The sequence below is a fragment of the Pelophylax lessonae genome, assembly GCF_965119305.1.
Source record: "Pelophylax lessonae genome assembly, chromosome: 11".
Lineage (NCBI taxonomy): Eukaryota > Metazoa > Chordata > Amphibia > Anura > Ranidae > Pelophylax > Pelophylax lessonae.
This window is the reverse complement of record NC_138778.1, coordinates 165518362-165590450: the sequence shown is the minus strand read 5'-3', so window position 1 is coordinate 165590450 and position 72089 is coordinate 165518362. Positions and strand designations below refer to the sequence as shown.

At 42.0% G+C, this 72089-nt stretch overlaps 2 protein-coding genes across 2 annotated transcripts; both read left to right on the top strand.

Moving 5' to 3' along the window:
- Window positions 1-16649: 16649 nt before the first annotated feature.
- On the top strand, window positions 16650-64678 carry LOC309567473 (keratin, type I cytoskeletal 14-like; the record flags this gene model as incomplete). Its single annotated transcript, XM_082272862.1, has 16 exons — window positions 16650-17276; window positions 19129-19211; window positions 19340-19496; window positions 20545-20706; window positions 21606-21731; window positions 21850-22070; window positions 22259-22275; window positions 23420-23512; window positions 46668-46758; window positions 54725-55196; window positions 60991-61073; window positions 61240-61396; window positions 63741-63902; window positions 64000-64125; window positions 64255-64475; window positions 64657-64678. The coding sequence occupies exons 1-16, from the start codon at window positions 16716-16718 to the stop codon at window positions 64676-64678; spliced, it is 2754 nt and encodes a 917-aa protein (XP_082128988.1). The 5' UTR covers window positions 16650-16715.
- On the top strand, window positions 40065-47059 carry LOC309566819 (keratin, type I cytoskeletal 19-like). Its single transcript, XM_082272135.1, has 7 exons — window positions 40065-40664; window positions 42170-42252; window positions 42392-42548; window positions 44666-44827; window positions 45505-45630; window positions 45749-45969; window positions 46180-47059. Exons 1-7 carry the CDS (start codon window positions 40116-40118, stop codon window positions 46214-46216), a joined length of 1335 nt encoding a protein of 444 aa, XP_082128261.1. The 5' UTR covers window positions 40065-40115; the 3' UTR covers window positions 46217-47059.
- Window positions 64679-72089: the final 7411 nt, after the last annotated feature.

The following is a 72089-nucleotide window of genomic DNA, read 5'->3' as shown; positions in this document are numbered from 1 at the left end:
ATAAAAGGTAAAATAAATAATAAAAAAAAAAAAAAATGTAAAGTGCCCTGTCCCCCCATGCTTGCACACAGAAGCGTACACATACGCAAGTCGCGTTCACATATGTAAAAGGGGTTCAAACCACACATGTGAGGTATTGCCACGATTGTTAGAGCGAGAGCAATAATTCTAGCCTTAGACCTTCTCTGTAACTTTAAACTGGTAACCTGTAGAAATTTTTAATTATGGAGATATTTAAGTACCAATGTTTGTCATCAATTCACGAGCATGCGCAATTTCGAAACATGACATGTTGGGTATCTTCTTACTTGGCTTAACATTATCTTTCACATTATAAAAAAAATTGGGATAACTTTACTGTTTTCTTATTTTTTAATTAAAAAAAGTGTACTGTGTTTGTAAGACCGCCGCACAAATACGGTGTGACATAAAGCATTGCAACGATCTCCATTTTATTCTCTAGGGTCTCTGCTACAAAATATATATATATATAAAGTTTTGGAGTTCTAAGTAATTTTCTAGCAAAAAATACTGATTTTACAACAACAAGTGTCAGAAATAGGCCTGGTCCCTAAAGCGGAGTTCACTCAAAAGTGGAACTCCGCTGATCTGCTTCCTCCCCCCTTCCGGTGCCCCATTTAGCACCTTTCAGGGGTGAGGGGGGAACGGGTACCTGTTTTTGACAGGAGGCGCTGTCCCTCGGAAGTTCGGCCCCCTCCTTTTTCCTCCGCCCTTGGGCCAATTACATAGCGCAATGCGCTTTGCGCATGCGCAGTAGGGAACCAGCAGTGAAGCCGAAAGGCTTCACTGCTGGGTTCCCTTACCCTGGATGGCGGCACCCGAGAGCCGATACGTAAATCGGCTTCGGGTGCCGACGTCGCGGGCTCCCTGGACAGGTAAGTTATACTATTTAAGAGTCAGCAGCTACAGTATTTGTAGCTGCTGACTTTAAATTTTTTTTAAGGGGGGCGGAACTCCGCTTTAAGTGGTTAACATCATGTCATCACTACGAACTGCCGTTATTTCGCCCAGCCACCAGTGACATTTAAATCTTTTCCAATGCAGTTGGAATATGAAAGCTAGAATCTGGCTACTTTAGGAAAATGGCAGTTTGCACTACATTGTTGTTGTACAAAGAGTGTACAATCAAGGATGAAGATAGATATGGGGGTCCTTGTATACCACAGATTCAGCAAGAACATGCAATGCCAGGCTGCAGCTAACAAGGCTAGAAAACTGCTTTCGTGAATTTCCTTTCACAATATTTTTTTAGTATAAAAGGCAAGATATCCAGTTATTGCAAATCATGAAATATACAAAAAAGTCACAAAAATAATCAAAAGCACAGTGATATCACAATCAAAATTCCGCATACAGGGAAAAGCCCAGTGTAAAAAATAAACAATTTTTAAGAGTCACCTAAAAGGAATTGGCACACCGTTCCAATCCCTGAATAAGGGGCACTTTGTAAAGCATAAAGGAAATGACATGCACCCCAAACCTATTCAGGTAAGCTAAAATGGAAAACCGGATACGGGCAAAATATTAGAAAGAAAGGAAAATAAAGAAAAGAAGTGAAAAAAGCAAAAGAAGGAAAAGGAAAAATCAACTTGCTTTTGAAAAAAGTACTCATCATAAAGCAGTCAATGAAACACAGTATGTACTATGCATAAGGTTCCCAAGTGGCTTCAGATTTTGAGATCATGTCATTTAAAGTGCTAACCAACTAACCATGCACTCTTGGGTCATAATCCATAATATCATTTGCTTTGCCAGCGCAAGGGACACTGTAGGTTATTTCCAAGAATGGGCAATTAGCAATTTGGCCCCCAGTAAATTAAAATGAATCTGACATTGAGAGCCTTTAGAAATCCTGTCTATAGGTGAGTTATGTAATGCAATTTGGGGGGATTGTTGAACCGCTACACAGTGACCTTACACAGCAAAGCAAACATTTTGTTCCAATAGCTGCAAGTTTTGGGACATTTGCACCATATACGGTACATACCATCCAAGAGGTCACATTTATGCCAAACATCCAAATCCCATTTACGATTATTATTCTTTCCCAGACTAACACATAGGTCTGCTTGTCTGCGGACTGTAAGAGTGGCCTGTAAATGAGGGAGATCCCTTCTCTTCGACCCGTGTCCTGGGTACACCAATCATAAGCTATAATTTGGATGGGATCATGACTAACCTTCCAGATAGTATGAAGGAAGTGTAAAAATTGGGAAAAATGAAACACGGTTGCGCTGCTGTTAGAAATCACAGGGCCCCTTACAGCCTACCTGGCAGGGCCCCCCTGAAAATGTCAAGACAATATTTTTACTAAAAATAAACTAAAATCATTATTAGCGGACACAAACAAAGCAGAGAACCTGTGTGAATTACCCCTTTTAATTGTTTTTTACATTTTTTAAAAGTTAAAAATGTTTACAATTTTATTTTACAATTTTTTTTATTACTATGTTTAATTGTTATTATTTTTTTTTTCACAATTTGTTGTTTTTACAGGACAGAGAAACCTGCAGCGCTGCGGGAGGGAGGGGGGGGGGCAGTGAAAGGGGGGCACGTGGGGGGGGGGGATCAGGAGCAGGCAGCACAGGGAGGGGGATCAGTGTCGGAGAAACAATTACAGGGATGATGCCCTGTGTCTTTGCCTCTCCCTGCACCAGCTGAAATCTGGCGGGAAGGGGATAAACTGGCTTCCAGCTGCTGCAGAGAGCCACACAGGGCTTCCTTCTATAATTTCCCCTCCGCCTGACCGCACCGATTCCCCATGCTGTTGGAGCCCCCCTATATGACCGAGCCCCCTTCAGGAGGCATGGTGGTCCCCCCCTATCAGCAGTCCTGTTCTACCTACTACGTCCCTAAGGCCCAACGTATTGGATGGTGCAGGGGAGGATGTCTTTGGAAGCATTCACCTACCTTGGGACATAAACACCTTTGCCAGCTTGGATGATTGGATATACTCTTTGTTATACATGGAAGGTATAAGTGGAATCCATCCCACTTATCTGATTATGTTGTGATCTTACGTATCCAGGATGTACTTCTTCACCCTCCCATATATCTCTGCAATTGATGACTTCATGTTATATCTCTCCAGTCGATGACTGGTCAATGTCCATAGACATCTTCGAACTTATCCGTGATATACTGGCGTGATTGATCTTTATTGGGCCAAATCTGGTGGTCACCTTTAGATCTATTCTCACACGCCTGGCTGGTTGCTGTTTCTGGGCAACAGGGGGGACCCTCCTTATAGAAGGGATTCCTGAGGTTGCCTCCTCCCCCCCTCTCCTTCTTTTACGACGGCTCCTATGTCCGCTCCCAGGATCTATTTCCGCCCTTCTTTCTGCTTCTGAAGTTGATCAGCACCCACTGAATCAGTCTTGAAGAAGCAAGTTCTTCCTAAAAACGCGTTGACGTATGAATATGGAAAAACGCCGGGCCACGTTCTGGTGATCCCTACCAACATCACATCTACTATGTCTGCACTTTTATACAGTCTACAATAATAGCCTGGATTGCTATGTCCATAGTCAAGGATTGGGTACCTGTTGATCTATCAAGTGTAGAGGGTGCTATTTGGTTTTAATATCTATGTTTGTGTTTTTTAATTCATTTTGTAATAAAAATCTGATATCTTATACAAATTGCCTCATGCTGTGCCTGCAAAGTCCACCCATTTCTGGAGAACTAGTTTAGTTTTTCTTTCTCTTCTATGTAACGTTGTAATGTGTGTAGACAGATTTAAATTAAAAGGGTATGAAAAATGATTGAAAAATATTTGTATATGTGTTTAATTACATCTAATGATATTATTTAAGTAAAATCACTGTTTCATACACCATCTTATAACATTCATGAATACATGGATACATGCCATCATCAAATATTAATGAATACACTAGTCCACACATACAATTTCTGTACTGCTTTATGTAAACATAATAGATTGCACAATCATGGTATCAGCTTTAGTGCTAACAAGTTCACACCTGTAAAGAATTCCAGCCTTTAGGCTTTTTTCATTAAGGCCCCTTTCACACTATCCGTCCGTCGGACGGATTCCGTTTTTCTCAGCGGGGGATCGGCGGCTGTGTCTCTGCGCCTTGTGCGGAGACACAGCTGTCAGTTCCAAATGCATCTCTATGGGGGAAATCGGATGGTAACGGACCGTCGGTCCGTTCTCATCCGATCCCATCCGATCCGATCCGCTGGACGGATGGAAAATAGGATTTCCATCCGTCCAGATTTGACGGATCGGATCGGGTCGGATGTCAGCAGACATGTCTCCGCTGACATCCGATGCCCCATAGGAATGCATGGGGGGACCGTTCTGATTCGCCAAAGAAACGAACAGGCGGATCTGAACGGTCCGCCTGTGTGAAAGGGGCCTAAAACTAAACTGCGAGCAAAGAGGTGGGATGCATGCTGTATATTGGGCCTGTGTTACCTGCCAAGGATTAGAATGTTGGTCTACATACCACAAAGCATAGTCAGCCTGGTGGCCTGACCTTTGTCTTCTGCGGTTCCGTAACACAACTACTGTAAGTCACCTTCCAACCCCAAGCCTTTAATTGGATGGTGAAAAATTTGCAACAGATTGATTGAGGCATCCTTCTGTTCTCTCTTACTACTAACTTTTTTTTTTTTTAATAAATACACAAAAAAATATTTATGTAAAGTATTAATGTACCGTTAGGATAAGATCAAGATCGAGAACTAACTGAATGATGTTGCACTCCTGTTTGCAAGTGTTTTTTACTCATGCAGTAAAAGCAATTGTTATCCAGAGCATCCAACGTGGGGATTCATTGAAAGACTTTATACCTGCAGCAGTTATTTTTTTCTGCTAGATTTTCTTTAATTTATTATTCTCTAAAATTGAGAAAAATTTGAAGGACCTGTCCAAACATTTAATTCAGATTTTTTTTACTTGGTTATAGTAACTAAACCATTGGTGAATTTGTTCACAGCACAAATCAGATTTTGTGGTTACCTTAACGTGGTTCTAAAGGTAGAACATTTTTTTTACCTTAATGTATTTCTGTTGGAAACATGTACCTGATGCTTGGAATTCCTTGTCCAGAGTGAATCATGTGGAGGAACTGTCTGTCACTCTGATGGACTTCTCACATTGGGACAGGCCAAAGCACCCACTGGCTGATGAGGCAGTGTGACGCAGTGCAGCTGTGATGAGTCCCTGTTTCCTAAAAATAAGGGACAAATTGCATCCCCTATTTAATCAATAGAGCATATAGAATGTTATGGGATAGGATGGGGGGCAACCCTAATCAGTATCAACCTGTGCCACTCAGGAAGCTACACACATTTGTAGGCCATGTTTTAACCATAAATATTCTGGAGACAGTGAGACCCAGGAACCTTGGAATAATGGAAACCAAAAGTAAGAAGATGAGCCAGAAAAACAAGTAAAACAACATCCCTCTTCCTGCATCAACTCCACGGTCAGCCTAGGATACCCCTATTTTAAGATGTAGTCACTAGGGGGAATCTTACTTCACCAGTCAGCTGAGCCCAATGACACTTGAGGAATTCTGTGACCAATCCTAGCACAAGATATTACCCAAGGCTAGGTTCACACCTGTGCGGGTGGTGCTGCTGCGGGACCCGCACAACTTCCCGCAGCTGCAACCATCTGCACATTGAAATGTGGGACCCGTAGGCAGGTGGCATTAATTCTAATGACACCCTGATCGCACTGGAAATCGCACCCACACTGGGAACTGTGCTGTAATTAAGGTTTCTGTGCTGCAATTTCCAAAGTAGTGTAGTTCAAACTAATAGGCTGTCATGCCCGAGCAAATGCGGGCCACATGGCCTGCACAAGTGTAAACCTAGCCTTAACCTCCCTGGCGGTATGATTATGTCAGGAATTACATACCAAAAGCGGTACAATTCTTTTCATGGAAATTTGGCGTTATGTATTATAGGCCTACAATTCTTAGTAATTACTGACTTAAACCTGACCAAACAAGACTCTAGTAGACATCCCAGATGTGATAAATTTGAAACACAAACACGTGAATTATAATCAAATCAATAATATTATTTTATTATTTAATATATAATATATATAATAAAATTATATTATTGATTAGATTATAATTCATGCATTATATATTATATATAGATATATGTGTGTGTGCATATATATATATATATATATATATACATATATATATATATATATATATATATATATGCATACATATATATATATATATATATATATATATATATGCATATATATATATATGCATATATATATATATATATATATATATATGCATATATATATATATATATATATATATAATATAAAATGTGTTTTGTGTAACGTTTTTTTTTTTTTTTTTTTAATTTCCCTCCCTAGTTCCGCTCCCATGCAGCATTGCTGCTGCAGGGAACGGAACTAGGAAGTGATCAGAGCGACGGAGACTGACGGAGGAGCGGCGGGACTCTCGGCTGGCGGTCACAGCAATGAGAGATAATCGCTGGATCGCCAGGATAAGGTAAGAGAACACTGCTGCGCTCTCTGCAATCCACCCCGAGCGTGACTCGGGGTTACCGCTCCTGATATGAAAAACCAACCCCGAGTCACGCTCGGGATTACCGCTAAGGAGGTTAAGAATGATCTAGATAGAGACCATGATGCTGGCACAAGATATGCTGTCTGATGTGCTCCAGATCAAATATGAGGTCAGGAGCACAGCAGCCAACACTTTGAACACTGGTGTGGGGGGGATGCATTTTGGGAACCAGGGATGTAGTCTATCATACAGACATGGAGTCAGCGTGGATCAAGAACAGGAACACTCACTTCTAAGCTACCCATGTTTTTAGTTCTCACGATACGTCTTTAAAGCTGAACTCCAGGCAGATATAAGGGACAAAAATGATTGCAGCTCTGCAGGGGCAATTTGTGAAATCAGTGGGCATGTGTGCAAGATCGTAAGCTGGGCCCCATTGCTCATTAAAAAAGAATGAGGTATGCTTATTTCACTATAATGCAGATTGGGCATGGTTTTCATTTTGCCAGGGGTGTTGCCAGGATTGCAAAGGGACCTAGGGCACCACAAGAAGAATAGTAATGCAGTGGCAAAGAGTGGGCGTGACCTAATTGCATTAACAGTGGGAGGGGCTTAAAGGGGCTTGGTAAAGTGGAGTTCCGGCCTATTTTGCAACTTTTGTGATTCCTGGAGTGCTCCTTATGCTGATCAACAATTGCGCATTTTCAATTTTTTTCGGGGGTCCCTTACCTTATTTTTAGGGCATTTTTGATTGTACACCCTTCTTCTCCCCCCTCTGTGGCTGCGGCCACCGACATCACTTCCGCCCAGTGTTGCTCATCTTAGTTTAAAAAAGTAATTAGTTACAGTTACAAATTACTTCTCCCAAAAAGTAATTGAGTTACTGACTCAGTTACCACATAGAAAAAGTAATTAGTTACTCAGCAAAGTAACTGACTTTTTTTTTTAATATTCTATAATGCAATTATGTTCTATAACATCTTTAATAGCAAAGATGTTTATATTAACTGATTGAAGAATAAAAACACTATATACAGTATTTTAGAACATTTGTGGCGTGGCACACTGGTGGTGACGTGGGCGGCACACTGGTGGTGGGCGGCTGCCTGGCTGGTGGTGGAGTGGGCGCTTGGCACACTGGTGGTGACGTGGCACACTGGTGGTGGCGTGGCACACTGGTGGTGACGTGGGCGTGGCACACTGGCGGTGGTGGGGGTCTGAGTCCTCCTGACTTAAGTAACCTTTTTTTTTTTGGTACCTGCTGGCTGCTGCTGTCTCTGGACTGGCTGGCTGCTGGTGGTGGTGTGGCACACTGGTGGTGGTGTGGTGGGTGACTGGTGGGGGTCTGCATCCTGACTCCTGACTGTCTATGACTGACAGAGTTTTTTTTTTTTGGTACCTGCTGTGCTGGGCCTGCTGGTGGTGGTGTGGCCTCTGGCCTGGCAGGCACACTGTTGTCCGGGTCCCTCTGGCTCCGTCCTCCTCCAGACCTCAGGCCTGCCTGTCTCTGTGCCTCTCTCCTCTTCTGGGCTGGCTGTGTGCGTTGGACTGTCGTTGGTGGACTGGTGGTGGTGGACTTCCTGCTGGCTGCTGCCCACTGCCCAGTGCCCTACTGCCCTGTGGTGGTGGACTGGTGGTGGAGTCTCCTCCTGGCCTGGACTATATTGTTTTTGTAACTGACTGTAAGTAAAGTAACTGTCTGCCACTGGTTGACTTGCATTTATATATTATATTTTTTTGCCAGGCAGAAGTTAAGTAAGTCACTGTCTGCTGTCACACAAGTGAAGTTATATACTGTGTCTGGTGGCACTGACAGACTGGCACTGTGGGTGGGCGGCAATGGCTGGGTCGGATCGCCGCCTCGCCGGACTCTATGCCCTCTCCCCTGTTCTCCTGGCGTGCTGTTCTGCTGCTGCTGTGTGTGAGACAGTGTGTGTCCGACTCCTGTCCTGGCGCCGCGTGAGGTGACTCACTCGATGAGTCTCCTCCTCTTCTCTCTCCAGTACCGCGGACAGCGGTCATAGAGAAGAGGGGGAATACAATTACATCTACTGCCATCTACTGCCATCTAACGCAGCCGGAAGTAGCGGCAGCAGCGTTACAGGGACAGAATGAGTAATCTGATAGATTACTCGTTACCCTGAAAAGTAACTGCGTTAAGTAACGCGGTTTACTTAAACGCAGTTACTTCCAACACTGCTTCCACCTTTGCATTGCATCCTGTGAGCTGTTTGTCATCACTCCCGGGACGCTAGAATCAGGAAAAACTCCCAGAACACTCCCTGGAATCAGGAAGAAGGACACAGCAGATTACACTGCGGCTTCAGATGCCCACATCCAAGATGGCCGCACCCAGACAGCGTTTTTAAAAGTAAGATTTTGACTAAAATCCAATATCGTACACCTTCTAAGTATGAGAATAGCGGTTCTGTAAAGGGCAATGGATTAGTATTATAGGGGTATTTTTAGTTAAAAAAGGTATTGGAGGCCGGAACTCCGCTTTAAATAAAACAAAAGCCCTTTAGCTCACATAAAAATGCTTAGATTGCTGTGCCACAAGTAAGTCTCACAGACATGTATAAACCTCAGCACAATATATATATTTTTTTTTAAAAATAAATTTTCAATTACATATGTTTTGTGTACACTGAAAAAAAAAAAGATGCCTCACCTGCCCCAAACAGCAACAGGCAAGGTGACACAGACAGCGGGTCATAGTAGCCAGTCACAGGCGCGACTGCAGCCCTAGGCATGTAGGGGCACACCACAAGGCCATATATTTTGGAATTATAATTCCTTTCCATGGGTGCATTGTGTGTCAAAGCGCAGTGGATCCCCCTCGGGCCCATGTGCATCGCAAACATCTGTGATCATAAAAAAAGGTGCATCCCATAAAATTTGAATATCATCAAAAAAATAATTTATTTCAGTAATTCAATTCAAAAAGTGAAACTCGTATATTTTATATAGATGTGTTACACACAGAGTAATATATTTCAAGCATTTCTTTCTTTTATTTTGATGATTATGGCTTACAGCTAGTGAAATCCCAAAATTCAGTATCTCAGAAAATTAGGATATTACATAAGACCAATTTAAAAAAAAAAGGATTTTTAATACAGAAATGTTGGCTTACTGAAACGTATGTCCATGTACAATAAAGTATGCACTTGGTCAGGGCTCCTTTTGCATGAATTACTGCATCAATGCGGCGTGGTATGGAGGAGATCAGCCTGTGGCACTGCTGAGGTGTTATGGAAGCCCAGGTTGCTTTGATAGCGGCCTTCAACTCGTCTGCATTGTTGGGTCTTGCGTCTCTCATCTTCCTCTTGACAATACCCCACAGATTCTCTATGGGGTTTAGGTCAGACGAGTTTTCTGGCCAATCAAGCACAGTGATACCATGATCAATAAACCAGGTATTGGTACTTTTGGCAGTGTGGGAAGGTGCCAAGTCCTGCTGGAAAATGAAATCAGTATCTCCATAAAGCTGGTCAGCAGGGGGAAGCATGAAGTGCTCTAGAATTTCGTGGTAGAGGGCTGCGCTGACTTTGGACTTGATAAAACACAGTGGACCAACACCAGCAGATGACATGGCTCCCCAAATCATCACTGACTTCACACTGGGCCTCATGCAACTTAGATTCTGTGCATCTTCACTCTTCTTCCAGACTCTGGGACCTTGATTTTCTAATGAAATGCAACATTTTCCATTCAAGGTCCAAGAGTGGCTAGAGCTTTAACAGACAGGTGGAAGTTAAGGTGAGTAAACGTCCCTTCCTCACATTTTTAAAAAATTGGAATTGATTTTCATCAAAGTGTTTGTCAATTGACAATTTCGATTATTTTTGTTTAATTTTCTATATCTATACACACACACTAATACAGTACATACATACAGACACACACGTGTGTTTGAGCTTTGGGGTGCATACCCTAATGCTATAGGCTGCGAACACCTATGACTGAAATTATGAAAAAAAATGAAACATTTTGGAAAGAACTGAAACTGAGGGGAAGTCTTCCACTGGGGATTTTTCTTTACTTTACTGCTTTGTCTAGAGCAGGGGTCTCCAAACTATGGCCCTCCAGTTGTTCAGGAACTACAATTCCCATCATGCCTAGTCATGTCTGTGAATGTCAGAGTTTTACAATGCCTTATGGGATGTGTAGTTCCGCAACAGCTGGAGGGCTGTAGTTTGAGTATCCCTGGTCTAGGGGATAGCTATGAAGGGAAACCTCTTCAATAAGATATAGATGGCAAAAAAAATGGTCCAAGCAGAGTTTTAAACTTTACCCATTGTATCTAAAACTAATAAAAAAAAGTTTGGGGTTTAACAGCCAATTGCCAAGTGGGCCAATTCTGACACTTCTCACATATATGTAAAAATCTACATTGTTTTTGCTAGAACATTACTGAGAACATTGATAGCAGAGGTCCTATAGAATAAAATGATGGGTTTTTCAAATTTTTATGACACATGGTTTTTGCACAGCAGTTTTTCAAACACAATTTTTTTTCAGAAAATACAATTTAATGATTTTTATGGAACATAAACCCAATATAATACCACATTTTTTTGTAAAATGTAAAAGATGATGTTATGTAGAGTAAAGTGATACCTAACATGTCACGCTTTAAAATTGCATATGCCTGTGGAATGGCGCCAAACCACTGTACTTAAAATTCTCCATAGGCAATATATTTTTACAGGTTACCAGTTTAGAGTTACAGAGGAGGTCTGGCACTAGAATTATTGCTCTTGCTCTGAAGTTTGTGATGATGCCTAACATGTGTGGATGTGATCACTGTTTACAAATGCTTACGTATGCATTCGCATTTGCAGAAAAGCACAGGAGGACGGGGTGCTTTAAAAAAAGAAAATTATTCCTATTATTTATTTTATAAAAAAAAAAATTTTTTTATACTGTCTCTTCAATATTTTATTTATTATTATTTTTTTTTTATTAACTTTATTGCTATCACAAGGCATGAATAATATCCCTTTTGACAGCATGGGCTGTGACAGGTCCTCTTTATGGAGAGATCTGGGGTCTATTAGGTAAGGCTTATTATATGCTTACCTATAGGTAAAATTTAGTGATGGAAGTTTACTTCCACTTTAAAGGGATCTGGACAGGGCAGGACTGCATGGGCTGAAAAGTACCTGTTTCTTAAAAGTCACATGCTACAGTACTTGTAGCAGGTGACTTTTAATTTTCTCATGCCTGGGTGAAGTTCCTCTTTAACCACTTCCCTCCCGCCCTATAGGCAAATGACGGTGGGAAGGTGGTTGCATTATCCTGACGTCAGGATAATTATCCTGACCGGACGCAGAGTGGCGATCTGTGATGCGGCGTGTCACTCTGTCACACCGCATCTCCGATCTCGGTAAAGAGCCTACCAACGTAGGCTCTTTACCATGTGACCAGCTGTGTCCAATCACAGCTGGTCACATAGTAAATAGGAAGTACCGTTGATCGGCTTTCCTCAGTTGGTGCCTGGCACGAGTAGAGGAGAGCTGATCTGCGGCTCTCCTGACGGGGGGGGGGGGGGGTCTGCACTGGTAATCAGAGCATTGATTACCAGTACAGACCCTTAGGGGGGGTGCCATTAGAACCACCAGGGATGCCCACCCATGACCCCAGGGATGCCCACCATGGCCACCAGGGATGGCAATCAGGGCTCAGGGAGCCTGCCAGTGCCCTCCCCATCAGTGCAGCCCGCCAGTGCCCTCCCCATCAGTGATGCCCAACAGTGCCCATCATTGCCATCTATCAGTGCTGCCCACCAGTGCCCATTATTGCCCACCAGTGCGGCCTATCAGTGCCCATCAGTGCCGCCCATCAGTGCCGCCTATCAGTGCCCATCAGTGCCGCCTATCAGTGCCCATCAATGCCGCCTATCAGTGCCCAGCAGTGCCGCCTATCAGCCCACCAATGCTGCATATCAGTGCTATCTATAAGTGCCACATATCAATGCCCATCAGTGCTGCGTAGCAGTGCTGCCTATCAGTGCCGCATATCAGTGCCACCCCATCAGTGCCTGTCAGTGCGGCCTCATCGGTGCTCATCAGTGCTGGAAAAAACATATCTATTTACAAAATTGTATAACATAAACAAAAAAAGTTTATTTTTTTCAAACTTTACAGTTTTTTTTATTTGTTTAGCAAAAAAGAAAAAACCTTTCGGTGATCACATACCACCAAAAGAAAGCTTTATTTGTGGGAAAAAATGACATAAATTTGGTTTAGGTACAGTGTTGCATGACCGCGCAATTGCCATTCAAAATGCAACAGCGCTAAAAGCTATACATTGGCCTGGGCAGGAAGGGGGTGAAAGTGCCCGGTATTGAAGTGGTTAAGCTTGTAAAGGAGCATTGCTTCTGTGGATCTACAAGCCTGCCAAGTTTAAAAGGAAACTCTAGCTCCCTATGGTGTGTTATACAGAGTTGCCAGAGCTGTAAGTAAAATAGTTTCTCCAATATGTTTTAATCAGACATTCATACTAAATATTGGCACAACCACTTTCTACACACCAGGACTTCTCTAGTGCTGCCCAATGCTTTAAACCACAAACATTGAAACACTTTGCCAATAGGCATCTTTTTTGCAAAGCGTATATTCAGGACTCATAACCCCTCACCACTGCCACATAATTCACTCAAAATCTTTCATTGATTTTAATATGATTATCCATGTAATCAATAAGAGAGCCTCTCATGTCATTTCTCCCCTAGCTGTTGTAAGTTCATTTGGGAACGTTGTATTCCCATTGTATCTCATCTTTATATACACTCTCCAGCCACTTTATTAGGTACACTTGGCTAGTACCGTCTTGGACTCCGTTTTGCTTTCAGAACTGACTTAATTCTTCATGGCATAGAATCAACAAGGTGTTGGAAACATTCCTCAGAGATTTTGGTCCATATTGACATGATAGCATCACGCAGTTGCTGCAGATTTGTCTGCTGCACATCCATACTGAGAATCTCCCATTCCACCACATCCCAATGGTGCTCTATTGGATTGAGATCTAGTGAGTGTGGAGGCCATTGGAGTACAGTGAGCTCATTGTCATGTTCAAGAAACCAGTGGAGAGATGATTTGAGCTTTGTGACATGGTGCATTATCCTGCTGGAAGGAGCCATCAGAAGATGGGTACACTGTAGTCATAAAGGGATGGACATGGTCAGCAACAATACTCAGGTAGGCCTTGGAAATTAAACGGAGCTCAATTGGTTCTAAAGTGTGCCAAGAAAATATCCCCCATATTATTACACCATCAACTATACTGTTGATACAAGGCAGGATGGATCCACACTTATGTTGTTTATGACAAATTCTGACCCTCCATCTGAATGTGGCAGCTGAAATCGAGACTAATCAGACCGGACAACGTTTTTTCCAATTTTCTATTGTCCAATTTTGGTGAGCCTGTGCGAATTGTAGTCTCAGTTTCCTGTTCTTAGCTGACAGGAGTGACACCCAGTGTGGTCTTCTGCTGCTGTAACCCATCTGCTTTAAGGTTCTATTTGTTGTGCGTTCAGAGATGGTATTCTGGACACATTGGTTGTAATGAGTGGTTATATGAGTTATTGTTACCTTTCTATCATTTCAAATCAGTCTGCCCAATCTCCTCTGACCTCTTACAACAACAAGGCATTTTTGTCCACACAACTGCCGCTCACTGGATATTTTCTGTTTTTCGGACCATTCTCTGTAAACCCGAGAGATGGTTGTGCATGAATATCCCAGTAGATCAGCAGTTTTTGAAATACTCAGAGCAGCCTGTCTGGCACCAACAACCATGCCACGTTCAAAGTCACTTAAACCCCCTTTCTTCCCCACTCTGATGCTCAGTTTGAACTTCAGCAAGTCATCCTCACCACATCTAGATGCCTAAATGCATTGAGTTTCTGCCATGTGATTGGCTGATTAGCAAATTTGTAATACCAGGATTCGGAACAGGTGGACCTAATAAACAGGTGGACAGGTTGACCTAATAAAGTGGACAGTGAGTGTATATCACAAATGCCATTGCTGTAGTCCTTCTATGTGCTTGCTCTCTGATGAGATGTTCTCTTAAATTAGAGTATTATTATATTATGATTAGTAGCAGCAGTAATAGTGAAAATAATGTCACACTGTCAAACAGGTCATTTACGTACATTGGCTATGTGAACAGTATTCTGTTATTCAGTGGATTCATTCATGTAGATGTACAAGCAAAAACAATATTTTTTTATACTGTATATACAGCTTTCACTAGTAGTCCTGAATAAACAAAAAGAAAGAAGCGCCAGCTTAGTGATGCATAAGGTTTATTAATACAAAAAACACATAGTGACTTACTCTTAGGTAACTAAAGGCCGGTACGGTAGGTGAATGGGATCATCCATCTTCTTGTCCTGGATACCGTTGCAGAGGAGGGGTGCGGGGTGTCGGTGGTGCGTGGAGGCTGTTGTCTGGCAGCCTGTCTGATATTGCTGTGGTGGTGGAGGACTCTCAGTGGGGCTCCACTTCCTACTTCCTGTCAGCCCGACATCACTTCCTGTGAGGCGGAGGGAAAGATAGGCGTTGCTAGCTTTCGGAGCATCCGTGCTCCTTCATTAGGCGGTGAAGGAGCACCAATGCTCCGAAAGCTAACAACGCCCATCTTTCCCTCCGCCTCACAGGAAGTGATGTCGGGCTGACAGGAAGAAGAAAGTGGAGCCCCAATGAGAGTCCTCCAGCACCATCAGACAGGCTGCCAGACAACAGCCTCTACGCACCACCGACACCCCGCACCCCTCCTTTCTGCAACGGTATCCAGGACAAGAAGATGGATGATCCCATTCACCTACCGTACCGGCCTTTACTTACCCAAGAGTAAGTCACTATGTGTTTTTTGTATTAATAAACCTTATGCTTCACTAAGCTGGTGCTGCTTCCTTTTTGTTTATTCTCCTCAGAGCCTCTCCTTGCTCCAGCTGGCAGCCGCTTTTCGTGGGCCCCCCTCCCCCTTCCACCTCATCCTTTTTTATATTTTTCTACCCATTTTTTACTTTCTATATTTTTACCTCTTCACCTCATGGTATGCCAACCACCATCAGAGAGCGCCATTTAATCATTGACTTTATACTAGTAGTCCTGACATGAAGGTCCTTGTTTAGCTACTTTCTTCTATAGGACAGCTATCTCTGATTTGTTCTCATGTCTTGTCACCCTGTCACATGCATGTCTAGCGCAGACACCATAAGCTTCAGTACTAAGACACATCACTCAGGCATGGTCCAGTGTGGTCACTATAAGAAATCCATTCTAGAGCAATGATGTTCAACTGAGGCTATAGCGAGTGCATGTAGACTGGAAGTAGCTGAAAAAGGTTGCAGGAAATCAGTTATAATGAGATGCAAGTAAAGATGAAAAATTATAAAAAACAGTATGTTATGCCAACCCCCCCCCCCCCCAAAAAAAAACCACGGTATTTATGTGTGATATGCAGTGTTTAAATTTACAAAATCTAAAGTTCATCCAGTTAGGGTTCTTCTGTAGTTCTGTAATTCCGATACTCTCCTTGTCATGGCTGATACTCTCCTTGTCATGGCTGATACTCTTCTTGTCATGTTGGCCTTGAGGGTTAACAGAACCAAAGATGGAGAAGTGAATCGTCTTATAGAACAAAATCTCTCATTTCAGCTACATTCCCATCTTTTCTGAGTAGGGAGGGGTGACCATACAGTTTTACCTGGTTAAGTGTACAGGAATGTCAAATGGATAGCCTGAAGCCAGGAGCCTCCCTGACTCAGTGAATCAGACCTTTTGTTTTAGAAGCTAGCAAAGCACACACAGACAATGCCTTCTCTCGTATATGTAAAAGAGTTTTCTGTAAGAAAGTTTTAAAGTAAGAAGAGATAGGGAAAGGGGGGGGGGTGTATGAGACACTTCTGGGTTATTTTCTCACACCAGTGAGGTAATTATGAATCCCGCTTCTCTCACGAAGTTGGCACGCAAATTAAAGCTGATGACTCTTACAAGGGACCCATCCTTCAGAGGAAATCACGCCCACGTCTCTTGGTATAAAGTCAAGGATAGAAAGTCTGGGTTTCTTACACTCAACCATAACATCAGGTAGCACATAGAAAAAGACAGACATTAGAAGTTCATCATGAGCTCATACAACGTGAAGCAAACCTATTCATCATCAGGATCCTCAAGTGGCTTGGGGTTAGGTGGTGGTTCAAGCAGAGTGTCCATGGGTAGCTACAGGGCACCTAGCATCCACGGAGGCAGCGGGGGTAGAAACGTCTCCATCTCAAGGGTGGTGTCTTCTGGGGTTAGTGGTCTTGGTAGCTGCTATGGTGGTGGATATGGTGGTGGACAAGGTGGTGGACAAGGTGGTGGACAAGGTGGTGGACTAGGTGGTGGACTAGGTGGTGGTTTCGGTAGCGGTTACGGTGGCGGTTACGGTGGCAGCTACTCATCTAACTTCGGTTATGGCTATGGAGGTGGATTAGGAGGTGGGGATGGTCTCCTGGCTGGAGGGGAGAAGCAAACCATGCAGAACCTGAATGACCGTCTGGCCTCCTACCTGGACAAGGTGCGCTCTCTGGAAGAGGCTAATTCTGAGCTGGAGATCAAAATCAGGCAGTGGTATGAGAAGCAAGTCCCCAGCGTATCTCATGACTACAGCCAATACTACAAAATTATTGAGGATCTTCGTAACAAGGTAAGAGCAGGTTCACCACATTACTATTTACACCTACTGTTCAGATTTGAACCGTTATTTGGCATTCCTGTGCAAGAATTTATCATGTAAAAAAAAAAAAAAAATGAATTTATTATTTAAAACATCCAACCCAAAGCAACCAATTAATTCTCTGTTCACGTAGAGAAATCAATTGAGATTTTTTTCTACTTGGCTGTTGCTATGATTTTCTTTTGTACTTTTCACACCATTATCTCTCTTTGCAAAGCTTTAGGTTGTCATTTTCACTATAATTGCTAGTGGCATAATTAATGGCAGGTACTTTATTATTTTACATTGTTTGGAGGATTATTGTGTTACCCTTTTCTTATTTAGCCTCAAAAGCAAATGGCTATTACAGTCATACAAAAGACAGAAAACTTAAAATAAGACAATACATTAATCTAGCACAAGAAAATAATCTTAAAGTAAACATCATTGTAACACATATTGTATATGCCATTACAATAAAACAGTCTACATAGTTTAGAAGTTATAGTGCCAAATTATTTGGCATTATATATCTCATTTGCAAAAGTGAAATCTTTGTGATTGTACAACTTTCCACCATGTATATGCTCAAAACGATGACATCATTCCACTAATGACTCACAATGATGACGCAATCAATGTGAGACATGCAAGCTGGATTGCACCCATTTTGTACAGGGCCTATAATAAATTATAATTACATTAAAGTTCTGATACACTATATATTTAAGCTGTATGCAAATGAAAATTTCTATTTCTAGAAACATTCTTTAAAAACTAAGAAAATAAACTCTCAATAGCAGAAGAAGCAAAGATAGTTTTATGAATTAAGCTGTCTTAGGGAAAAGCAGTTCTTGTTTCTGGTTGCTGTGGGTGACATAGTTACTTTGTATCATAAGATTCAACTCCTTAGAGCCCATTCACACTGCCGCGACTTGTCAGGCGACTTGTCAGCCTGACAAGTCGCGGTCGGTCGCGGTCCATTGAGTAGTACATGACCCGTTCTAATAGGAGCGACACAAGTCGCTCCGACTTAGAAAAAGGGTCATGTACTACTTTGGGGCGACCTTGGAGCGACTTGCATAGACTTCCATTATGTGAAGTCCCTGCAAGTCGCTCCGAAGTCGAGGTGCACAGCGGTGCATGTGACTTCACAGGTCGCCCCCCGAAGTCGTGTCGCCTTAGTGTGAACTGGCTCTTAGGCCTCATTCAGATGTGCATCAACCCTTGACACCCCTCTGAAAAGTGATCCACAGTGGATCATCTTTCAGATGGTGGTTGACAGGTGACTGGAATGTTTCCTCATCACCTGTTTTAACCCTGAAAAGGTCGAACCACCACACTACTACCGCTTAATTGGTTCATGTTTTGGTGGCGGTACTTCCTGCTGAACATGACAGGGAGTTTAAATTTTACTGCCACATGTGTAGTACCCAGAGCTGCATGTCTTTCTTTAGGCAGGTGCTTGTGAAGATGGTAAAACTGGCAGCCTGGGTGAACGAGCCCTTACCTCTACTTTTATAGACTATTGGTCTGATTTCTAAATAAATGATGTGATATGATTACAAAGAAAATGTTTTCTACCATAAAACATAAATGGATGCTTTTTTTAAGAAAACAAAAAAGCAGTGATGTGCAATAGAAACCCATTTTGACCAATCGGAAATCAGCTTTCACTATTCTGAATGTGTAAAATTCCAGAATTCTGAAACTGCAACCTGATTCGATGCTTTTTATTAACGCACAACATTATTTTTTTTCCCACTATGTCATTGTTAAAAAAGCTGATTTTAATCATAAGGGATAGAAATAACCCAATGTTTTTGTATTTTACTCTTCTTAGATCCAGAATGTTACTGTGGATAATGCCAGCGTGGTCCTGCAGATTGACAATGCCAAACTGGCCGCTGATGACTTCAGAACCAAGTAAGAATGTTGGCCTAGATTGGATGCACATAAGACACTAACATTGAGCACTTACAAGACACACCATGATAAAATTTACACCAGTATCACAACATTAGTTCAACTTTTAATTGTCTCATTTTATTTAGGTATGAAAATGAACATACCCTGAGACTGAATGTTGAGGCCGATATCAACGGCCTTCGCAAAGTTCTGGATGAACTGACTCTAACCAGGTCTGATCTGGAGCTCCAGATTGAGAGCTTAAAGGAAGAGTTGGCCTACTTGAAGAAGAACCATGAAGAGGTATGTTTAATAAAAGTTCTGTATCCAGGTATCCTTGAGAAGAACAAGTCTATGTAGCAAGGGTACCTTACTTGCTATTTGCCTGGTGGACTCAAGCTGGTTTTGGGGGAAATATCCTTTCAATGCACTCTTGTCTGCCTCATGGCCTCCCAATGATAAACATGTTTTCAACAACTTTTATGGGAACCATAAAATGTGTTGAGTTATAATAGCGATTTTGCTATAATGCCTACCTTACAGTCATCTTTAAATTGAATTTCATATTTTACTTGCGTGTTCTTTCATATTGCTGTTATTGTAATTATTATGCAGATTTGAAAATTAGTTACAAGACAATACAAATGCGTAACTTGAAATCACACATCATCTTTTAAGAACTGCTGAGATAAGTCAGCTGACTTTTTGATTGAGAAAAGAAGCAGTAAAGCATAACCATTGTGTAATGCTTCAAAGCAGGAAGCAGAGCCTACATTTGTAATGACCAAATTTGGCTGGCCCTATGTTCAAGGTTAATTATAAATTATACATAGACAAGTGTTTGAGATAATTAAAACACTGGGATAACATTCTTTATATGAAGCTAATCCCTTTTACATGTATGTCTAAGTCTGGCCATACCTGGATCACTTTTCGATCAGCCAGTGGGTCAACACAGCGCCTCGATAGAAGTCAATCATTAGCTCAACTTCTCTGGAATGGGAACTGCCATAAATGCATCAAAATTCAGCCAGTCTCTGCTGAACTGACCAAATTTGAATCCCCTGCTGAACCAAACAAATTTTAATCACCTATGGCCAGCTTTAGGAATCATTGTAAATAATATACTTTCAGTTTTGGATGTCCTAACTCATATTATCTCCATCCACCCAAATCCTTATGTCAAAAATGGCAGCAATTAAATAAATGACCACTGCATTAGAGTTATGCCAGCCAAGCCATCCTATATGTAAAGAAACAACATAGGATGTGTAAAATTAGATACAATTACAGAACTTCACATTATCACCTTCTAATAGTCACTTTCTAAAATAAAAATGTTTGTGTATAGGAGATGAATGCCCTTCGTGGACAAGTTCGTGGCACTGTCAATGTGGAAATGGATGCTGCCCCAGCTAATGACCTGAGCAAGATCTTGGCTGAAATGAGACACCAATATGAAGGTCTGGCTGAAAAGAACCGAAAGGAAGTTGAAGAATGGTACTTCAAGAGGGTAAGACTGCACTGTAATATGGGTAACTTTGTAGCAATTAAACTAAAACCAGGCTGTCCTAACCTAAATATCCTGGAAGAACCCTTACAGCCCATTCAGACTGGCGCGACACGATTTTGTGGGGCGACCTGTGTGCACCGCGACTACGGCGCAACTTGCACGGACTTCATATAATTTAAGTCAATGCAAGTCGCCTGCAGGTCACCCCAAAGTAATACAGGACCCTTTTTCTAAGTCGGAGCGACTTTTGTCGCTCCTATTAGAACGGGTCCTGTACTACTCAATGGCGAGCGACCGACCGCTAGTCTGAATGGACTCTTAAAGAATTGTTCATATTTTCGTATATACATATAATAATAAAACATAAAAAATGAATCAATAATATCTGTTTTTATGTAGAGCCCTTGTTTCTCTCTGCACAAATTAAACAAATAATGGCTCAAAAAAAAAAAAAAAAAGAACTCAGACAGTGAAAATTGTAGTGTTCTGCTGCATTAGTGTTCATTCAATGTGAGAATTGCATTCTTATATTAGTGGCCAGTGGAGAAAATGCCCTCTTACATTACACGCCAGTGAGAAAAGGGTCCCTTTACTTAGGTGGTCAGTGGGAAGAATAATATCCAGTTGCATTGGTAGTATGTGAGAAGAATGTTCCCCACAGAGACAGCTGAAAAAAAGATAATTGAAGTCAGGGGTTAGGCAAGGAAAAGCTCCCCAGGTCCCCAAGCCAAGAGTTTGGCCATGGATATCATCACTGGAATTATGCAGGCACCATCGGGCAGGAACTCTTAGCGATCTTGGGACGAACCCTAGGTTTAAAAGGAACCCAGTTTAGGAAAGGTGGTTTCAGACTGAGGACGAAGCCAGTAACCTATTCAATGTTTGTTTTAACCTGACAGACAGAAGAACTGAGCAAAGAAGTTGCAAGCCACAGTGAACAGATCCACTCCAGCAAAACAGAAGTCACCGACCTCAAACGTACACTTCAAAGCTTAGAGATCGAACTGCAGACCCAGCTAAGTATGGTAAGACCTTTGTTCAAATGTTTCTCATACCTATTCACTCAAGTAATTCTATCATCGTTGTTTCAGACACAAAATGAAAACAGTATATATCTCGAATATATTTGTTTCCCTATTATAGAAAGCAGCATTGGAAGGTTCCTTGGCAGACACAGAAGGCCGATACTGCTCACAGCTCGCCCAGATACAGGATCTTATCGGCAGTGTAGAAGCTCAGCTTGGGGAGCTGCGGTCAGATATGGAAAGACAGAGCTATGAATACAAAATCCTCATGGATGTCAAGACCCGTCTTGAACAGGAAATCGCCACCTACAGACGCCTCCTGGAGGGAGAAGATGTCAAGTAAGTAGAAATTTACAGAAAACGGGGAGCAAAAATAACGAAAGACAGCAGTAGCTATTAAAAAATGTATCCTCATCATTGCCATCCCAAATATAAGCATTTTACTTTAAAATTGCCCTTATCTATGTGACATTTTAAAATTTTATTGTTCTCAAGTTCTTATTTTTTTTCTCTTTTCCTCCTAACAGAATTCCCTACAAAGAAAGTAAGTACAATTCCAGATAACTTCTAATTAACAGATTCCTTTGTGAGTGTGAACAGGGACAAAATCTGATACACAGCATGATTTTACAGTTAACAAATATTATTTACTTATACTAGATTTGGTCATATAGGTATTGGGATCCTTTCCCACTTTTTTTGCACAGCAAACCTCCACATAGTTGTTAATAAGTGTCAGAGAATGTATTTTTACTTAGCGTACCAAAATCAAATGTTAAGACCCGATTCACACTAGCGCGACTTGTCAGGCGACTTGTCAGCCTGACAAGTCGCGCTCCGTCGCGGTCCATTGACTGCTACAGGACCCGTTCTAATAGGAGCGACACAAGTCGCTCCGACATAGAAAAAGGGTCCTGTACTACTTTGGGGCGACCTCAGAGCGACTTGCATAGACTTCCATTATGTGAAGTCAATGCAAGTCGCTCCGAAGTCGTGGTGCATGGGAATGCACAAGTCGCCCCCGAAGTAGTACAGAGTCGTGCCGCCCCAGTGTGAACCGAGTCTTAAAGCAGAGGGAAATTTTGAAGTACTTTCGAACAACATTTGTTAAGCTGTCGAACGTACTAAGAATTGTCCTATAAACATTTGTTCGAATTTCTACTAGTGTATGGCTAACTTAAGGGTCCTTTCACGCGAACGATCCGATCAGATCCACCTGTTAGTTTTTCAGGCGGACCTGATCGGATGCTCCATGCATCCCTATGGGGCAGCGGATGTCAGCGGAGACAGCTCCGCCGACACCCGCTGCTATCCGATTCCGATCCTATCCGTGAAATCTGGACGGATGGAAACCCTAGTTTCCATCCGCCCAGCGGATTGGATCGGTTGGAATCGGATGAGAACGGACAGGCGGTCCGTTCTCACCCGATTCCCCCATAGAGGACAGCGGGGAACCTGACAGCTCAGTCTCCGCACACAGAGCGGAGATGGAGCTGTCATCCGCCAACTCAGCGGGGATCTGCGGATCGATCCCCCGCTAAGCAGAGAATGGACTGCACCGTGTGAAAGGACCCAAAGAGTTCTTTTAGTTTTACATTGGATTACCCATCCTTTTTAATATAATAGCTACAGTAAAATTATTTTTTCCACCAAAGCTAGCCAGTGCTTGATAGTTTTTTTAATTTCAGGTTCTCAAACCGTACGTCAAATCCGCACCATCATTCAGGACACCGTAGATGGAAAAGTTGTTTCTTCAAGTGAACAAGTCAAGCATGCAAAGTACTAATAGAATACAGGGTTTCCCATCTAGCACTGATGTCTGATTGAAAGGAAGATGCATATATTGTAACATGTTCTACAGTTACTGATCCATCTGTAACACTGCAGAACCACTAAAATACCGTAAAGACTGTATCTGATCTGCAAGACATCGATCATTGGATAAATGAAAGCCATCAATCACCGATACATTGTGCTGGATCATTTACTCTTGTAATGTCTGCACTGTACTTCTCATGCTACTTCTTGAGGCCTCTTTTTTATCTCTTTTAACTAATAAAGTTTCAGCTTTTTCATGCACTTTTGTTTTGCCTGTTCGTTTTATTTTTTAATAGTAACAAAGGATTGTATCGTACTACGAAGTGGTTATTGAGAAAATCTTTTCTAATAATTTATTATTCTATTTTTCACTCAGTTTTTGTTTTCCTGGGCCATACAGCAGCTTCAGCTGAAAGATTGGGAAACCTTTTTCAATAATTGTATCTCATTTTCTTTAGAATCTGAACTGTGCCCAAAACTCTGATCCCTGTAAGCCACCTACATATGACTTCCAGTGATCAGTCGCTGCAACTGATTGGCTGCAGAAGCTGACCGATGGAAATGTCCTCTTCTGTCGAGCCTAGAAACTGACCAAAATTCAGCCTCTGCTGGACTGGCTGATTTTCCATTAGATGGTGGCCAGTCTTAGTTTACAAAACTGCAGAAGTCAAGATGAGGAACTGTGTTACTGTGTGCAGCTGCTTTCTCTGAGAGAGGAATCTAGAGGTAGCTGGTGTTCTCCAGAGACCCTCCTTCCATGGTAGCTTGTGCTTAGTTACTGGCTACTCTCAGATCACATAGCAGATACTTACAGACAAGGAGGATGGTAGGTTCCAGATACAAGGAGTCCCAGAGTTACAAACATCTGACTTACATATGACTTCTACTTACAAACAGAGGGAGACAACAGGAAGTGAGAGGAAATCTACCCCTAGGAAGAGAAATTCACTCCTGTAAGAGTTATCATGGGAAACAGGTGTTTTTACTGAAGCTTTATCTCCAATCCTTGTTTCCACAACAACCCAACATTTTCAAAATCCAATTGTCACAGGGACAGAAAGTGAGGTAAAATCTTCTGAACTGGGGCACAGACAGCAAAGCAAATGTTACAGAGGTGTTACCTTTCACTGTACTAATCAAAAAACATAACATTTTTTTTTTTTTGGCTGAATTTACATCTAAAAAACATACCTGTTCCAACTTACATACAAATTTAATTTAAGAACAAATCTACAGAACCTATCTTGTTTATAACCCGGGGACTGCCTATAATGAAAAACTGGAGAGTCTTGAGGCTACAGGTGCAAAGAAGGCACAGCGAAGCTTGAGGCTGTGGCTGCATAGAAGGTGCAGTGAAGACTAGAGGCTGAGAGTGCAGAGATGGCACAGCAGAGGCATAAGGTAGTTGGTGTAGAGGTGGAGCCACAGAGGCTTGAGGCTGTGGCTGCATAGAAGGTGCAGTGAAGACTAGAGGCTGAGAGTGCAGAGATGGCACAGCAGAGGCATAAGGTAGCTGGTGTAGAGGTGGAGCCACAGAGGCTTGAGGCTGCGGGTGCAGAGATGGCACAACGGAGGTTTATACTATGCAGGTAGCTGAGGTTCTGGGTCCCAAATCTCAATCAAGAAGGCCTCATATATTCATCTTTTTCCTTCCAGTGTGGCCACACTTATGAAGTCTGTTTAGAACCACCCTTAGAGCCCAGTCCTCCATCCTTGTAAACAAGCAGTCACTTTTCTACCTACTCAATAGATTATTTGAAAGTGCTGCTAGAGGTTTACACATTCGACTGCTCAGGCAGGAACTTAAATTAAACTGCTGATTTTCAATTAGATGGTGGCCAGTCTTAGTCTACAAAACTGCAGAAGTCAAGATGAGGAACTGTGTTACTGTGTGCAGCTGCTTTCTCTGAGAGAATAATCTAGAGGTAGCTGGTGTTCTAAAATTTTTTTTTGGGGTGGGGGGGGGGGGGGGTCGCGCAAACAGAAAAATGTAATAGGAATTGCTTTGCAGCAAAAAACGCTGTAAAAAATTACGTGACTTAACAAAAAATCATTAGGTTGGTTCAAGATTGACCAGCGTGTCCCCATTCAATGCACAGTGACCAGCATGTCCCCCATCAATGCACAGTGTCCAACATGTCCCCATTCAATGCACAGTGACCAGCATGTCCCCATTCAATGCAGTGACCTGACCAGCATGTCCCCCATCAATGCACAGTGACCTGACCAGCATGTCCCCATCAATGCACAGTGACCTGACCAGCATGTCCCCATCAATGCACAGTGACCTGACCAGCATGTCCCCATCAATGCACAGTGACCTGACCAGCATGTCCCCATCAATGCACAGTGACCTGACCAGCATGTCCCCATCAATGCACAGTGACATAACCAGCATGTCCCCATCAATGCACAGTGACCTGACCAGCATGTCCCCACCAATGCACAGTGACCTGACCAGCATGTTCCCACTAACGCACGCACCGCCCCCCACGCAATGTCACCTGGGATGTCCGCTATGATTGGTCCAGGCAGGAGACTGGACCAATCACAGCCAGGACATCCTGAAAGTGGGGAGTGTCGGGGTGCATTGCTCTGCTCCCCGATGACCCCCAGAAGAGCGCCAATTGGCGCCTCTGCCAGCCGAAGGTGGGGTCAAAAACCCCACCCCACCCATACCCAGCACTAGGTCCAGCGCCCCTAGTGGGCAAAAAATAGACAATTTTTTTTTTTATTAATCTTTTTTTTTCTTCTTTTTTGGGGGGGCGCCCCTGCGCCCCCTATCGACAGGCCGCCACTGCCTCCATCCATGGTAGCTTAGTTACTGGCTACTCTCAGATCACATAGCAGATACTTACAGACAAGGAGGATGGTAGGTTCCAGATACAGGCAGTCCCAGAGTTACAAACATCTGACTTACATATGACTTCTACTTACAAATGGAGGGGGACAACAGGAAGTGAGAGGAAATCTACCCCCTAGGAAGAGAAATTCACTCCTGTAAGAGTTATCATGGGAAACAGGTGTTTTCACTGAAGCTTTATCTCCAATCCTTGTTTCCACAACAACCCAACATTTTCAAAATCCAATTGTCACAGGGACAGAAAGTGAGGTAAAATCTTCTGAACTGGGACACAGACAGCAAAGCAAATGTTACAGAGGTGTTACCTTTCACTGTACTAATCAAAAAACATAATTTTTTTTTTGCTGAATTTACATCTAAAAAACATACCTGTTCCAACTTACATACAAATTCAATTTCAGAACAAATCTACAGAACCTATCTTGTTTATAACCCGGGGACTGCCTATAATGAAAAACTGGAGAGTCTTGAGGCTACAGGTGCAAAGAAGGCACAGCGAAGCTTGAGGCTGTGGCTGCATAGAAGGTGCAGTGAAGACTAGAGGCTGAGAGTGCAGAGATGGCACAGCAGAGGCATAAGGTAGTTGGTGTAGAGGTGAAACCACAGAGGCTTGAGGCTGTGGCTGCATAGAAGGTGCAGTGAAGACTAGAGGCTGAGAGTGCAGAGATGGCACAGCAGAGGCATAAGGTAGTTGGTGTAGAGGTGAAACCACAGAGGCTTGAGGCTGTGGCTGCATAGAAGGTGCAGTGAAGACTAGAGGCTGAGAGTGCAGAGATGGCACAGCAGAGGCTTAGGGTAGTTGGTGTAGAGGTGGAGCCACAGAGGCTTGAGGCTGCGGGTGCAGAGATGGCACAACCGAGGTTTATACTATGCAGGTAGCTGAGGTTCTGGGGCCCAAATCTCAATCAAGAAGGCCTCATATATTCATCTTTTTCCTTCCAGTGTGGCCACACTTATGAAGTCTGTTTAGAACCACCCTTAGAGCCCAGTCCTCCATCCTTGTAAACAAGCAGTCTCTTTTCTACCTACTCAATAGATTATTTGAAAGTGCTGCTAGAGGTTTACACATTCGACTGCTCAGGAACTTAAATTAAACTGCTCAAATGTAGAGCATACCAATAAATTGCAAATTAGGCACACAACTTCACAACCTAACTCCAGGAGTACTATGACTTTACATAGTTTTTTGGACCAAGCTGGCCAAAACTAACTATTTTCTTTACTAATGAGGATGAGGATGGTGGAAATCAACAGAGCGTCACCTCATTTACTAAGCTTGCAAAGTGAAGAGTCTATTTGCTTAGTAAAGCAACTTCCTTGAAGCTCCTACTGTCTTTGGAGATCCATGGGGAAGCATGGTCCCTAGATCTGTGTTCCGCAGGATGGGGAACTCTGTCAGGCACTCACACAGTAGACAAGGCCTGATTTCTACTCTTCAGCTTGTCTCACCATGCTTGAATTGTAAATATATGAAAGCCCCCAAACAAGATGCCCAAGTGAGCTGTACACATCATGCTAACTAATGAGCTATGGGGAAAGTAGCAGAAAAAATTGCTAACTTAATGTATAACTGAAGGAAATTTTTTCAGTTTTTTTTTTTTTTTTAGTTTTAGATCAAGTGGAGAGGGGATAGAACACGACAGGTGTTTATTGCTCTCAGTGTCCCTATTAGGGAGATTTCCCCTCTCTTTTTTGTCTTGATGACCATTATCACTAAGAGTGAAAGAAACTGTACTGGTGGGGGGTTGGGCTGTCTGTACTGATTGGGTTTGGGGGGGGGGAGCTCTGTGCCGGGGTTCTGAGCCTTGTTCTCTTTGCAATACTCACTGCTGAACCCTGCGCTCTGTGTGTTATACCCTCCTGAGCCATGTACTATGTACATTTCATACTCCTGACCACTGCACGCTGTACACTGGGCTGTATAGGATATACTCCTGATCACTGCACTCTTGATACTATATTTTAAACTAAATACTTCTGACCAAAGTGTTTATTGTTTCAACAGTTGCTGGTTGCTAATAGTTACTGACTATTTGTGAAGTTCTTTTTGTAACTGTCCTTACTTTACGTCAAGGACAGTCAACTGGGCTTGCAGGTCTCCTATTGAGGCGACTTATCTCACCTGGATGTTTTCTGCTGACTCTCACGGGTCCAGATTTCCTCCTGGTCCCAGAAAGGTTCTTCCAGGGTGTGTTGTTATGCAGGCAGGAAATAAATGAAGAGGTGGCCTCTCATAGTGTAAAATCCTTTAGTAGTGTATTTATGCAAGGCAATTACAGGTAGGAACCGATAAAAACAATAAAATCATAAAATAACGGTAAAATTAGCGACATTATGCATTAGCACTATGCATCGGCCCTCTAATAGTTAGGAGTAAAATGGCACTTTTCCACTGCAAGTACCGGCTCGGCTCCATTCGGCCCTGCTTGGCCCTGCTTGGCTCGATTTGGTTTTCCACTGCATGGTACCGCATGGTACGGTGTTGGAACGGTTCAGTATGGTTTGGTACGGTTTGCTTTTCCACTAATAGTAAGTGGGTGGGATAACAACGATTCTCTGACCAATCAGTGGCTAGTAGTGACAAACAGTTAAGGCTGCATGCAAAGGATTGTGGGATATGGTACCGGTACGGCCCTCTTGGAACCCCAACCGAGGTGGTACTGTTTAAGTGAGCTGTACCGTTAGGTTCCATGCAGTGGAAAAGCACCACCGTACCATACCGAACCGTTCCAACACCGTACCATGCGGTACCATGCAGTGGAAAAGCGCAAAAGCGAGCCGAACCGTTCGGTTCCATGCAGTGGAAAAGCACCAATAGACACTGCCTATGTCCTGGCGTACGTTCCAGGAAGTGACATTCGGGAGCATCAGCTTGACGCGTTTCATCATCAAACTGCTACGTTATCAAAAGCAGGAAGCTCCCTTAGATGTCGGTTACTTATATAGACTCCACTGGGCCCTATGCACTTCTCCCCTTCCAATCACTCACTTTGTTTTAGAAGGGACACTCAGGAAGCGTTGTCCCAATGAGTTATCTCAAAAGATAATTAACCCCTCTGTTCCTTGAAAAAACCATACCCGTGAGAAAACCATACCCTCGTCACTTCCGGTGCAGCTACGGACGGTATGGATTTCTCACGGTACTTCCATTTGCGGCGGTTTGATTAAAACTGCTCCTCTGCAACATAATTTATCTCCGCTCCTTCCCCTGTCACTTCCCTCATCTCCAGTAATAAATATAAAAGCGGATCACGGAGCCGCGCTCGCCGTCATTTACCTCTCATACACCCGCCGCCGCTTTTATATTTATTACCGGAGATGAGGGAAGTGACAGCGATAGGAGAGGAGATCTTTGATGTTGCAGCCGAACTGTTTTAATATACCCGCCGCAAGCATTAAATTACATACAGTCCTGTGATTATTTCATGCCCTCCGAGCATGCGCACTTGTCACATTCTTTCATTGTCAATTAGGTATCCGGGGCTCTGAGCATGCGCACTGCTGCGCTGCTCAGTTGTTTCCCACAGGAAGTGACGACGGTATGGTTTCTTCACGGGGTATGGTTTTTTAACGTTACACCCTCCACTATTCAGAGATCAATAGATTCTTGTACTTAAATGGGGACATCTTGTGGATTTAGTGCTAACTGCTACCCCAATTATGTGTATAAAGAAGGTTAGCTAATATGAACTGTGATTAACTATATACACTGCTCAAAAAAATTAAAGGAACACTTTTTAATCAGAGTATAGCATCAAGTCAATTAAACTCCTGGGATAGTAATCTGATCAATTAGGTGGCAGAGGGGGTTTCTTAATGAGTTTTAGCTGCTTTGGTGTTAATGAAATTGTTGCACTAGATGGGCAACAATGGGACAACCTCCAAAAAAAGGAATGGTTTTACAGGTGGAGGCCACTGACATTTTTTTCCCTGCTCATCTTTTCTGACTATTTTTTTTTACCAATTTTTACATTTGGCTAGGGTCAGTGTCACTACTGGTAGCATGAGGCCATACCTGGACCCTATAGACGTTGCACAGGCAATCCAACTCCTCTGGGATGGCACATCAATATGTTCCATTGCCAGAAGGATCATGTCTCCCAGCACAGTCTCAAGAGCATGGAGGAGATTCCAGGAGACAGGCAGTTACTCTAGGAGAGCTGGACGGGGCTGTAGAAGGTCCTTAACCCATCAGCAGGACCGGTATCTGCTCCTTTGTGCAAGGAGGAACAGGATGAGCACTGCCAGAGCCCTACAAAATGACCTACAGCAGGCCACAGTTGTGAATGTCTTAGGATGGATCCACACTTATGTTGTTTATGACAAATTGTGACCCTACCATCTGATTGTCGCAGCTGAAATTGAGACTAATCAGACCAGACAATGTTTTTTCCGATTTTCTATTGTCCAATTTTGGTGAGCCTGTGCGAATTGCAGCCTCAGTTTCCTGTTCCTAGCTGACAGAAGTGACATCCAGTGTGGTCTTCTGCTGCTGTAGCCCATCTGCTTTAACCTCCCTGGCGGTATTCCCGAGTGTGTCTCTGGGTGGAATTTCAGTGCCATTAGCGGTAACCCCGAGCCACACTCGGGGTACCACGCCGGATCCTGGTAGAGGGTACTTACCTTGTCCCCGGAATCCCGCGATGTGTCACTGCAGCATACGGCGGCCGGATCTTCAGCCCGATGCTGTGAGCCCCGGCTTCCATCTCCTGCGACGTGACGCTCGCAGGGGGGTGGAACCGGCGGCAAATTTGAAAAGTAAAACACACAAAGAAACTGATATATTTCAATCCTTATGGATTACATTATAAAATAAATTGACATTAGTTTGCCCGCCAGTGCCCTTTCCTGCAGTTTTACTGTACTTTATATATATATATATATATATATATATATATATATATATGTATGCACACACACATATATATATATATAGTGCCTTGCGAAAGTATTCGGCCCCCTTGAACTTTGCGACCTTTTGCCACATTTCAGGCTTCAAACATAAAGATATAAAACTGTAATTTTCTGTGAAGAATCAACAACAAGTGGGACACAATCATGAAGTGGAACGAAATTTTTTGGATATTTCAAACTTTTTTAACAAATTAAAAACTGAAAAATTGGGCGTGCAAAATTATTCAGCCCCCTTAAGTTAATACTTTGTAGCCCCACCTTTTGCTGCGATTACAGCTGTAAGTCGCTTGGGGTATGTCTCTATCAGTTTTGCACATCGAGAGACTGAAATTTTTGCCCATTCCTCCTTGCAAAACAGCTCGAGCTCAGTGAGGTTGGATGGAGAGCGTTTGTGAACAGCAGTTTTCAGTTCTTTCCACAGATTCTCGATTGGATTCAGGTCTGGACTTTGACTTGGCCATTCTAACACCTGGATATGTTTATTTGTGAACCATTCCATTGTAGATTTTGCTTCATGTTTTGGATCATTGTCTTTTTGGAAGACAAATCTCCATCCCAGTCTCAGGTCTTTTGCAGACTCCATCAGGTTTTCCTCCAGAATGGTCATTTATTTGGCTCCTTCCATCTTCCCATCAATTTTAATCATCTTCCCTGTCCCTGCTAAAGAAAAGCAGGCCCAAACCATGATGCTGCCACCACCATGTTTGACAGTGGGGATGGTGTGTTCAGGGTGATGAGCTGTGTTGCTTTTACGCCAAACATAACGTTTTGCATTGCTGCCAAAAAGTTCGATTTTGGTTTCATCTGACCAGAGCACCTTCTTCCACATGTTTGGTGTCTCCCAGGTGGTTTGTGGCAAACTTTAAATTACACTTTTTATGGATATCATTAAGAAATGGCTTTCTTCTTGCCACTCTTCCATAAAGGCCAGATTTGTGCAGTATACAACTGATTGTTGTCCTATGGACAGAGTCTCCCACCTCAGCTGTAGATCTCTGTAGTTCATCCAGAGTGATCATGGGTCTCTTGGCTGCATCTCTGATCAGTCTTCTCCTTGTATGAGCTGAAAGTTTAGAGGGACGGCCAGGTCTTTGTAGATTTGCAGTGGTCTGATACTCTTTCCATTTCAATATTATCGCTTGCACAGTGCTCCTTGGGATGTTTAAAGCTTGGGAAATGTTTTTGTATCCAAATCCGGCTTTAAACTTCTCCACAACAGTATCTCGGACCTGCCTGGTGTGTTCCTTGTTCTTCATGATGCTCTCTGCGCTTTAAACAGACCTCTGAGACTATCACAGTGCAGGTGCATTTATACGGAGACTTGATTACACACAGGTGGATTCTATTTATCATCATTAGTCATTTAGGTCAACATTGGATCATTCAGAGATCCTCACTGAACTTCTGGAGAGAGTTTGCTGCACTGAAAGTAAAGAGGCTGAATAATTTTGCACGCCCAATTTTTCAGTTTTTTATTTGTTAAAAAAGTTTGAAATATCCAATAAATTTCGTTCCGCTTCATGATTGTGTCCCACTTGTTGTTGATTCTTCACAAAAAATGACAGTTTTATATCTTTATGTTTGATGCCTGAAATGTGGCAAAAGGTCGCAAAGATAAAGGGGGCCGAATACTTTCGCTAGGCACTGTATATATATATACACTTTAACTTATTTAATGTTATTTATGATATTATAATTTATGATTTTGTGTTTCAAACTTTATCATAACCGAGATTTTTTAAAGAAGAACGCACAGTAAAAAAAATCATATGTAAATAGTTGGTTTGGGCTGCTCGTCCTTAAGAATTACTAGCAAAATAATTGTACCGCTTTCAGCACCTAAAATCGGAAACAATCATACCGCCAGGGAGGTTAAGGTTTGATTTGTTGTGCATTCAGAGATGATATTCTGCATACCTTGGTTGTAATGAGTGGTTATTTGAGTTACTGTTGCCTTTCTATCATTTCGAACCAGTCTGCCCATTCTCCTCTGACCTCTTACAACAACAAGGCATTTTTGTCCACACAACTGCCACTCACTGGATATTTTCTGTTTATTGGAACATTCTCTGAAAACCCTAGAGGTGGTTGTGCATGAAAATCCCAGTAGATCAGCAGTTTTTGAAATACTCAGAGCAGCCCGTCTGGCACCAACAACCATGCCACGTTCAAAGTCACTTAAACCCCCTTTCTTCCCCATTTTGATGCTCAGTTTGAACTTCAGTGAGTCATCTTCACCACGTCTACATGCCTAAATGCATTGAGTTTCTGCCATGTGATTGGCTGATTAGCCATTTGTATTACCAGGAACAGGTGGACCTAATAAACAGGTGGACAGGTGGACCTAATAAAGTGGACAGTGAGTGTATATCACAAATGCCATTGCTGTAGTCCTTCTATGTGCTTGCTCTCTGTTGAGATGTTCTCTTAAATTAGAGTAAATTGTGGAATTCTCTACCACAAGAGGTGGTTTCTGCGGGAAGTATGGCTACATTCAAAAGACTCTTGGACGTACATCTCAATGATCAGAACATTCAGGGGTATGAGAGATGATTACGGCCACACACACCTACACAGGTTGAACTGGATGGACTATTGTCTTTATTCAACCTCAACTACTATGTAACTATATGTAAGTATTATTATATTATTTTTGTAGCAGCAGTAATAGTGAAAAAAATGCGACACTGTCAAACAGGTCATTTACGTACATAGGCTATGTGAACAGTATTCTGTTATTCAGTGGTTTCATTCATGTAGATGTATAAGCAAAAACAATATTTTTTTATACTGTATATACAGCTTTCACTAGTAGTCCTGACATGAAAGTCCTTGTTTAGCAATTTCCTTCTATAGGACAACTATCTCTGAGTTGTTCTCATGTCTTGTCACCCTGTCACATGCATGTCTAGCGGAGACCATAAGCTTCAGTACTAAGACACATCACTCAGGCATGGTCCAGTGTGGTCACTATAAGAAATCCACTCTAGAGCACTGATGTTCAACTGAGGCTATAGCGAGTGCATGTAGACTAGAAGTAGCTGAAAAAGGTTGCAGGAAATCAGTTATAATGAGATGCAAGTAAAGATGAAAAATGATAAAAAAAACAGTATGTTATGCCAAAAAAACAAAACAAAAAAATAAAAAAAATGTAGCCTAGTCGCAAGTTCCAGCTGAAGTTGTTCAGACTGTTTCTTCTGTTATTAAGGTTTGTACAAAACAATGATTCATTGAATTATGGGAGATGTAGTTCTGGGAGGAGTGAAGACTATGGATTGTCTGTGTGACTAAACTATTCTCCCAGGGAGCATTGGGGGCAGGACCAAGTTTCACTCTCTTGTCTCGAGGACAGCGTGCTGTGAGGAGGGGAAGAGCTGCTGTGGAGCGAAGAGCAGGATAGGCCGGAGGCCTCGTGGACAGACACCGGAGAGAGAGAGCAGTGTGCGGACGGATCTCAGTGGTTGACCGAGCAGAGGGACGCTCAGAGAGGCTGCGAGTACTTCTGAGGAGAGTGGGACGCTGGCGGTGTGGACCACGGGACACAGAGCTCATCACATTGGGTGAGAGAGATCCGATTTAAAGTATTTACTGTACTACTAGACTGAGCCAGGGCGGGCCTGCAAAGCAGTTCTAGCAGAAGTTTACATTAGTTCTAACGGTCGCCGCAGAACGCTGCAGTGCTGAATAATGCATGGCAGATCAGAAGTAGGGATGATCGAACGGTTCGGGTCGACCATCGGTTCGACCCGAACATTGGCTGTTCGAGGTTCGGCCGAATTCCGAACTTTTTGCTGAAAAAGTTCGGAATTCGGCAACCAGAACCGACCAAAATGCAATGGGACAAGAAATGGGCTTTAAAAGCCCATGATTGGACCAGAACCATTAGTAAAAGCCAATTGAGGGGGCAGGAGAATGCTAGGAATGTGATTGGAGTGACTAGGGGGTCCATAGGCCAATCATTAGTGAATACGCCGCCAGTATATAAGATAGCCCCGGCAAATTCCTAGCATTGTAATACAGGGACATGGAAGAGAGTGGAAGCAGTTCTGTTACTTCTGCTTCAAAAGTGTCATTTAGCATTTATGAGTGTGAGGAAAGGGATATCTAGTGTAGTTAGGGTGCTATTTTCTACTTTAGTTAGATGCAAAAATTTAGTTTCTGTAGGGAAAGTGTTAAGTGCCAGGGTGACCGTAGTGTAGTGTAGGGTGAACTGACTCTGACTGCTATGGCAGGGTGACCAAACCCTTCCATGTCAGGGTGACCGCTATAGAGAAAAGATTGTTTCTCTTAGGTCACTTACAGAGCAGCGATATGGCTTCTCACCGGTAAGCCTGCTTTTTGTTGCAGGCGTTTATAGGGATTTTTTGAGGACAAGTTTGGAGTCAGGCATGGCATCTGAACTTGTGTATAGGGGTATATATACACACACTTGTCGGTATATATACACCTGCACATATATAGGTGTGAAAGTAGCAGAACACTATACTTGCGCTAATGAAATAATTAACACCAATATGTCTCCGCTCCTATCACACCTATATATGTGTAAGTGTAAAATACATATAAGTGTGTGTGCATATATACCCCTATACAGAAGTTCAGATGTTTTGCCTGCCTCCAAAGAACCCAAAAAAATGCCCAAAAAAACACCTGCGCCAAAAAAAAAACGCCCAGGTGTGTTTTTGCAGCAGGCGTTTTTTTTGGGCATTTTTTTGGGGTCTTTGGAGGCAGGCAAAACATCTGAACTTCTGTATAGGGGTATATATACACACACACTTATATGTATTTTACACTTACACATATATAGGTGTGATAGGAGTGGAGCCATATTGGTGTTAATTATTTCATTAGCGCAAGTATAGTATTCTGCTACTTTCACACCTATATATGTGTATGGGTATATATACATATAAGTGTGTGTGTATATATACCCCTATACAGAAGTTCAGATGTTTTGCCTGCCTCCAAAAAAATGCCCAAGAAAACGCCTGCGCCAAAAAAAACGCCCAGGTGCGTTATTGCAGGCGTTTTTTTTGGGCATTTTTTTTGGGGTCTTTGGAGGCCGGCATGACACCTGGACTTCTGTATAGGGGTATATATACACACCTACACATATAAAGGTGTGAAAGTAGCAGAACACTATACTTGCGCTAATGAAATAATTAACACCAATATGTCTCCGCTCCTATCACACCTATATATGTGTATGTGTAAAATACATATAAGTGTGTGTGTATATATACCCCTATACAGAATTTCAGATGTTTTGCATGCCTCCAAAGATCCCAAAAAAATGCCCCAAAAAAATGCCTGCAATAACACACCTGGGCGTTTTTTTTTGGCGCAGGCGTTTTCTTGGGCATTTTTTTGGAGGCAGGCAAAACATCTGAACTTCTGTATAGGGGTATATATACACACACACTTATATGTATATATACCCATACACATATATAGGTGTGAAAGTAGCAGAACACTATACTTGCGCTAATGAAATAATTAACACCAATATTGCTCCGCTCCTATCACACCTATATATGTGTAAGTGTAAAATACATATAAGTGTGTGTGTATATATACCCCTATACAGAAGTTCAGATGTTTTGCCTGCCTCCAAAGACCCCCAAAAAATGCCCAAAAAAACGCCTGCTGCAAAAACACACCTGGGCGTTTTTTTTTTGGCGCAGGCATTTTTTTGGGTTCTTTGGAGGCAGGCAAAACATCTGAACTTGTGTATAGGAGTATATATACACACACACTTATATGTATTTTACACATACACATATATAGGTGTGATAGGAGCGGAGTCATATTGGTGTTAATTATTTCATTAGCTCAAGTATAGTGTTCTGCTACTTTCACACCTATATATGTGTATGGGTATATATACATATAAGTGTGTGTATATATACCCCAACACAGAAGTTCTGATGTTATGCCTGCCTCCAATAACCCCCAAAAAATGCCCAAAAAAACACTTGCTACTAAACCGGCAAGGTGTGAAAATAGCGGAGCCATATCCCTGTTCTATATTAATTTTAATACAAACAACCTTTTTTTTCTGGTTCTGGACATGCTACAGAGCTGAAACTTCACAGGTACACTTTTTAGACCCACCCGACACTAAATCCAAAGTCAAAATCAAAAAAATCTCTTTTTTTATTTTTTTATTTTTTCAATAATTGGCTCTCTATCAAAAATGACAATTTTTAAGAACTTTTTTTGTGTGATTAATAGTCCCTGGGGCATGACCCAGAACCCTAGGCACTTTTTAGGGGCATTTATTGGGTTTTAGGGCTTCAAAATGGTGTTTTTTGATTACCGAAGTTCGGGTCCCATTGATTTCAATGGGGTTCAGAAATCCGGGCCGAAATTTTGGGAAGTTCGGGTGTTCTGGTCGAACCGAACTTTTTAAAAGTTCGATCATCCCTAATCAGAAGGACCTACCCCTCTTTTCCAGTTCTAGATTGGCTACCAGTTGTGGAGGGCAGGAACCTATCTCCCCTCTTTCTGTTTGGATTACAGTTAATGGTTACTCCTATGGTGGATTACAGTTAATTAATCACCTTTACCGTGGATTTCAAATACTTTCCCTGGAGTGGTTAAGGATATCTTTGCCGGCGAAGACTAACAAGGCCCTGCTCATTCAGGAGACTCTTGCAATCTAACGTAAAGGGGGCCCCCTATAGGATACAGAGTGCACTCTGATATATATAGTTTAGCTTCAGAATACTAGGGTCACTGAGATAAGATAATAGTATTTTGGAGTTACATGTGATTATTATAAAGCCTTGATTTTGTGGTCACTTTCGCATTACACTGGAGGAATAGTGTATTGACAGATTCCAATACAGTAGTCCTCCATTTTATAGCAATATATATATGTTGGGATTGTTCTTCTAGATCAGGGGTAATGAATTAAAATTCAAGGAGGTTCAGTCGCTAACATTTTCTTTGGGCCGAGGTCCGAATCTAAAGTCTGTGCTATGACTCAGAAAGATGGGCAAAACAAAACATGTCCATCAGCGTTGCTCTTAACATAAAATATGCCCATTAGAGTGCCCCCTAACATAAAATATGCCCATCAGAGTGCCCCCTAACATAAAATATGCCCATTAGAGTGCCCCTTAACATGAAATGTGCCCATCAGCATGACCCTTAGCATAAAATTTGCCCATCAGCGTGACCCTTAACATAAAATAAGGGGCACGCTGATGGGCACATTTTATGTTAGGGGGCACTCTGATGGGCATATTTTATGTTAGGGGGCACTCTGATGGGCACATTTTATGTAAGGGGCACTCTGATGGGCACATTTTATGTTAGGGGGCACTCTGATGGGCACATTTTATGTTAAGGGGCAGGCTGCTGATGGGCAAAACAAAACGTGTCCATCAGCGTTGCTCTTAACATAAAATATGCCCATTAGAGTGCCCCTTAACATAAAATGTGCCCATCAGCGTGACCCTTAACATAAAATATGCCCATTAGAGTGCCCCTTAACATAAAATATGCCCATCAGCGTGACCCTTAACATAAAATAAGGGGTAAGCTGATGGGCACATTTTATGTTAGGGGCACTCTGATGGGCAGAACAAAATGTGTCCACCAGCGTGACCCTTAACATAAAATATGCCCATCAACGTGACCCTTAGCATCAAATTTGCCCATCAGTGTGACCCTTAACATAAAATAAGGGGCACGCTGATGGGCACATTTTATGTTAGGGGGCACTCTGATGGGCACCTTTTTTTTATGGGCACTCTAAAGAGCACAACAAAATATGCCCATCAGTCTGCACTTTTATAAACCTTTCTCACAAGCTTTAACAAGTGCAGCTATTAAATTGGGGACCACATTGCTTTCTCCCCTTAAAATGTGCTCCACATACCTGGAGCCAGGAGCTGAGCAGGAGCCGCGAGAAGCAGGGGGGCGGGGTGCGCACAGAGTGTCACACCTGGCTGAGAGGGAGCTGCAGTCAGGAGCAGGGGGGCGGGGCACGCGTAACGTCACGCCCCTACTCGCGGCCCAAAAGGACAGCGGCTGGGAGTGAGTCGGGAGGCGAATAAGGTGAAGTAAGGCGGGGTTGTGGCGCACACACACCACGTCACTGGTACTTAGCCACACCCCAGGGGGCAGGGCTACAAAAAAAAGTATTTATTTGTGATATGCAGTGTTTACATTTAAAAAAATCTAAAATTAGGTTAGGGTTATTCTGTAATTCTTGATATCTGATACTCTCCTTGTCATGGCTGATACTCTTCCTGTCATGTTGGCCTTGATGGTTAACAGAACTAAAGATGGAGAAGTGAATCGTCTTGTAGAACAAAATCTCTAATTTCAGCTACATTCCCATCTTTTCTGAGTAGGGAGGGGTGACCATACAGTTTTACCTGGTTAAGTGTACAGGAATGTCAAATGCATAGCCTGAAGCCAGGAGCCTCCCTGACTCAGTGAATCAGACCTTTTGTTTTAGAAGCTAGCAAAGCACACACAGACAATGCCTCCTCTCGTATATGTAAAAGTAAGAAGAGATAGGGAAAAGGGGGGGGGGGGTGTATGAGACACTTCTGGGTTATTTTCTCAGACCAGTGATGTAATTATGAATCCCGCTTCTCTTTATGAAGTTGGCACGCAAATTGAAGCTGATGACTCTTACGAGGAACCCATCCTTCAGAGGAAATCACGCCCACGTCTCTTGGTATAAAGTCAAGGATAGAAAGTCGGGGTTTCTTACACTCAACCATAACATCAATTAGCACATAGAAAAAGACAGACATTAGAAGTTCATCATGAGCTCATACAACGTGAAGCAAACCTATTCATCATCAGGATCCTCAAGTGGCTTGGGATTAGGTGGTGGTTCAAGCAGAGTGTCCATGGGTAACTACAGGGCACCTAGCATCCACGGAGGTAGCGGTGGTAGAAACGTCTCCATCTCAAGGGTGGTGTCTTCTGGGGTTAGTGGTCTTGGTAGCTGCTATGGTGGTGGACAAGGTGGTGGACAAGGTGGTGGACTAGGTGGTGGACTAGGTGGTGGTTTCGGTGGTGGTTTCGGTGGTGGTTACGGTGGCGGTTACGGTGGCAGCTACTCATCTAACTTCGGTTATGGCTATGGAGGTGGATTTGGAGGTGGGGATAGTCTCCTGGCTGGAGGAGAAAAGGAAACCATGCAGAACCTGAATGACCGTCTGGCCTCCTACCTGGACAAGGTGCGCTCTCTGGAAGAGGCTAATTCTGAGCTGGAGATCAAAATCAGGCAGTGGTATGAGAAGCAAGTCCCCAGCCAATCTCATGACTACAGCCAATACTACAAAATTATTGAGGATCTTCGTAACAAGGTAAGAGCAGGTTCACTACATTACTATTTACATCTACCGTTCAGATTTGAACTGTTATTTGGCATTCCTTTGCAAGACTTTATCATATTTAAAACATCCAACCCAAAGCAACCAATTAATTCTCTGTTAACGTAGAGACACCAATTGAGATTTTTTTTTTGATTGGCTGTTGCTATGATTTTTTTTGTACTTTTAACACCATTATCTCTCTTTGAAAAGCTTAGGGTGTCATTTTCACTATAATTGCTAGTGGCATAATTAATGGCAGGTACTTTATTATTTTACATTGTTTGGAGGATTATTGTGTTAACCTTTTCTTATTTAGCTTCAAAAGCAAATGGCTATTACAGTCATACAAAAGACGGAAAACTTAAAATAAGATAATACATTAATCTAGCACAAGAAAATAATCTCAAACATCATTGTAACACATATTGTATATGCCAATACAATAAAACAATCTACATAGTTTAGAAGTTACAGTGCTCAACTATTTGGCATTATATATCTCATTTGCAAAAGTGAAATCTTTGTGATTCTACAACTTTTCACCATGTATACGCTCAAAACGATGACATCATTCCACTAGTGACTCACAATGATGACGCAATCAATGTGAGACATGCAAGCTGGATTGCACCGCACTTTGTACAGGGCCTATAATAAATTATAATTGCATTAAAGTTCTGATACATTATTTATTTAAGCTGTATTCAAGTGCAAATATCTATTTCTCGAAACATTCTTTAAACCCTAAGAAAAGAAACAGTCTCAATAGCAGATAGTCTTATGAATTAAACTGTCTTAGGGATAAGCAGTTCTTGTTTCTGGTTGCTGTGGGTCACACAGTTACTTTTTATCATGAGATTCAACCCCTTACACCTCGTTCAGATGTGCATCAGCCCTTGACACCCCTCTGAAAAGTGATTCAAAGTGGATCATCTTTCAGATGGTGGTTGACAGGCGACTCAAAGGTTTTCTCATCACCTGTTTTAACCCTGAAAAGGTCGAACCACCACACCGCTACCGCTTAATTGGTTCATGTTTGGTGGCGGTACTTCCTGCTGAACATGACAGGGAGTTTAAATTTTACTGCCATATGTGTATAACCCAGAGCTGCATGTCTTTCTTTAGGCAGGTGCTTGTGAAGATGGTAAAACTGGCAGCCTGGGTGAACGAGCCCTTACCTCTACTTTTATAGACTATTAGTCTGATTTCTAAATAAATTATGTGATACGATTACAAAGAAAATGTTTTCTACCATAATACATAAATGGATGCTTTTTTTAAGAAAAAAAAAAAAAAAGCAGTGATGTGCAATAGTAAACAATCGGAAATTAGCTTTCACTAGTCTGAATGTGTAGAATTCCTGAATTCTGAAACTGAAACCTGATTTGATGCTTTTTACAACATTATTTTTTTTCCACCATGTCATTGTTAAAAAAGCTGATTTTAGTCATATGAGATAGAAATAACCCAATTTTTATGTATTTTACTCTTCTTAGATCCAGAATGTTACTGTGGATAATGCCAGCGTGGTCCTGCAGATTGACAATGCCAAACTGGCCGCTGATGACTTCAGAACCAAGTAAGAATGTGGGCCTAGTTTCGATGCACAAAAGACAATACATTGAGCACTTACAAGACACACCATGATAAAATTTACACCAGTATCACAACATTAGGTCAACTTTTAATCTCATTGTCTTTTGTCTCATTTTATTTAGGTATGAAAATGAACATACCCTGAGACTGAATGTTGAGGCCGATATCAACGGCCTTCGCAAAGTTCTGGATGAACTGACTCTAACCAGGTCTGATCTGGAGCTCCAGATTGAAAGCTTAAAGGAAGAGTTGGCCTACTTGAAGAAGAACCATGAAGAGGTATGTTTCATAAAAGTTCTGTATCCAGGTATCCTTGAGAAGAACAAGTCTTTGTAGCAAGGGTACCTTACTTGCTATTTGCCTGGTTTTGGGGGAAATATCCTTTCAATGCACTCTTGTCTGCCTCATGGCCTCCCAAGGATAAACATGTTTTCAACAACTTTTATGGGAACCATAAAATGTGTTGAGTTATAATACCGATTTTGCTATAATGTCTACCTTACAGTCATCTTTTAATTGAATTTCACATTTTACTTGCGTGTTCTTTCATGCTGTTATTGTAATAATTGTGCAGATTTGAAAAGTAGTTGCAAGACAATACAAAATGCGGAACTTGAAATCACACATCCTCTCTTAAGAATTGCTGAGACAAGTCAGCCGACTTTTTGATTGAGAAAAGGAGCAGTAAAGCATAAACATTGTATAATGCTTCAAAGCAGGAAGCAGAGCCTACATTTATAATGAGCAAATTTGGCTGCCCCTATGTTCAAGGTTAATTATGAATTATACAGACAAGTGATTGAAATAATTAACACATTGGGATAACAAATCCCTTTTACATGTGTGCCTAAGGCTGGCCATACCTGGATAACTTTTTGATCAGCCAGTGGGTCAACAAGGCGGCTCAATAGAAGTCAATCATTAGCTCGATTTCTCTGGAACGGGAACTGCCATATATTGATCAACATTCAGCCAGTCTCTGATGAACTGGCCAAACTTTGATCCCCTGTTGAACCAATCCAATTTTGATTCATCTATGGCCAGCTTCTCTGCCTTTTGGCTAAGATCAAGTGTAGTATCTGTTCTTATCAGTTGGTATGAACCTTGATGGTTAGTAGATGCAGGGGCCGAAATGAACCAGGGCACCCAGGAGAATCTGGGGGACTGGGATGTAAGCACTGCCAAAGAAAGCCAGATGGGTGCATTGCCTTCTGATTTGAATGGGATCTGCCCCTATCAGTTTGAAGGGAGCGAGAAAGTCAGAAATCCTAAGCCGGTTAGTACTGCTCCTTTATGGAATTGGGATGGCGGTGGGAGGGCCTTTTCCTCCTGGGTTGAACTGGGCCTTAGATAAGGGGCTTTTTTCCCCAGTTGAAGGCAGGCTCTCCCTAAGCTGTTCACATTCCAAGCCACTTGGTAGGTCTGGCCGGAGGTCGAGACCGAAAAAAGCCCGTGGTGTACGTGCCCCTGGGGTGGCAGCCCAGGGGTGCCTTAATTCTCACTGGTGAGGGGTAGCTCGCTTTGAGTTTTTCGGCACCTTGGTCACTGCACCACACACACTTTTTTCACACCTGCCTCTTGGGACAGGCCTTTTGGCTTGGACCAGAGGAAGTTTTTTATTCCGGCCGGAAGGCCTGCCATTGTACTTCACATTGGCACCTATGCACTTCCCCACTTCCCTTTCCCCACCTTTTTGTTTGTGTGTGTTTTCTTTGTTGTTGTGTCACTTCACTATCACCTTTTTCTTCCATGCACGGCGAGTAGGGTGTGGTCCTCGGGCCTGCCTTGAAAGTCTTGGTAGGGGGTGGATATGGCCTTCTGGCTTAGTTTGCCCTCTCTCATGGGGTCTCCCTTCGGGGGAGCCCCACCAAGTACTTGGGGTGGGCTGTTTCGGCAGTCCCCCTGGAGAACGGGGTTTGCCTGGTTTCGGCCAGGCAGACCATTGGAAGTACCTCAGTCCCTGTCGGGAGTCTTGCGCCCCGGGGGATTAAGGTTAGGATCCAACCTCTTCGGAGGTAGGACCATTTCGCACACCCTGTGCATTTTTTGTGTTTCCCACGTTTGCATGTGTGCACTTTTTTATGCACCTGGTGTTAGTCTTTGAGTGTGTTCACACACCACGGGCTTTAAAGAAAAAAAATAATTTTGTTCTATGGCCAGCTTTAGGAATCATTGTAAATAATATACTTTCAGTTTTGTAAGTCCCAACTGCACCAACCCAAATCCTTATCTCAAAAATGGCAGCAATTAAATAAATGAACACTGCATTAGAATTATGCCAGCCATCCTATATGTAAAGAAAACAACATATGATGTGTAAAATTAGATACAATTACAGAACTTCACATTATCACCTTCTAATAGTCACTTTCTGAAATAAAAATGTTTGTGTACAGGAGATGAATGCCCTTCGTGGACAAGTTCGTGGCACTGTCAATGTGGAAATGGATGCTGCCCCAGCTAATGACCTGAGCAAGATCTTGGCTGAAATGAGACACCAATATGAAGGTCTGGCTGAAAAGAACCGAAAGGAAGTTGAAGAATGGTACTTCAAGAGGGTAAGGCTGCAGTGCAATATGGGTAACTTTGTAGCAATAATACTAAAACTAGCCTTTCCTGAACTAATTATCCTGGAAGAACCCTTAAAGAATTGTTCATATTTTCAAATTTTGATATAATAATAAAACATAAAAAAGGAATCAATAATATCTGTTTTTAATGTAGAACCCTTGCTTGTTTCTGCACAAATGAAACAAATAATGGCTCAAAAAAAAAAAAAAAAAAAAAAAGAACTCAGACAGTGAAAATTGTAGTGTTCTCCTGCATTAGTGTTCAGTGTGAGAATTGCATTCTTATATTAGTGGCCAGTGGAGAAAATGTCCTCTTATATTACACGCCAGTGAGAAAAGGGTCCTTTCACTTAGGTGGTCAGTGGGAAGAATAATATCCAGTTGCAGTGGTAGTCTGAAGAATGTTCCTCTCAGAGACAGCTGAAAAAAAAGATAATTAAAGTCAGGGTTTACTTACTAAAGCATCAGAGGAAAAGCTCCTCAGGTCCCCAAGTCAAGAGTTTGGCCATGGACATCATCACTGGAATTATGCAGGCACCATTGGGCAGGAACTCTTAGTGACCTTGGGACGAACCCTAGGTTTAAAAGGAACCCAGTTTAGGAAAGGTTGTTTCAGACTGAGGACAAAGCCAGTAACCTATTCAATGTTTATTTTAACCTGACAGACAGAAGAACTGAGCAAAGAAGTTGCAAGCCACGGTGAACAGATCCACTCCAGCAAAACAGAAATCACCGACCTCAAACGTACACTTCAAAGCTTAGAGATCGAACTGCAGACCCAGCTAAGTATGGTAAGACCTTTGTTCAAATGTTTCTCATACCTATTCACTCAAGTAATTCTATCATCGTTGTTTCAGACACAAAATGAAAACAGTATATATCTCAAATATATTTGTTTCCCTATTATAGAAAGCAGCATTGGAAGGTTCCTTGGCAGACACAGAAGGCCGATACTGCTCACAGCTCGCCCAGATACAGGATCTTATCGGCAGTGTAGAAGCTCAGCTTGGGGAGCTGCGGTCAGATATGGAAAGACAGAGCTATGAATACAAAATCCTCATGGACGTCAAGACCCGTCTTGAACAGGAAATTGCCACCTACAGACGCCTCCTGGAGGGAGAAGATGTCAAGTAAGTAGAAATTTACAGATAACGGGGAGCAAAAATACCTAAAGACAGCAGTAGCTATTAAAGAATTTATCCTCATCATTGCCTTCCCAAATATAAGCATTTTACGTTAAAATTGCCCTAATCTATCTGACATTGTAAAATTTCATTGTTCTCAAAACTGTCCTGGCTTGTTAGGTTCTTATTTTTTTTTTTCTCTTTTCCTCCTAACAGAATTCCCTACAAAGAAAGTAAGTACAATTCCAGATAACTTCTAATTAACAGATTCTTTTGTGATTGTAAACAGGGACAAAATCGGATACACAGCATGATTTTACAGTTAACAAATATTATTTACTTATACTAGATTTGGTCGTATAGGTATTGGGATCCTTTCCCACTTTTTTTTGCAGACCTGGACACAGCAAAACTCCACGTAGTTGTCAATAAGTGTCAGAGAATGTGTTTTTACTTAGCATACCAAAATCAAATGTTAAAAGCAAAAGTAAACTTTGAAGTACTTTGGAACAACATTTGTTAAGCTGTCGAACGTACTACGAATTGTCCTATAAACATTTGTTCAAATTTCTACTAGTGTACGGCTAGCTTAAGAGTTCTTTTAGTTTTATTTTGGATCACCCATCCTTTTTATATAATAGCTACAGTAAAATTATTTTTCCCATCAAAGCTAGCCAGTGCTTGATAGTATTTTTTAATTTCAGGCCCTCAAACCGTACGCCAAATCCGCACCATCGTTGAGGACACCATAGATGGAAAAGTTGTTTCTTCAAGTGAAAAAGTCCAGCATGCAAAGTACTAATAGAATACAGGGTTTCCCATCTAGCACTGATGTCTGATTGAAAGGAAGATGCATATATTGTAACATGTTCTACAGTTACTGATCCATCTGTAACACTGCAGAACCACTAAAATACTGTAAAGACTATATCTGATCTGCAAGACATCGATCATTGGATAAATGAAAGCCATCAATCACCGATACATTGTGCTGGATCATTTACTCTTGTAATGTCTGCACTGTAATTCTCATGCTACTTCTTGAGGCCTCTTTTTTTATCTCTTTTAACTAATAAAGTTTCAGCTTTTTCATGCACTTTTGTTTTGCCTGTTTGTTTTATTTGTTAATAGTAATGAAGGATTGTATGGTACTATGAAGTGGTTATTGAGAAAATCTTTTCTAATAATTTATTATTTTATTTTTCACTCAGTTCGTTTTTCCTGGGCCATACAGCAGCTTCAGCTGAAATATTGGGAAACCTTTTTCAATAACTGTATCTCATTTTCTTTAGAATCTGAACTGTGCCCAAAACTCTGATCCCTGTAAGCCACCTACATATGACTTCCAGTGATCAGTGGCTGATTGGCTGCAGAAGCTGACCGATGGAAATTTTTCCAACATGTCCTCTTCTGTCGAGCCTAGAAGCTGATCAAAATTCAGCCCCTGTTGGACTGGCTGATTTTCGATTAGATGGTGGCCAGTCTTAGTTTACAAAACTGCAGAAGTCAAGACGAGGAACTGTGTTACTGTGTGCAGCTGCTTTCTCTGAGAGAGGAATCTAGAGGTAGCTGGTGTTCTCCAGAGACCCTCCTTCCATGGTAGCTTGTGCTTAGTTACTGGCTACTCTCAGATCACATAGCAGATACTTACAGACAAGGAGGATGGTAGGTTCCAGATACAAGGAGTCCCAGAGTTACAAAAATCTGACTTACATATGATTCCTACTTACAAACAGAGGGAGACAACAGGAAGTAAGAGGAAATCTACCCCTAGGAAGAGAAATTCACTCCTGTAAGAGTTATCATGGGGAAAAAGGTGTTTCCACTGAAGCTTTTTCTCCAATCCTTGTTTCCACAACAACCCAACATTTTCAAAATCCAATTGTCACAGGGAAAGAAATCGAGGTAAAATCCTCTGAACAGGGGCACAGACAGCAAAGCAAACATTACAGAGGTGTTAAAAAAAGACTAAGGACTAGAGATGTCCTACCACATAGTGAACAAATTGAGGGCTTACATAGGGGGACTTTAGTGGTACTTAATAATCAGTTAGACCAACGGTTATATAAAAATAATTACAAACTTTATTTCAATTTTTTCATTATACAAACAAAAGAAAAAGAAAAAGGACAAATATACACAGACATTACAGATATTACACTGTTCTTTTAAAATCAGTTTGCTCATTCACTGGTAAACCTCAATTGACCTGCCGTATTGGCTAGATCCATCAACAAAAGCCCAACATGTTTAGCTGTCGGTTGTTCAGGGGCATGTAAAGATAATGAGGTAATGATTAAAGCTCTACATGGGAAGACAATACATACAATTACTTATACATACATAACAAAAGGATGTCTACATATACAGTATATCTCACATTATTTCTGCTGAGCGAATGACCACCACCATTGCGCATCAATGTATCCTAACATACCCCACCACCACCATAGACCAGATGGGGGAAAGTCTAGAAATGGTGCCCACACCCCAGACATCTCCCGGGGGGACAAGTGTGGGAGCCGATAGAGAAATAAGAGAGATAGATGCAAAATATGTATATATAGAGTAGCGTACACTATTCTACAAGGAATATCAGAGTTGTGTTTCAATACATGCAATGATAAAACTAGAATCCCCACACATGTGTATTAGTTTGGCATAGAGACGGTTTCTCATATGCCAAGAACTAGATAATTGATCTCGTACCGAAAAGCTTTAAAACTCTGAGCATTGGACGATAATAGGCCATAGGGAAAAACGCATACTGCGTGCATGCATAGATGTTGTAGCTGCTTCACAAAAGGGGGGGGGGGAGGGTTTTTCTTTAGAGATGGTATAAGATATTTTATATATATAGATGACTGGAAAGAGAAAGAAAAAATTAATGTATTGGTTGAATTGGCATAAAATATATACATATGTGCAGGACTTGTCACAAAAATAAAGTTAGATCTGTGAAACCAACCCAGTGTCTCTGGACATCTTCACGCCATGGGAATGGTGTTCATTCCACCTCAATTATGGTGTAGCTAGGGACAAAAGATGGACGCCGCACCTTCAAGTTACCCTGGTAAAGAGGGAAATCCCAAACAGTAGGCAGGAGGACCAAATCGCCTAGGATGAAACAGTTGAGCTATATAAAAAAACAGTATTTACACCAAGGTGATTGCCTCTATCACAGGTGTCAATGAGAGCAGAACCAATACCACATACCTCCAGTACAAGCACATGGAATGGGCCCTCTAATAGTTAGGAGTAATAGACACTGCCTATGTCCTGGCGTACGTTTCAGGAAGTGACGTTCAGGAGCATCAGCTTGACGCGTTTGATCATCAAACTGTGACGTTATCAAAAGCAGGAAGCTTCCTTACATGTCGGTTACTTATGGGAACTTCTCCCCTTCCAATCACTCACTTCGTTTTAGAAGAGACAATCAGGAAGCGTTGTCCCAATGAGTTATCTCAAAAGATAATTAACCCCTCCACTATTCAGAGATCAATAGATTCTTGCCTTAAATGGGGACATCTTGTGGATTTAGTGCTAACTGCTACCCCAATTATGTGTATAAAGAAGGTTAGCTAATATGAACTGTGATTAACTATGTACACTGCTCAAAAAATTAAAGGAACATTTTTTAATCAGAGTATAGCATCAGGTCAATTCAACTCCTGGGATGTGAATCTGATCAGTTAAGTGGCAGAGGGGGTTGTTAATCAGTTTTAGCTGTTTTGGTGTTAATGAAATTAACAACAGATGCACTAGATGGGTAACAATGGGACAACCTCCAAAAAAAGAATGGTTTTACAGGTGGAGGCTACTGACATTTTTTTCCCTACTCTTCATTTCTGACTGTTTTTTTTACCAATTTTTACATTTGGCTAGGCTCAGTGTCACTACTGGTAGCATGAGGCGATACCTGGACCCTATAGAGGTTGCACAGGCAGTCAAGCTCCTCCAGGATGCCGGACTGTTCATTGTCTCAGATCTCACACTTGGGCAACAAGCTTAAATGCGCTGTTGGTGTTAACGGTAACCATGGCAGACCCACATCAGTCCCAATGCCTGGAAATCCTGCTACAGATATACTTGCCAAATTCACCCGGTGGAGGCCTCTTTTAAGGCATTACATTTAACCCTCATGAGACCAAAACACACAATATGAAGATAAATAAAAATGCAAATGTTTAAAAGTTTGAAAGTGGAAAGCAATAAAAAGAGATACAGAAGATTGCAAAGATAGTGCCATAACAAGTCGTTGTTTTTGTCTACGTGTTTCGCAGGGACCACTTCCTTTAGAACATAGGCTCCAATCAATACACTATACTTAGCTGTATATGTTGTTAGTGTGAATAGAACTGGAAAGAGTCTGCCATAGAGGAAGATCTTCACCTGTAGCATGTGACTCTGTGATGACAGTCATAGATCCTGAGGTGAAGTAGACAGTAGCAACACATTAAAAATAAAGCAACTAATAAATACAGTGGTCTTCCTGTAAAAGACTCAATGTTATATATTCATATTTTTTGAGCTGCGAAAAGTCCAGCTGAAATGTTTTCTACAATAGTCCAATTACAGTATCTATAGCATTCATAAACTTACAGTTTATACTGTAACCATCGCAAACACTATAAAAAAAATACAGAATTTGGGAAATGGATAGCCTCTTGTTGATGACCTAAAATGCATGGGATCTGATTACACGGAAGGAGATACTAACCTTCAATGTAGCAGGTAGTGCCACGCCATTACATACGTAGTGTCAACTGATTACATAATGATTTAGCAGGTTGGATAAGTTAATCACACAAGGATTATTATACTTGTATGACTTTTAATTAAACTATTTCTCATTAAGCAAATGTTGTTATAGGCTTCCAACCATGACAATTTTCTAACCACATATTTTTATTAGAGACCAAGCAAATGCTGAAATACGAATTATTACTGGCAGTATCCTTGTAACAGAACTCCACATGAAAGTTCTAAATTGAAAAAAAGTCAATATGAATGGATGAAGGATGGGTGGATGAATTTCCTGCATTCATAGAGCACTTTTTATTGCTGGAAATTATAATACAGCCTCTATGAATGGAGGAGGGGGCAGAAAGGGCCGGCATATTCGGCACTCTTGACAAGTGCCTATGACAGGTCCCACAGCTGGTTATAACTCCTTCAATACTGGAAGAATACTGCTGCAGGTGTGTGTGTGTGTGTGTGTGTGTAGGGGTGCTCAGTAAGTAGAGTTGGGCGAGCAATTTGGGCCCAACAAAATTTGTTCTTAACATCGCCTGTTCGCCTTTTCGGCGAACACCCAACTTTTTGGGGCGCTCGGCAGGATGTTCGCTCATGCGGCCGTGGCATCTTTAACAATGAATGAATCATCAGCTGTCAACGGACTTCCCCGCTGACAGCTGAATGAAAAAAAAAAACATTGCTGGCAATAGAATAATGTTAAAAAATGGCGCCCCCCCCTCCCAATCCATACCAGGCTCTTTGGGTCTGGTATGGAGTTTAAGGGAAACCCCATGCCAAAATTAAAAAAAAAAAAGCCTGGGGACCCCCCAAAATCCATGCTAGACCCCCATCCAAGCATGCAGCCTGGTAGACCAGGAAAGGAACAAGCGCCCGCCCCCCCCCCCCCTCCTGAATCATACCAGGCTACATGCCTTCAACATGGTGGGGTGCTCCGAAAAAAGCACTCACTGGGCCTTCCATTCCTGGTCTGCCTGCTGTATGCTTGGATCAAGGGTCTTGTATGAATTTTGAAGGAGACCCCAATTAATTTTTCTTTAAATTTTTGCGTAGGGTTCCCCTTAAAATTTTTTGCACACCTAAGGATCTGGTAGGGATTTTAGGGAGACCTCAAGCTATTTTTTTAAAAAAAGTTTGGCCTATTGTTCCTCTCAAAATCTATACTAGACCCATAGGGCCCCCCTTACTGTTTTAAAAAAAAAAATGTAATGCCGGCATTTTGTTTACATTGTGCTGTCAGCGGGGTATCCCACTTACAGCAGATGAGTATTGCTTGTTAAGGACGTGGCGACTGCTTGCTTCTTACCAACCAGCTATTCACAATAAATCCAAATAACATGAAAGCATTCATTAATTTTATTTACTGGTAATTTTTTTACGGATTCGTTGACATTCTTTACTATTAAACTACTATTGAATCAAAGTTTTATCTGAAATGAACCTGAACAAAACAAAATGCTCATGTCTACTGCAGACAGGCACAGTGCTAGATCAAGATCAGGATCAGGTAGGTATGCAGAGGCGTAATACAAGTAATGGGACATTATTAAACCTTAAAGTAGAACTATAGGAAACATTTTATTTTTCAGCTTGGATAGAGTAAAAGAGGGTTATAACCCCTGTCATGTGTTTTCTTCGCCATGTGTGTCTAATTGCGGAGATTTCCCTTCACTTGCTGTCCCATAGCCAAACAGGAAGTGAGAGGAAATCCCAGCAAATGAGGGGAATTCCTTGGGGACCCCCCGGGTCACCACAAGTAGTGTCCCCATTGGAAGTTTTCCATTATTTTTTTTACCTTCAATGATAATGTTAAACAGGAAAAATAGAGAGGGTGGATCTCATTAATGTGGGTACAGACAGCAATACAAACTGACAAGTGTTCTAATCCATCTAAATTCTGTCCAAAACTGAAAAAAAGTTTTGCCCTTAGTTATACTTTAATGCAGATAGTGCATTAAGGTAAAACATGTCCAGCCTTTAGAACCAATTTAATCTTCTGTCCTAGAGACAACAGAAAATGAGAGGAAATCTCTCCAAACTGAAAATAAATTACCCACCTAGAAAGCTTTCACTGAAAATAAATTACCCACCTAGAAAGCTTTCACTGAAACAGGTGACCCTATGTGACAACTGTAAAATATAGGATTTCCAATCACTTTCTATTTTGCTGAGAATGGACACCTATACAAATACTGAGGGTGTATCCCATCCCAACTGAAACCATACCATCCCAACTGGAACACACTTTATCCACTTTATCCTAAATTTATAAAAAGGTATTGGATTTAGATAAAGAAAAAAGGAACGGCTGCACTCCAGATGAGGTCAAAATCCAGATTTATTGACTGGACATCCAAGTGTGGCAAATAGTGGCAAGGTAGATGCGTCCCCCTGAGGAAGACACGAGGTCCCTGTGTCGTCACGTGTAGGGGAGGGGCTAGGACGGATGGAGCGATTCGCTGTTTGTGAGACTGCCTGGCTGCATCGGCAGAGGAGAGAATATACAGCCACGGAGTCTCCTGCTTTCCCATTGCGGCTTGGATGTTGGATTGTGAACAGCGTGTCAAAGGTGCATGTTTGTACCGAATATTGTGAGTTTAAACCTTTTTTTTTTTTGCTCTTTGATTTAAATAAATGCTTTGAAGGTATAAGCACTATTGGAGATTTTTCTTTTACATACTAAACGGTGGCACTGATTGCTGGAGAGTGGATGGATTGATTTCACCTGATTTCCGGCATAAGGGCACGCTTAGTGAGCCACGGACCATTGAATCACTGAAACTAGGAAGGGTTATCCCTGTCAAGGAGCCCCGGTTGATGAGTCTATAATAATCCTCCCTAAGGTGAGCGCCCACTCACTAGGGGGTGCACAGTGATAGTAGGATCTGTCACACGAATTTGGGGAGCACCTGCCACCCATAGGTGGTTATGAGCACAGCAAGATTGTATCATTTGCACTGAGTCACATATGGACTTGATTATCTATCTTCAATTTAAAGGACACTTTATAATATATTTAAATTTTTGCATTCCAGTTTTTGGGACATTTTATTAACACTTGTTTTATTTATATATTTTGCACGTTTTTATAGGATCTATTTATGAGGTTTTTTTTTTAGGTTGTTGATCACGGTGGATTGCATATTAAGGCATTTTGCACATGATTTGCACTTTGCACTTCATATCTCAAAAACTTTTTAAAAGGATAGGCTGAGATCATATTTTATTTATTTATATCAGTGATAACACTTATTTATTCACTAATTATTGTGTACAGTTCACATTTATTATTATTTATACACTAAACCATTTATTAGGAGGATCGGAGGTATATTATCCTATTGCACCCATACAAGCATTAGCATTTTTTGAGGAGAATTTAAACAGTAGACTGCATTTGTACTAATATTTTTTCTAATATTAGATTTTTATTCTGCGCAACACGGTTAAATACATATTTAATGTAGATGCGTTTCACACACTACAATGTGTGCTTAATCATGGATTTAGATATACTTAAATGATGAATACCCTCATCGGTCTGTTTGCCTAAAGAATTAACACAAAGATGGAGGAGTATATTGTTCTCTAAAACAACACAACAACTCATTTTAGCTGGATTTGTAAACTTTCAAGAGTAGGGAGGGGTGACAATACTGTTTTTCCTAGTTAAGAATACAAGAATATCAAATGCATAGCCTGAAGACAGGAGCCTCCTTAACTCAAACTGAATCGCATCTTTTGTTTTAGGAACCAGCAGAGTGCACACACAGACAATGCCTCCTCTGGTATCTGGGAAAGCATTTTGGTAAGAAAGGTTGTTCTTCCAGATCAATGAGGTAATCATAAATACCACTTCTCTAACAAATGTTGGCACACAAGAACCAATCCTTTGGAAGAAATGACGCCCACATCTCTGATATAAATTCAAGGATTGAAAGTCTGGATTTCTAACTCCCAGCCTAAAACATCCCAGATAGCACATAGAAAAAGAAAGGCATTAAAGGTTCATAATGTCTTCATATAGCATCAAGAGGATGGGTGGGTTTGGTGGTGGCTCAAACAGATCGAGCATGATTAGCCACAGGGTACCTAGCATTCATAAAGGTAGCAGTGGCAAAAACCTCTCCTTCTCATCCTCCAGGATGGTAACTTCTGAAGTCAACAATCTTGGTAGCAACTTAGGTGGTGGACTAGGTGACCTAGATGGGGGTTTTGGTGGCAGCTACTCATCTAATTTTGGCTATGGCTTTGGGGGTGGATTTGCAGGTGGAGATGGCCTTATGGGCGGAAGGGAGAAGGAGACCATGCAAAACCTAAATGACCGTTTGGCCTCCTACTTGGACAAGGTGCACTCTCTTGAGAAGGCCAATGCTGAGCTAGAGATCAACATCAGGGAATGGTATGAGAAGCAAGCCCCCGGGCCATCACATGACTACAGCCAGTACTACAAGGTTATTGAGGATATTCGTAATAAGGTAAGAGGAGGACCATACATATATGTTTATACAGTAGGGCACAGCATAGATGATTTGAAATGTCCATGTAACCCAAAGCAGCGTATCAAATTTCTGTTAAAGGCAGCCATGTCAGTGAAGAAATGATTTCCTATTGGCTGCTATGGGTTTTTGGAACTTATCAAATCAGCATAAACTTTTTCCAAATATTGCTTCTATTCAATAAAAGCATCTAATTATATTGTGATCTTACATCACCTGATTATTGACTGTGTTTCCCATGTCTTGTATAACTTATGAATTAAATGATTAATACAAACACAGAACATTCAAAGCAAATAAATATAATAATGCAATATGTATGGCCCTAGAACAACACAATATTTAAAAAAATGAACATTATCGTATCTCAAATATGGAGCTGTAGCGTCCATTAGTGAGGTAAATTTGCTAAAGGATTTGAAAATGCTCACACAATAAACTGCAACGAGCTGAGAATGTTCACACAATAATGTGTATAAGGATTCACAGCAATTATTCAACCATGTGCAGATGAAACAAATGAACAGGGATTCACTTTTCACATACATTGGATAATTAAAGTGAATCTTCATATGATTTATTGTGTGAACTTTCTCAGCTACTTTAGTAAATAAACCTCATTGTATAGCATTATCTCCACATTCAAGAATCAGTGTGCTTCAAAAAGAAAAGAAATCCCTTGGAGCACTGACCATGGTCCCTATTTTGATTAGCAAACAGAAAATAAAAGGTTTGCAACCATTATTAAATCACTTCATTCCAGGGCTTTCATATTCCCTTATTACATAATCCTAATTGGGTTAATGGATTAAAAAAACAGCCAAGCTCTCAATAATAAAACAATTTAAACATTTATTTAAACACATTTAAACCATTTTAAGAAATAAGTGTGCCTATGGTGTAGATAGATAAGGTGTAGATAAGGGTCTGGTATGAATTTTTAGGGGGAACCCCAGCAGGATGTACTACAGCAAAAGTGACATTTTAAGAAAGGAAAACATTTTTTTGCTGGTAAATATTGTTTACTTGGTTCCATAGTGTTGGCCTTATTAAAAAAAAACAAAACAAAACAAAAAAAAAAAAAAAAAAGAATGGGGACCTCCAAAGGTCTTCAGAGTCTGATATGTATTTTTGTATATTGGGGGGGGGGGGGTCTCCATTTGTTTTTTTAAAAATAAAAAATGAAGCTGGAAGTGAAATGTCATTTACCAGTAATTTAATTTTTTCTTTGTAAATGTTCGTTTTGGTATTGTACATTGTATACATCTTACAGGTGCGACGCTTAGCAGGCAGGTTTAAGGCATTACTCAAGCATGTTTTTTAAAGGAATTGTTTATTTTTAATATTTTTCTTTAAGACTTAATTAAAGTGCTGCTCCTCATAAAACAATATTTTTTTAAAATTTTTGTTTGCATTGGTATATGCCCTCCCCTGGCAATGCCCAGTGCGTTATTTGTTTGACTATCCTTGAATATTAAAGCGTTTGTTACCTCAATACTTTTATTCTTGATCTGTGCCTGCTGTGCCATGTACTTGTATGAGAAAGTCTCCAGTTCTCTTTATATTGCTTTCTTTGTGTGAAATCCCTGGTGTTCCTGCCAGACCCTTTGCTTTCCTATTAAAAACAGACCACACTAAGCAGGAAAACACACCATGGTCAGTTCTCTAGCTGTGCTGGGAACTCAGTGTGCTCTCATCCAATGATCAGACTTGTCCTTACATGCCCCTGCTGCATATCCATTTACTGGGAAGCTCAGTGTGCTGCTGCTTCTCCTCCCTTAGCTCTTATGCAGCTGAGAACAGAGAAAGTGTGATCACTTCTAAAAAAAGGGGGAAAAGGTATTTATAATGTTTTTTTATATCTATACAAAAATGTTTTGCCTTTCATCTCTATTTTAAACTGAATGGGTTGTTTTCCAAGGTGATCGTTTACAATAACTTTAAGGCTGGTGCACACAGTCAGCTTTTTTTTTCGTGCAACCCAGCGGGCTGAAAAAAAAAAAAAACAATGAGGAGCTCGCTGTGCTAACTATACCATCTCTCTGCTGAGCTATTGTGTTCTGACAGGGGGACGCCCCCCCCCCCCCCAGAACACACTGGTCAGCGCTCCCAGACATTGGTTGCAAGCACTGATCGGATGCCGTTTGGCTGCTGGTTTTCCATGCATTAGGCCAACTTCTGTCGGACAGGCCCCTGTACACACTGGCCGAATGTCAGCCGGTTTCTGTTGAATCAGCCGATACCATTCCCTAATCTTGTAAATGACCAGGATTGATTTTAAAGATTCAGCTTCTGTTGACCTAATGGCTTGTTTTACTGTTCAGCAAGGAACTTCTATTCCCACATGTTGAATGTGATGACAGGGTCTCTCTAAAGATGAACTCCTGACTTTTATTTAAAGTGGAGCTCCTCCCAAAAGGGGGAAACTCCGCTTGTTTGCACCCTGGGTGGGGGAGGGGAGAACAGGTACCTGATTTTGACAGGTACCCACTCCCACTTGCGGGTAAGATTGCTGCGGCGATCTAAGAGTATATCCCACCCTTCCTCCTTCCCCCATTCCCCCATTGCCTTCTGGGACACACACGGGTCCCAGAAGACGGCAAGACCACTCACAAAGTGCATCGCGACTCACACACGCGACGTACACATGCGCAGTAGGAAACTGGCTGTGAGGCCTGAAGGCAGTTTCCCTTAGTGAAGGTGCCGGCATCAGAGCCCAAAGCAGATTGGAGAAGGAGGACAGTGTGGGATCCCTGGACAGGTAAGTGTCCTTATTTTAAAAGTCAGCAACTACAGTATTTATAGCTGCTGACTTTTACATTTTCTTGGGGAGACTGGAGCTCCTCTTTAACCTCCCTGGCGGTATGATTATGTCTGGAATTACATACCAAAAGCGGTACAATTCTTTTCATGGAAATTTGGCGTTATGTATTATAGGCCTACAATTCTTAGTAATTACTGACTTAAACCTGACCAAAACAAGACTCTAGTAGACATCCCAGATGTGATAAATTTGAAACACAAACGCATGAATTATAATCGAATCAATAATATTATTTTATTATTTAATATATAATATATTTAATAAAATTATATTATTGATTAGATTATAATTCATGCATTATATATTATATATAGATATGTGTGTATGTGTGTATATATATATATATATATATATATATATATATATATATATACATATATATATATATATATATATATATATATATACATATATATATATATATATAATATAATATATAACGCATGAATTATAATTGAATCAATAATATAATTTTATATATATGTATATATATATATATATATATATATATATATATATATATATATGTGTGTGCATATGCATATATATATATATATATATGCATATATATATATATATATATATATATATATATATGCATATGCATATATATATATATATATATATGCATATGCATATATATATATGCATATATATATATATATATATATATATATATATATATATATATAATATAATATAATATAAAGTGTGTTTTGTGTAACGTTTTTTTTTTTTTTTTTTGAATTTCCCTCCCTAGTTCCGCTCCCATGCAGCATTGCTGCTGCAGGGAACGGAACTAGGAAGTGATCAGACCGACGGAGGGACGGAGGAGCGGCGGGACTCTCGGCTGGCGATCTCAGCAATGAGAGATCATCGCTGGATCGCCAGGAGAAGGTAAGAGAACACCACTGCGCTCTCTGCAATCCACCCCGAGCGTGACTCGGGGTTACCGCTCCTGCAATGAAAAATCAACCCCGAGTCACGCTCTGGATTACCGCTAAGGCGGTTAAATATATTCCTCGATAGCCACAAAGGATACAAATTCACTTTGTGTGTGCCAAAGCCAGGAACTACTTTTTAAATAAAGCAGTGACATCATCACTGTGCTGTACATAGCTTGTGCAGAGAACAGAACTGTGAGAGGGATCTGGCAGGCCACACCCACTACAGGCTGCCAGCAGAACACTGGGAGGGGCGGAGACAAGACCAGTCACCCTGCACATGGAGAAAAAGCTGCAGTCTTTATTACGGGAAGCTCCTTCACAGAGGTAAACCTTCACACCGGATTGGTGCACAGATCTAGAAGAAATACACAAAGCACACAAATATTTAAGAATAGACATTACAAATTTATTTAGACAATATTTGCTTATTCCAGAGTTCAGCTTTAAGGTTTATGTACAGCTTTAGTCAAGTGTAGATGTTCCATTTTTGAAATATTGGGATATACTGGTCTGTTGAGATTTCACGTAGCAACCCTTTTAAATTAAACTTTCTTAAAGCAGAGCTCCAGTTACCATAATCAGATTTTTTCTAAAAGCACCCCATGATTGGCACAGATTGCACATTACTATTTGGATATTGTTGCAAATGTAATCATGTGTCGTATTTTTTAACCTGCAAAAAATGACCTAATCTCGGAAGCAGGCGGGAGCCTGCTCTTATATATTTCCGGGATTAGTTGCAGCTGGCTATACAGCATGCACCTCCCGAAATTGCGCCTGCGTAGTAATGACACTGCTCAGTGCAGTTTATTGATTGCAGGTTGCCATAGCAATGGCGGCTGCGGCAATGGAAGTTCCCGCCCTATTGTTATGGCAACCTGTCAATCAAAAGAGAATCAGGCAATTCCCTTGAACTTCTGGAGTCGATGACGTTGATATTCCAGGCATGCAACAGGGCCATCTTAATGAACGGGCACACCTGGGGCATGGGGGCCCATGATCAGAGACATGTAAAAGGGGGAGGGTGCACTGTCACTCCTGTCAGAAGAAGCAGCAGCTGGCTTCTGCTGGAAAGATGATTACATTTTTCCTTCCTCCTGCAGGGGGGGGGGGCAGAATAGAGCTGGCACTGAGACTGAGAACTCACCTCAGTCTCAGCACAGGAGAAGAAGAGGAAGGAGGAGCTGCCTTAATTTCCATGGGGGGACCTGATGTGTAGGGGCACAGTGATGGGGGAATCTGGTGTGTGGGGAAACTGTGATGGGGGACCTGGTGTATGGGGACACTATGATAGGGGAACATGATGTAAGGGGGCACCTGATGCTGGCTGGAAGGGGCTCCAGTGCTTGACTTTGCACAGTGGCCCATGATGCCATTAGGATGGCACTGGCATGCAAGGGATGATGATGTTGATATCACCTAGGTGACCGGGGACCGGAAGTGCCACCAACACTTTTGAAATAAAAGTATTCAGACATAATAAAAAAAATAATAATATCCATTGAGGGCTGCAATGCAGGTGGGCATGTGGATGAAAGCATACTTGCAAAAATGGGTGGAACTCCGCTTAAAGCAAGAGCAGTAATTTCCCATAGCAACTAATCAGATTGCCTCTTTTATTAATTCATTTTTCCCTGCTGTGGGCCACACAAACAGTTATTTTCTTACTTGATATCACAAGACCCAGGCAATTAGCTTTTCCATCACTTTTATAGATCATTAAGCTGGGCACAGCAGTGTAGTGTAAATACGGAGGAAAAAAAAAAGATCAATGATGCACAGTAGCAACTCAGGCAAACCAATACAAGATCATTTCATTAGTATGCCCTCTAAAAAAACATGAAACATGATTAGACGTAGTTATGGTCATAGATGTGGAATCATTTACAAAGTTTTCTTTTCTGCCATTTGGTTAACCACAGCCAATATGTGAACACTAGATTTGATTCACAGGATTGTATTGCTAATTGTTTTGCCATTGTTGTATCTTCACAACTCTTAGATCCATAATGCCATCGTGGTCAATGCCAGCATGATCCTACAGATTGAGAATGCTAAACTGGCTGGTGATGACTTCCGAGACAAGTAAGAATTTGACGTTATTTTGATCCATAAAAGACTCTAACAAGGGACACCATCATTAAAAGACACACTACAACACAACACTATACACAAATATAGGCATTATAAGAGAAAAATACAGTAATATCACAACATTGGGTCAAGTTTTAACAATCTTTTTTTTGTTTAGGTTTGAAACTGAACATGCCTTTAGACTGAACGTTGAGGCTGACATCAGTGGCATACGTAAAGTCCTGGATGAACTGACTCTACTCAGGACTGACCTGGAGCTTCAGGTTGAGGGTTTGAAGGAAGAATTGGTCTACCTGAAGAAGAACCATGAAGAGGTAGGGTTGGTAAAAGTTTTCATACAGGTAGTTTTTCAAAAAATGTCCAAGTAGAAAGTTTGGAATGTATTCTAGATCAGTGCACTTACCCTAAAGTTGGTTATGAATGCAGCAAGCTGACTAAGTTCCCTAGTGGTCTAAGGCAGGTCCGGACTGGGTCTTCCGCACTGTATTGTAAAGGGGCACTCTGTGATATATAGGGGACTACACTGTAAAGGGGCACTGTAATGATTACAATGCCACTTTACAGTGCACTATCCTTTATATTACAGTGGCCTATTCACATTACAGTGCCCCTAGCAATCACAGACCCCCATTACAGTGCTCTCTGCAGACATGCCCCCCCTCCATTTTCTCTCTAATTACAGTGCCCTCTTTTACTCTCTGCCTCTCATGCACAGTCCTACCTTCAGCAGGGCAGAGGCAGGATTCAGCCTATGTGTCCTCTGCAGATCTGGATCACATTAACAAGCGGGGATAACCATTTCTTGACAGAGCCCATTTCTGACACATGTTGTTTACAAGTTAAAATCTGTATTTTTAGCTAGAAAATTACTTAGAACCCCCAAACATTATATATATCTATATTTTTTTTAGCAAAGACAAATGAATTTCAGTGCATTTAAAAAAACGAAACAGTAAAGTTACCCCATTTTTTGTATATTGTGAAAGAGGATGTCACGCCATGTAAATAGATACTTAACATGTTATGGTTTAAAATTGTGCACACCCGTGGAATGGCGACAAACTACTGTACATTTCTCTCGCTCTGGCAAACGTGGACTCACATGTGTGGTTTGAACAGCGCTTTCATTTACAGGCATGACTTCCATATATGTTTTCTTTCGTGCGCAAGCTCACGGCGATGGGGGCGCTTTAATTTTTTTTATTTTTTTCCTATTTATTTTATTTAATTTTTTAATTTTAGCACAGTTTAAAAAAAAATCGGATCACTTTTACTACTGTCACAAGCAATGTAAACATCCCTTGTGACAGTAATAGGCAGTGACAGGTACTCTTTACCTTTACCCCTCCACTGCACTTCAATGTATTCAAAATGCTGAAATTGCCATTTTTGAATACTGATAGGTTTCTAAATTCCGTGCCTTTAGCTGCCGAGTAGCCCGGACATGACGTCATCACGCCGCTTCCAGGTTACTATATCAGAGACCCGATCAAAGCGATCGGGACTCCAACCAGCCAGCGGACGTGCCGGATGGTAGCTCGGGTCTCCCGGTGGGACAGGAGACCTTGGCAGAGCCGCAGAAGGCAGCAGGTGGGGGCGTCCCCTCCTGCTTGCTGGGGTAATGTCCGCTGGCTCTAAAAAATGGTACCGGGATGATGCTTCTAGCTGCAGGCATCACCCCGGTACAACCACTTCTCTGAGGCGACGTAGAGCTGAGTCGATTCACGGGAAGTGGTCAATATGAAAAGACTCCAGCTCTCTGTGTAGATCTCGGGCTCCTCCCACTCCCTGCTCTGCTGATAAGATGGCATAGTTGGTGGGAGAGCTGGGAGAGGAGAAGCCCTGTCCAGACTGTGGTCGTGGTCTGGGTTAGCCCTGTATGGGCTGTGGTCGCCACTTACCTCCTGCTGTGTAATGGTCCACAGCCTGGTGGTTGGGGATGCCTGCATTAGTCAGCCCTTGTTATACGGGCCAGGGCCGAACTGGCCTACCAGACTGGCCTACCGGGATACCGTGAAATTTCCGGGTAGACCGGCAAGTCCCCCTGCCCTGAGGCTGCTTGAAGGGCAGTGGCACCCATAAGGGCAGTGGCCGACCCAACATGTCAACTGTGCATGCGCCGGTTGGGAAAGCCAGTACATGTTCAGCCATTCTCGGGCATAGGGCGCATGTGGAGTCACGTGATGGCGCCGGATGGCACCATTTTTAAATGTAAGGCGCCTCACAGATCGGTAAGTAAGACCCCTCCGCAGCCCCTGCATCTCCTGCACCATGCCCGCAGCCTCTGCATCTCCTGCACCATGTCCGCAGCCTCTGCATCTCCTGTACCATTCCCGCAGCCTCTGCATCTCCTGTACCATGTTCCCAGCCCCTGCATCTCCTGGACCATGTCCTGGCGTGGTCGGGGTCTGGTCTAAGGCTAGTTTTGCTGGAAATATCTTTCCGATATACTCTGTTTTACTCTTAAGATTTCCCAAGTTGGACATAGTTTCTTTTATGTCAACCTCCTACTAGCTTACCATTTAAGATGTTCCAAACAATTTATTTCAATCCACCCATATCCTTATCACAAACTTTAAGAAAACAAAATTTATTGTTTGTATTACAATCATCTAAGAGTAAAACCATGTAAACGCTCTTTAAAATTCTTGTATATAGGAAATAAATGCCCTGCGTGGACAAGCTCATGGCACTATCAGTGTGGAGATGGACGCTGCTCCAGCTATTGACTTAACCAAGATATTGGCTCAAGTGAGAGACGAATATGAAACTTTGGCAGAAAACAACCGCAAGGAAGTTGAAGACTGGTACTTTAAACAGGTAGGGCTGCAGAACAAATAGAGCTGGTTTTAAAGAATAATTATTCAGATCAAAGACAAAGACAGTAACATATTTAATGTTTTTGTAAACCTGACAGACAGAAGAGCTGAACAGAGAAGTTGCAAGTCACATTGAACAGAACCAGTCCAGCATTACTGAAATCACTGACCTTAAACGTACACTTCAAGGCTTAGAGATCGAACTGCAGGCCCAACTAAGCATGGTGAGGCTTTTGTTCAAGTTTTTCTTATACCTAATCACTAAAAACCTTTTGAATCATTGTTGCTTCAGATGTAAAATGTAAATGCTAATATACAAAACTGGCTCAAATATTTGTATTACCCTTTTTTAGAAATCAGCATTGGAAGGTACCTTGGCAGAGACAGAAAGTCAATATTGCGTTCAGCTCTCTCAAATGAAAGATCTGGTTCGTGACATAGAAGTTCAGCTTGTTGAATTGCGAACAGATATAGAACGCCAAAGCTCAGAGCACAAAATCCTCATGGATGTTAAGACCCGTCTCGAACAGGAAATCTCCACCTACAGACGCCTCCTGGACGGAGAAGATGTTAGGTATGTTCACATATATACTTACTGGATTGTAATCCTAACAGGAAACAGTAAAACTTGGATATAATGTAAGAATCCTAAAAAAATTTTACTTAATGTGTAAGTCCACTTTTAGGGCCAATACATTGTAACAAATGCATCTGGCAATTTGCCTTTTTTAGGAGTATTTGTGTGCTTTTTGTAGGTTAGATGGATTTGCAGTGTAAGATAGGGCATAGATGTGGCCTGTTATTGCTCCGCTGGTTGGCTACTAGATCCCCCCATAGCTTGAAAGTGAGATTCAGCTTAGGAGCTGCTTTGGTTAAATGCCAACCTTACCCCTGCTAGGAGTGAAGCACCCTGAGTAAGGGCATATTAAGAGGTTATTGGCAGGAGGAGAGTAATTATAGTTTCCCGCTGTGGGTAGACCGAATAACACATAGACAGTTTAGGGGGGAAGCCTGTAGTGGTGGAAGGACTGTATTCATTTTATGGGACTACTTGCATCCTCCTGCTTTGAGATGCTGGACTCTAAGATAATCCTTCTCTGAGTGGTGGGTCTCACCTCTTTTTATTCATGCCACATCACTCTTAACAATGCCGGACTGTTTGTAAATGAAGCTGAGTTTTGCCACCTCAAGGGATAAATAAAAAGATGTAAATATCTTTATATCTATTGATTCAGTAAACTGTAAGTCCTGGTGTGAACTCCAGCTTCTTTTAGTCTTTATGGGAACGTCTACTGGAAATGAGACTTGTGCCCAAGGTGCTAAGCGGGGCCAGTTGATGTAAGTTAGTCTGAATCAGCTGTGCAGAAGATTGTCAACAAATGCTAATTAAGCCAGGATAGGATACCTTTTAAGCATTCCTTCGTGCATGGGAGCGTAGGAAAGTTCCTCTGGGGCCACATACCCATAATACACTGCTAAGACAAGATCACTACCCCTGGCAGGAATGGGTTAAAGCAGTGGCGTGGGGGGTGCAGGGGGGGCTGGCCGCACCGGGCGCAACATCTGGGGGGGGCGCGCTCGCACTCACAGCTCTGCCCTGCCTGCCTGGCTCACAGTCACTCATTCTCTCTCACTGCAGTGCTGGCTGTGGCGGCGATCCGAGCCGCCGGGTCGCCGCCCACTGTGGAGGGGGGGGGGTGGTGCCAGGCGTGCGGAGAGCAAGGGACCATCTGGGGGAGGGACAATCCACTGCAGCGGCCGCCCAGCGCAGCGTTGAGCGCGGGAGCCACACCAGCCCAGCCCAGGCAGCAGCAAGAGCCAAGAAGAAGCTGGCAGCGGCGGCAGGTGACAGGCCAGAGAGGACTCAGAGGAGAGAGCCAGTGGTGACGTGACAAAGCCAGAGGACCTGGAGGAGAAGACATAGCCTGCTGTGATCGGGTGCACCGACCTGCAAAAAAAAAGGTAGGAGTCACGAGTGACACAGGACAGGAGTCACTCAGGACTGACTGGACTGTGACTGGACTGGAGTTGTACTGGGCTCAGTGGGCTGGCTGTGTACAGTGCGACTAGACTGAGTCTGACTGACTGAGTGTGTCTGTGAGAACTGAGCCCCGGTTCACACTTGTGCGTGTGCGGGGTTCGCATGTAATGTCGGAGCGCACTGCGATCGTTATTGAAAAATTTGCGCTTATTAAAAGCAGGCGAATTTAAATTAATCTGTATATACAGATTGATATCTTGCACTTCTATTAAAGAATTACAATTAGAGGTACAGGATTGAGGAAGTTGGCTCCATCTAGCCCAGTCTTGGATCATCTCCAGGGTATGGTTCCATTTTGATGTTTCGTTTTTGTTCTTGATATTTTTTGTTGTTTACGATGGTTGTGAGACGACATATAATAGCATGGCCCATGCTGGGTTACTACTTTTGTAGATTTGTATTCATAGACCTGCTGAAAATGTGGAGAATGTGTAATGCATGTTCGCACTCAATAAAGTGTTTGAAAATAAACTTGTATTTAGATGCATTTTACTTTAATTACATCAGTATTTTCATAACAAACAATACATGTGCTTAGGGGGTAAGGGTTTCTTTAACGAATCTAGTGGAAGAGACTCGAGTGCTAAAATCCACGGGTAAGGGGGCGCAAATTACTTGCCTTTCCCCGGGTGCTGACAACCCACGCTACGCCACTGGGTTAAAGTGCTATTGTGCTCACCAATTACACAACACAAGAACTTAAAAAAAATGTCTTTCTGGTAAATGGAGTCTGCATGGTATGCAAACTTTTGGCATTTGCTATACCTAATTGGTGACACCCAACACAAGTTTGAGTGGTCAAATCTTGCAAAGTTAGCATTTTCTCACCTACCCAATAAAGTCAACGAAGTAAGAAACAGACAGCAAGATAATGAAAGCTGCCCCCCCGTGAATCTTTAGCTCTCTCTCTCACAACTGTTACAACTACTGTGTTCCAATCCACTACGAGTGCAACCTTGAGAGGGTCCCCCCACTGGACAGCCAATAAAAAGTGTCCATGTCACCCAGTCATTTATGTTGACACTGGAATAAAGACTCTCCTCCTGCAATACAAAAGATAGAGTGCCTGTATCATGTGACCACGGATATAGGTGAGTATTGGGGCTTTTAGATTTTTCTTTTTTAAGTAATGTAGCAATTATATGAGAAGGCTGATTATTCTCAGAGCTCAGCTTTGAGAAAAGCAGTGACTGTTAATAAATACTTGTCTTCGTTCCCATCCCAAAATGATTTTCTATAATAGGAAATCCCCTACTCAGATGAAAACGTATGACGATTGCTCTAAGCATTCAGTCTGCCATTATATTATTTGTTCTGAAAACCCATCCTGACTTGCATATTGTTCTGTCAGTCTTTATAATGCTAAATGTGTTTTATTTTTATTTTTTAAATATTTTTTTTTAAATGTTTTTTTATTTCTTCCCAACAGAATTTCCTACAAAAAAAAGTAAGTACAATTTCCTTTGGGTTTTATTTAACTAATTCCCTTTTAAATAAAAATGATGTCCTTTAAAGTATTATACAAATGAGCTTATTTTATAAAACAGAATAAAGAGCAAGCTCTAGGTACATTTTCCATAACAACCAACCAGATTCCATCTTTTACTGGTTTGACCTCTTATAAGGTTTGTGTACTTTGCACTTAGTCATTTACCCTTGTAAGTGTAGGGTGCGCATCTTGTGATGAACAGGTGACCTCTCCTTCATGTGTTCTCCATTAACTCGTTGGGCACCAAGTGTAAGGGTCACACAGGAGGCCTACCCCGAGGTGGGTTCTCCTGGGTTGCACCAGGCGACCAGAAGGGTCATATGTTGTAACATCGGGTTTACACCTTGCCCAAGGGCACACTCATCATAACCTGACCTCATAAGCACTGTGGTCATGTGAAGAATCAAACCTTAAGACAGTCCACCCACTCATAGACGAGCCACTCGTGTGCAGTGTTATTTGGAATCTCTTCTGAGGACGTGGTCCTGTATACTACACAATTGTGCAAGTGTATGTGTAGCATTAGGAGGGACATGCAGAGCTTATGCCCACTCCACCAGTCATTGTACTCTGCCACCTCACTCCCAGCAGTAGAGAATCCCCCAACCACATAGCGCAGACCTCATGCTTGCTCACTTAACCGTTTACATTCTGTACCAAGTGATCAGGCTGTGACTCTACATGACGCTGATTAACTCCCGGGGACCAACAAAGACAGACAGCTAGGGAGGGAGCTGTAATACCCTTACTACCAGAGAACCCACCTCCCTACCTGGTACCACGTCAATAACTGGTTGCTTTTAACCTTTTGTTGCTAAAATGTTGCTAAAACCCTTCTGTACTGGTAGAAGCTGTTGCAGACTCAGACCCTTGTGTGCACGCTAGGACCCCATATGCACCCCTTAAATAACTTCAGACAAGGCTTATTGCGGTTAACAACTTTTACTAAAGATATGGCATGATAAACATAACATGGCAGACAGGGTTGGCCCAAGAAATTGTGCTGCCTGGGCCCAAGAATGAAATGCTGCCTCCCCACCCCGCCTCCCCAAAAAATCATGGCCCTACATCCATTATTTTATATAAATCTAAATTGTAGAAAATATTATATTTACTGTTATCTTCTGTAACTCACCACCGGACCCGTTTACCAAACACTCACTGTCTGTCCCCAGTCCTCCTGTCACTCCTGTCTGCCGTGGCCTCCGCCCTAGAATATCCAGCTTGCCCAGCGTGAGATGAAGTGTGCTGATATCTGATGTCATTGCGCACACCACGATCACGCGAGGGACGTTCCCAGGTGGAGACGCTCCTCCTCCTCATACTCATCAGTTTGCACTATGGGCCGCAATATGAGATGTGGAAATGCTGCCAGTAATGCGCCACCAACTGATGACACACAAAACTGCTGGAAAAAATCTTGGGAGTCAATTTGCCATCCCTCTACTCAATTTGCTGCCCCTCTCCGAGTGCCGCCTGGGCCCAATGAATCCAGCGGGACCCATGATAAGGCCGGCCATGATGGCAGAACATCCTTTTCCTATCCAACCCTAGTAGTGGCTGCCCTAGAGTACCTGCACAGGTAAAATCCTTGTGGGTGAAGTCCATAGCTAGCAAGTCTCGATGGGAGAATTTCAAGCTTGGGCATTTTCTGAAAAACAGTGCTTCATAGAAAAATGGCAAGTCTGAGCACAGTCCCGATCTTTTGTTCACTGATCTGACTGACCCCACCTGACCCTTGAGATCTGAACTTCTGTCTTTATATAGCACAAGGCAGAAGGCTGGACCCCAAAAGCCCGCTAAATGAGAGCAGTACCCTTCCTCTCCCTAACCTGGGCAGCCACACTAATTTAGCTAACATTAACACAGTAGGCAACCTGCCAACACCCCTTCAGTTTCTATTGGATAGGGGCCCTTTCACATTGGTCATGTCTGTTCTGGTCAGCAGAGGACCTATGAACAGGTCACGTGCTAAATTGGAGCAGAATGGAACAGATGTCATGTTTTGGACATCCCTGTCCATTCAAACGTTTCCTCCAGCCTGAAAACAGAGCCTAACAGACTCATGTTATTTCTATGGGCAGGTGGATGTAGACGGAGGACATCTTTTTACCGCTGACTCATCACATTTAGGTCTGAAAAATCAGGAAAGGATGAAAACCTTTTCATTTTTTTTTTTTTTTGTTCAGACCTAGATAGATTTAAAGACAAAATGACAAGGGCATCAGCTCCTCTATATGCCGCTCCTGCCACCCCCGCTATCCAGCTTCTTCTTTTTGCTGGCCCTATGACCCTGTGTGCTTTTCTGGCCCTCCCTTATCCACCCACAGCTCTGTCGGATTCCCCCCTCCCCTCTCCCACTGGATACTGTGGGGGATTTGTCAGGGTAGAGAGCTGGAAAGGGGCTGGTAAATATGTAATTTACTGGCCCCTTCCTTTTCTGAATGGACAAAGTCAGTGATTGGTACCGAACGCTAAACCTGCTCTTTGCCACATTCTAAGACTATTTTATCAAACCCTGTAAAGCAGAAATTGATGTTCTTACCTATTCTGCACACGATCCGGTCCGGTACCCAATTACAGAAGCTCTGTGCAGGAGAGGACCGACAACGGCTGTGAAATGAATGGGAAATGACGTCACCCATAGACTTACAATGGTTGTTTCCGTTGTTGAGTGCCTCTCCTGCTCCCGCCTCAATGCTGAAGCCGCCGCTGACAGCTCAGCGTAGTACCAGACCAGATCGGGTGTAGAAAAGGTAAGTACAGTGATTTTTGCTTTACAGGGTTAGATAGAATAGTCTTAGAATGTGGCACAGAGCAGGTTTAGCGTTAGTTAGGTTTTGACTGGACTTATCCTTTAATGATCTGTAGATTAAAATTATATTTACTTCTTCCATCCTAACCAGTCTTTGTTTTCTCTTTATTCTTAGCCCCTGAAGCGACACATTATGTCCGGACCATCACTGAGAAAACCTTAGATTGAAAGGTTGCTTCTACAAAGGAGAAAGTCCATCACACAAACTATCAACGAAATATATAAAATGACAAACACTATCCTATTGTAGGGTCACTCATGGTTAACACACTTCCTTTTAATTTTGTATTTAAAACAACCCACCATATACCCACCCCAATGCCAGTGTCGATACTTTTTTCCTACCCAACTTTTCACTCTTACTTTATTATTACACAGTTGTTTCCCCAAGTTAGTGACCCACCACTGTTCACTTTTCAGAGGGGAGGCAACAATAGCTACATGTGTGGAGGAGCACTAACACTAACTTTAGCTTTGTCACTTTGCAAGGGAAGGTAAAGGCCAAGATCATCGATAGGAGGCATCAAAGGATTGTATGATGCCTATAAAGCCTACAGTTCAGTGCATGTGGAGCATCTTAGTGGCAGCATCAGGGGGTAAGTAAAAGAATACCTAACTGTCCCAATTCAGGTTATCTCATGTCCAGGTGAGAGGGCCAGGCAAAGTCAAAAGAAGGAACGCCTGACTGGTTGAACTTGGTCTGCATCTTCCCTTGCAGGTGGCCTCTATCCTGCATAGTTACAGCATTGGAATGGACTTTGTTTCTTGCACTGGTGTAAGGGAGGTTTGAAGAGAACTGCCACCATGAGTTTTACATCTAAATATGGGATCTCAGATTTGTCCAAATTATGTTAGGCGGTGTTTACATTCATCCACCTCTAGACAAATTACACCTCTATGATATTTGACATCTAAAATTGGCATCATCAGTGATATGTTGACATATGAATTGTTTAAATAATGGGAAAGTGCAGCCTAATTTACTGAGTTTCAAGCAGATAAAGTATATTGTTTGTTCATTCACGTTGGCATCTTTTTTTCTAGTACAATAAACTACATGGGAGAACTGTTGGACATTTTGAATTAACAGAACATCTAGAGGGAAATTGGGCCAATATAGATATATACAAGCCGGTCCCAATCCTATTTGGAGCCCATTCTTACAATAGAAATAGCAGTTACACTTAAGTCTATAGAGATTAAGACGTACAGTATATTGATACATATATCAGAATGGCTTTCAAATCTAGAGAAATTGAGGGTGGGGGGGGGGGGGGGGGGCAGGTCATTTTTTTTTTATGTTTTAACCTTTTGTGTTTGTGTTCTTGGCCAAACATTTTAGAATGTTTTGTTTATTAGTGACTTGCACTAAAATATATATGTTTTATACTTAATGAGTGGGTTTATTGGATAATCTAAGTAGAGGAGATATCTTGTGTATATGTCAGGAGCTATATATAAAGTCCATTAGTGTAAAGTAAAAAGGTGACTGCGAAAGTTCCTCCTTGACTCCAAAATCCAATTCGGTGCTGTGCACACTGATCCACACCTCTGTGCCACTATCCACCACCAACTATTTTGCTCACTTACCAGAGCCCCTCCAGTATTGGGCGTTATAATCCACTCCTCAGGGATATTGGATCCACTGTATTACATAACTTGTCCTTAATATTTCATCCAGAGCTAGTGTATGTTATATTCCTCCTCCACTCCTCACCAGAATACTCATACAGTAAAAAAGTGGTGCATCTGTTGCATGCATAAGACATGCTACAGCAAAAATGTCATTTCTAAAGAAAAAGAAAATGAGTCAAATCCCAAAAAAATCCAAAAAAAAAAAAGA

Excerpts from the sequence above, each read along its gene's own strand:
- LOC309566819 (XM_082272135.1), top strand. The coding sequence starts at position 40,116 with ATGAGCTCATACAACGTGAAGCAAACCTATTCATCATCAGGATCCTCA. Across the intron at positions 42,253-42,391 it reads GCTGATGACTTCAGAACCAA|GTATGAAAATGAACATACCC; the intron begins GTAAGAATGTGG and ends CATTTTATTTAG. Across the intron at positions 45,631-45,748 it reads TGCAGACCCAGCTAAGTATG|AAAGCAGCATTGGAAGGTTC; the intron begins GTAAGACCTTTG and ends TCCCTATTATAG.